Source organism: Triticum aestivum, chromosome 3A (assembly GCF_018294505.1).
Source record: "Triticum aestivum cultivar Chinese Spring chromosome 3A, IWGSC CS RefSeq v2.1, whole genome shotgun sequence".
Lineage (NCBI taxonomy): Eukaryota > Viridiplantae > Streptophyta > Magnoliopsida > Poales > Poaceae > Triticum > Triticum aestivum.
In genome coordinates this window covers 106,051,639-106,123,727 of record NC_057800.1, presented here as the reverse complement: position 1 = coordinate 106,123,727, position 72,089 = coordinate 106,051,639, and the positions used below count along the sequence as shown (strand labels likewise).

Here is a 72,089-nt window from a genome sequence, read left to right as displayed (position 1 = left end):
GTTCTCCCTCGGGGCTGAGGGTATATACCAGTAGCTATGTGTTTGATCTCTCTCTCTCTCTCTCGTGTTCTTGATTTGGCACGATCTTGATGTATCGCGAGCTTTGCTATTATAGTTGGATCTTATGTTTCTTCTCCCCCTCTACTCTTTTGTAATGGATTGAGTTTCCCCTTTGAAGTTATCTTACCGGATTGAGTCTTTAAAGATTTGAGAACACTTGATGTATGTCTTGCCATGCGTATCTGTGGTGACAATGGGATACCACGTGATTCACTTGATGTATGTTTTGGTGATCAACTTGCGGGTTCCGCCCATGAACCTATGCATAGGGGTTGGCACACGTTTTCGTCGTGATTCTCCGGTAGAAACTTTGGGGCACTCTTTGAGGTCCTTTGTGTTGGTTGAATAGATGAATCTGAGATTGTGTGACGCATATCGTATAATCATACCCACGGATACTTGAGGTGACATTGGAGTATCTAGGTGACACTAGGGTTTTGGTTGATTTGTGTCTTAAGGTGTTATTCTAGTACGAACACTAGGGTTGTTTGTGACACTTATAGGAATAGCCCAACAGATTGATTGGAAAGAATAACTTTGAGGTGGTTTCATACCCTACCATAATCTCTTCGTTCGTTCTCCGCTATTAGTGACTTTGGAGTGACTCTTTGTTGCATATTGAGGGATAGTTATGTGATCCAATTATGTTAATATTGTTGAGGGAACTTACACTAGCGAAAGTATGAACCCTAGGCCTTATTTCCTATCATTGCAATACCGTTTATGCTCACTTTTATCACTTGCTACCTTGCTGTTTTTATAATTTCAGATTACAAATACCTTTATCTACTATCCATATACCACTTGTTTCACCATCTCTTCGCCGAACTAGTGCACCTATACAATTTACCATTGTATTGGGTGTGTTGGGGACACAAGAGACTCTTTGTTATTTGGTTGTAGGGTTGCTTGAGAGAGACCATCTTCATCCTACGCCTCCTACGGATTGATAAGCCTTAGGTCATCCACTTGAGGGAAATTTGCTACTGTCCTACAAACCTCTGCACTTGGAGGCCCAACAACGTCTACAAGAAGAAGGTTGTGTAGTAGACATCAAGCTCTTTTCTGGTGCCGTTGCCGGGGAGGTTAGCGCTTGAAGGTATATATTTAGATCTTGCAATCTAATCTTTTAGTTTCTTGTTTTATCACTAGTTTAGTCTATAAAAGAAAACTACAAAAAATATGGAATTTAGGGTGCCTCATATGCTTCATCTTTTTAATGTCTTTTGTGAGAATAAGGATTCCGATAATTGTGCTCAAGTGCTAGAAGAAGAATGCATTAGAATGTTTGGCACTAAATCTTTGAATGATGAGCATGATTGCAATGTTGTTAGTATGAATTCCTTGAATATCCATGATGCTAATAATATGCAAAGCCACAAGCTTGGGGAAGCTATGTTTGATGAAGATGATATTTTTTGTCCCCCAAGTTTTGATGAGAAAATTTATTATGATGAAAGAATGCCTCCTATGTATGATGATCATATTGATGAAAGTGGATTTGGAGAGGTCATGGCTTTATTTTGTGATGAATCCACTATTCCGGAAGAGGTTCCAATTGATTATGAGAACAAAGTTGCTATCTATGATGATTATTATGATGATACTTATGCTATAAAAAGTAGTGATTATATTTATAAAACTTGTCATGATTATGATTACCCCTTCTCTGAACATTACTCTTTTAATGTGGAAACAATTAATAGTATTCGAGTCTCTTATGATGCTCCCACTATTCCGAATGAGAAGAATGTTGCTTATGTGGAGAGTAATAAAATTTCTATGCTTGTAGATCATGAAAAGAATGCTTTAGGTGCTGGTTATATTGTTGAATTCATTCATGATGCTACTAAAAATTATTATGAGGGAGGAATATATGCTTGTAGGAATTGGAATAATATCAAGTTTCCTCTATATGTGCTTAAAGTTTTGAAGTTATGCTTGTTTTACCTCCCTATGCTAGTTGATTATTGTTCCCATAACTTGTTTGCTCACAAAATCCCTATGCATAGGAAGTGGGTTAGACTTAAATGTGCTAGTAATATTCTTCATGATGCTCTCTTTATGTTTCAATTCTTATCCTTTATGTGAGCATCATTGAAATCATCATGCCTAGCTAGGGGCGTTAAACGATAGCGCTTGTTGGGAGGCAACCCAACTTTATTTTAGTTCCTTGATTTTTGCTCCTGTTTAGTAATAAATAATTTATCTATCCTCTGTTATGATTGAGTTTTTTATGTTTCAATTAGTTTTTGTGCCAAGTAGAACCGTTGGGAAGACTTGGGGAAAGTCTTGTTGACCATGCTGTAAAAAACAGAAACTTTAGCGCTCACGAGAACCGCTGCCATTTTTATTTGGAGAGTGATATTTAGTTAATTATTTTTGCAGATGATTAGATAAGTTCCTCAGGACCAGCAATTTATTTGAGAATTTTATGAGTTCCAGAAGTATACATTTGTTCCAGATTACTACAGACTGTTCCGTTTTTGACATATTCTGTTTTCATTGTGTTGTTTGCTTATTTTGATGAATCTATGGCTAGTAAAATAGTTTATAAACCATAGAGAAGTTGGAATACAGTAGGTTTAACACCAATATAAATAAAGAATGAGTTCATTACAGTACCTTGAAGTGGTGATTTATTTTCTTATACTAACGGAGCTTACGAGTTTTCTGTTAAGTTTTGTGTTGTGAAGTTTTCAAGTTTTGGGTAAGGATTCGATGGACTATGGAATAAGGAGTGGAAAGATCCTAAGCTTGGGAATTCACAAGGCACGCCAAGGTAATATTCAAGGACAACCAAGAGCCTAAGCTTGGGGATACCCCGGAAGGCATCCCATCTTTCGTCTTCGTTCATCGGTAACTTTACTTGGAGCTATATTTTTATTCACCACATGATATATGTTTTGCTTGGAGCATCAATTTATTTTGTTAGGATTTTCTTTCTGTTATTTAGAATAATGTTTTGCATCTTTTATTTCAATAAAAGTGGCATTGATAGCCTTTACTATGCCTATGTTACAAGTGTACATGTTGCTGTTTGAAAACAGAAAGTTTACTGCTGTTGCAATAACTCCCTAGAAAATTCAGAATGTGATAAAATGTTGAAACCGTTTGAATATTAAGCTCTGATAAATTTACTACAGTGGTAATTTTATTTTATAATTTTTGGAGCTAGGGAAGTATGGATGTTGCTGCATTCTTTACAGACTATCCTGTTTAGGCAGATTGCTGTTATATTTGCATTGTTTGCATATGTTTGCTTCTTTAGTGATTCTATTTGAGGATAGGACTATTAAATATGCAGAGGCCTTTAGTATGCAATTTTGAATAATAATTTTAGATTTTCTACAGTAGAGTATGATAAGGTTTTTGCAATGGTTTATACTAACTTATCTCACGAGTCCTTGTTGAGTTTTGTGTGGATGAAGCTTTTGAGATTTAGGGAGACCGTGATATGAGAGGAATTAAGGAGACACAAAAGATCAAGGTTGGGGATTCCCAAGGCACCCCAAGATAATATTTCAAGAAGTCTCAAGCGTCTAAGCTTGGGGATGCCCCGGTTGGCATCCCACCTTTCTTCTTCAAAAATTATCGGTTAGTTTCGGTTGATCCTAAGTTTATGCTTCTTCACATGATGTTTGCTATTCTTAGAATGTCATTTTATTTTGCTTTGCTTGACGTTTGAATAGAATACCAAGATCTGAAATTATTAAATGTTAGAGAGTCTTCACATAGTTGCATAATTATTCGACTACTCATTGATCTTCACTTATATCTTTCGGAGTAGTTTGTCATTTGCTCTAGTGCTTCACTTATACCTTTTAGAGCATGGTGGTAGTTTTATTTTGAAGAAATAGATGAACTCTAATGCTTCACTTATATTATTTTGAGAGTCTTAAATATCATGTTAATTTTCTTAAAATCCTAATATGCTAGGTATACAAGATTAATAATAAAATTCTCTTATGACTGTTTTGAATACTAAGAGAAGTTTGATGCTTGATGATTGTTTTGAGATATGGAGGTAATACTATCAAAGTCATGCTAGTTGAGTAGTTGTGAATTTGAGAAATGCTTGTGTTGAAGTTTGCAAGTCCCGTAGCATGCACGTACGGTGAACGTTGTGTAACAAATTTGAAACATGAGGTGTTATTTGATTGTCCTCCTTATGAGTGGCGGTCGGGGACGAGCGATGGTCTTTTCCTACCAATCTATCCCCCTAGGAGAATGCGCGTAGCGCCGAGGTTTTTGATGACATGTAGATTTTTGCAATAAGTATGTGAGTTCTTTATGACTAATTTTGAGTCCATGGATTATACGCACTCTCACCTTCCATCATTGCTAGCCTCTTCGGTACCGTGCATTGCCCTTTCTCACATTGAGAGTTGGCGCAAACTTCTCCGGTGCATCCAAACCCCGTGATATGATACGCTCTGTCACACATAAACCTCCTTATATCTTCCTCAAAACAGCCACCATACCTACCTATTATGGCATTTCAATAGCCATTCCGAGATATATTGCCATGCAAATTTCCATCGTTCTGTTTATTATGACACGCATCATCATTGTCATATTGCTTTGCATGATCATGTAGTTGACATCGTATTTGTGGCAAAGCCACCGTTCATAATTATTTCATACATGTCACTCATGAATCATTGCACATCCTGGTACACCGCCGGAGGCATTAATATAGAGTCATACTTTGTTCTAGTATCGAGTTGTAATCATTGAGTTGTAAATAAATAGAAGTGTGATGATCATCATTATTAGAGCATTGTCCCAAGTGAGGAATAAAAAAAGGCCATAAAACAAGAGAAGGCCCAGAAAAAGAGAAAGGCCATAAAAAAGAGAGAGAAAAGGTCCAAAAAAATGAATGAGAGAAAAAGAGAGAATGGACAATGTTACTATCCTTTTACCACACTTGTGCTTCAAAGTAGCCCCATGATCTTCATAGTAGAGAGTCTCTCATGTTATCACTTTCATATACTAGTGGGAATTTTTCATTATAGAACTTGGCTTGTATATTCCAACAATGGGCCTCCTCAAGTGCCCTAGGTCTTCATGAGCAAGCAAGTTGGATGCACACCCACTTAGTTTCTTTTGTTGAGCTTTCATACATTTATAGCTCTAGTGCATCCGTTGCATGGCAATCCCTACTCCTTGCATTAACATCAATCGATGGGCATCTCCATAGCCCATTGATTAGCCTCGTTGATGTGATACTTTCTCCTTTTTGTCTTCTCCACATAACCCCCTCATTATATTCTATTCCACCCATAGTTCTATGTCCATGGCTCGCGCTCATATATTGTGTGAAAGTTTATAGGTTTAAGATTACTAAAGTATGAAACAATTGCTTGGCTTGTCATTGGGGTTGTGCATGATGAGAGCATTCTTGTCTGATGAAAATGAAACATGACTAAACTATATGATTTTGTAGGGATGAACTTTCTTTGGCCATGTTATTTTGAGAAGACATAACTGCTTAGTTAGTATGCTTGAAGTATTATTATTTTATGTCAATATGAACTTTTGTCTTGAATCTTTCGAATCTGAATATTCACACCACAATTAAGAAGAATTACATTGAAATTATGCCAAGTAGCACTCTGCATCAAAAATTCTGTTTTTATCATTTACCTACTCGAGGACGAGCAGGAATTAAGCTTGGGGATGCTTGATACGTCTCCAACGTATCTATAATTTCTGATTGCTCCATGCTATGTTATCTACTGTTTTGGGTAATATTGGGCTTTATTATCCACTTTATATTATTTTTGGGACTAACCTATTAACCGGAGGCCCAGCCCAGAATTGTTGTTTTTTTTGCCTATTTTAGTGTTTCGAAGAAAAGGAATATCAAACGGAGTCGAAACGGAACGAAATCAACCGGAGAAGTTATTTTTGGAAGGAACTACCGGATGGACTTGGACCCCACGTTAGTAGCCAAGGGCGGTGCTCACGAGGGTTGGGGGCGCGCCCCCCCTAGGGTGCGCCCCCTGCCTTGTGGGGCCCCCGAAGCTCCACCGACGTACTTCCTGCACCCATATATACCTACGTATCCTAAAACTTCCAGAACACACAATACATCGGGAGTTCCGCCGCCAGAAGCCTCCGTAGCCACCGAAAGCCAATCTAGACCCGTTCCGGCACCCTGCCGGAGGGGGCAATCTCTCTTCGGTGGCCATCTTCATCATCCCGGTGCTCTCCATGACGAGAAGGGAGTAGTTCTCCCTCGGGGCTGAGGGTATGTACCAGTAGCTATGTGTTTGATCTCTCTCTCGTGTTCTTGATTTGGCACGATCTTGATGTATCGCGAGCTTTGCTATTATAGTTGAATCTAATGTTTCTTCTCCCCCTCTACTCTCTTGTAATCGATTGAGTTCCCCCTTTGAAGTTATCTTATTGGATTGAGTCTTTAAAGATTTGAGAACACTTGATGTATGTCTTGCCGTGCGTATCAGTGGTGACAATGGGATACCACGTGATTCACTTGATGTATGTTTTGGTGATCAACTTGCGGATTCCGCCCATGAACCTATGCATAGGGGTTGACACACATTTTCGTCGTGATTATCCGGTAGAAACTTTGGGGCACTCTTTGAGGTCCTTTGTGTTGATTGAATAGATGAATCTGAGATTGTGTGACGCATATCGTATAACCATACCCACGGATACTTGAGGTGACATTGGAGTATCTAGGTGACATTAGGGATTTGGTTGATTTGTGTCTCAATGTGTTATTCTAGTACGAACTCTAGGGCTATTTGTGACTGTCAGTGTCAAAACCGGCGGATCTCGGGTAGGGGGTCCCGAACTGTGCGTCTAGGCGGATGGTAACAGGAGGCAGGGGACACGATGTTTTACCCAGGTTCGGGCCCTCTTGATGGAGGTAAAACCCTACATCCTGCTTGATTTATTCTTGATGATATGAGTATTACAAGAGTTGATCTACCACGAGATCGGAGAGGCTAAACCCTAGAAGCTAGCCTATGGTTTGATTGTATGTTGTCCTACGGACTAAAACCCTCCGGTTTATATAGACACCGGAGGGGGCTAGGGTTACACAAGGTCAGTTACAAAGGAGGGGATATACATATCCGTATTGCCTAGCTTGCCTTCCACGCCAAGTAGAGTCCCATCCGGACACGAGACAAAGTCTTCAATCTTGTATCTTTATAGTCTAACAGTCCGACCAAAGGATATGGTCCAGCTGTCCGGATACCCCCTAATCTAGGACTCCCTTAGTAGCCCCTGAACCAGGCTTCAATGACGATGAGTCTGGTGCGCAGTATTGTCTTCGGCATTGCAAGGCGGGTTCCTCCTCCGAATACACCCCGGAAGAATTTGAATACAAGGATAGTTTCCGACCCTGCAAAATAAGTTCCACATACCACCATAGAGAGAATAATATTTCCACGAATCTAATCTGCTGACACATTTCGGCAACATGCCGTTATGTCATGGCCTAGTGATTATTCGAACCGTTTCCTTCAACTAGCCCCGCTCATAACGCGAGGCAGTTTCCTGACACGTCTTGTCAAAGCAGGGATCACGTCCCCCTTATTACGGGATTCTCATCAATACGGGCGTGGGTAACCCAACCGCGCCATCGACTACGGCTCTTGGGGGATAAGCGAGTTTTACCAGGCTGGTGGGGATGCATAGTTTTGTCCGCCCATATAAAGGGACAAGGATTCACCTTTTCATCCACGCCTTCTTCCTCCTTTGCTCATCCATTTTCGCACACTCGAGCTCCAGCGCCCAAGTCCACATTTCCCACCTCAACCTTCTCCAACCATGTCTGGAGCGGGAGGTAGGAGCATGGTCTCCTCCGTCACGGAGGGACACATCAAGAAGCTGAGGAGAGCCGGATACCTGCCCGACAACATCGCGCACCGGCTCCCAGATGAGGGGCAGCTCATCCCCACCCCAGGTCCCATGAGAGGGTAGTGTTCCTTACCCACTTCCTCCGCGGACTGGGATTCCCTCCACCCATTCGTCCGGGGGCTCATGTTCTACTACGGCCTGGGTTCCCATGATCTGGCCCCGAACTTCATCCTCAACATATCGGCATTTATCGTCGTGTGCGAGGCCTTCCTCCGCATCAAGCCCCACTTCGGCTTATGGCTGAAGACCTTCAATGTCAAGCGGAAGGTAGTGAGCGGCCGCCAGGTGGAGTGCGGAGGCGCCATGGTGGGCAAGATGCCCAATGTCACATGGCTCGAGGGCTCCTTTGTGGAGACCATAAAGGGGTGGCAATCGGGGTGGTTCTACATCACCGAGCCGCGTGACCCTGCATGGGCAGCGGCCCCCGAGTTCCGATCTGGCATCCCCATGCGGCTCACCTCCTGGCAAGAGAAGGGCCTGTCCTGGGGTAGTTCGGGAGAGCTGACCGGACTCCAAACATGTATCCAAAACATGGTGACCAAGAAGCTCAAACTCGTCAATGTAGTCTAGGTCATGCTCATCCGCCGGATCCTCCCGTGTCAACAACGGGTTTTCAACTTGTGGGAGTTCGACCCGGCCCAGCACCAAACTCTGAACAGGCTCTGAGACACAACACATGAGGATGCCTGGAAGGTGCTATTCAAGGGCGCCGAGGTTCCCCCTCCCACTACCGAGGATCGCGGATTCTGCGCGAAGCGCCAAGCCAGCGTGGTAAGTTGTTTTATCTTTTACATGATGCTTGTTTTTCATAGTTTGACTCTATGCGGGATCTAAGCTCCCGTACCTTTGACAGGACTGGCAGGAGATGGCCAGATAGATCGACTGTCCGGCTCCTATCCCCGAAGGCCCAGAAGACGCTCTCCTGACGGAGATGCTGACTCCAGCTCCTTACAAGGTGCCGGAGAAGACCAAAAAGGCCAAGGGAACCCGAAAGAGTTCCCAACGCTAGGGTTTATCAGACTTATCGTTCGATAACTCTGCGGCGCACTCCTCCCACGAAGACGAGGAGGAAGATGAAGACGCTCCCCCTCCAGTCGGGGGAGACAAGAAAAGGAAGGCTGCCCCAACTGGGGGGGGGGCGAAGGGTCCAAGAAGGGAAGGACTCTCCTTCCGGACAGTTCTACCATCGCCGCCGAAGGCGAAGACGAGTGGCTGCCCAGGGCCAAGCCCCTGGTGAAATAGTACGTATTCGGATACTAGAGTAACTCATAGAATTCCTTTGTCGCACTGCTTCTCCTAACGCCAAATCGTGATTATGCAGACCGTCCCGAGCCCGTATCGACGTATCCTCGTCGGACGGCTCCCTGGACTCATTGGATATGGATAGCGATCCACTTCCGACCGCCACCTCCCCTTTCTCTACGGACAACGTCGAGGTGTTGTCTCAAGAGGCACCGGGTCGAGGGGAGACAGTCCCAGAGGTGCCTCAAGGCGACCTTCCGGACTCCGGGAGCAGAGGGAACAAGGCCCCCGAGGGCTCCGAGTTCGGCCCTCAGCCGAACACCGCGCCGGAACCTACAGTGGTTCCGGGCTCGGGCAGGCGGCCTCCTTACAAGAGGGGCAAGACGCCTATGCCGGTGACCTCTGTCCATCCAGAGGCACCGGAGAATCTGCTTGGAGCTCTTCGCAACGCTTCCATCGACGAGGAGCACCACACTATTATGAGTGCGGTGGTCCAGAAGGTTCAGTCCGCCAAGAGCGGATTGACTGAAGCCTGTGCCAGCCTTGTAACAGCCTTTGAGGTAAGTTTTTGAAATATAGGAAAAATATTACCGCATAGACAGTAGCCCCTGATGCTCTATTCAGTGTTCAAAAAGAAAAGCCAAATAGAGGATCAAACAATATCGCAGGAGTCTAACATAAGTATGTCTATATGCGTATGGAGGCTTCGCTGTTGGCCTCTACCGCACAGACTGCGGAGGTTGCCGCAGTGAAGCAGGATCGCTAGGGGTCCAAGAAAGAGCTCAGCCTTGCCAAGAGGCGGCTCGAGGAGAACAAGGGTAAGTAATACCCTGTCTATAGATATGTATATATAAAAGAAGACGCGATTGCAAAATGACAGGATCATCATAAATTTGCCAGGGGCCACGACCGAGGTGGTGACCCTGAAGAAACGCTATCCGAGGCCGAGGACAAAGCGGCCAAGGAGCGCACCGAGCGGGAGAGGCATGAGGCACGGGTGGGCGAGGTGCAGCAAGAGCTCCAAGCTCTCGTGTCGAAGCATGAGGCATTGGAACGTGACTCGAAGACACAAGAGTCCGAGCTTGCCGCGGCCCTTGAAAGCGCGAAGAATGCCAAGGCTGAAGCCCAAAGAGCCCTCCAGGAGATTGAGGCGATGAAGAAAATAGCGGCGGGTAAGGCATTCCTTATGCAGAGCAAGCATGTGAAAGTAAATTACTTGTTACTTACCCGAATCCGGAGCTCTCCAAGAGCATTCGCAGATTTGCCCCGCAGCATGTCGGATGCCACAATGTTTTACCAGGCCGAGGAGGAAAGCTCAACGGAGAAGTTGTTATGGGCCCAATATACTGGGACCGAACACCCGGTGCCTATGAGCGACCAGCTAAAGTAGCTGGTCGAGCTACACAAGACGGCGGAACAGGCCATGAAGGGCTTTATATTCCGGCTATGGCCTGGCGACGCCCTTCCGGACAGCTACTTCGGCCTGGTGAGGCGGCTTGTGGATGCCTGCCCATGGCTGGAGGTCGTCAAGCAGTCCGTCTGCATCGAAGGTGCACGCCGGGCTTTCGCCCGTGTGAAGGTGCAATGGGCCAAGCTAGATGCCGTGAAGCTGATCAAGGAAGGGCCGCTGGAGGGCAAGGAGCATCACCACCCTGAGATGTACTATGAGGGTGTCCTGAAGGGTGCTCGTATCGTAGCGGATGAGTGTACGAAAGATATAATATTCGAGTAAACTTGCTCGTGTAATCCTGTAGTTATGAAAAACTTGTTCATATGCGCTATGCAACGCTTGCTTGAATTTAAAATATTACCTTCTGTTTGGCTGTTTATCAAATCTGAGAGATGGCTAGTCATCCGCTTCTGCCCCCATGCCATGAGTGCTGGGGTGTTCGGGATAAACCTGAGCACTATTGTTCCCATTGTTGGTTCCTTCGAGGGAGGTGCTCAGCACAATGAACAAGGCAATCAGACTATAATGCGTTATCACTCTCACTTAGCCATAGAATTCTATAATTTTAAATTTCGGCGAAGCCCCTAGTATTCCGAAGGCCAAATTCGGGGCGCGATACACGCCTTAAGCCGGACAGGGCCGACTCCTCGCTCTATGCGGCATAAGTCTTTAGGGACTCGAAAACCTCTCGAACAGCGACCAGTCTCTCGCCTTATCATGATAGTCAGTTTTAGCTTTCTCTACTGAGGTGCTTAGGCTAGCTGAACCGGGGCACAATCGCAGTAGTTCTCCCAGTGCTACCTTAGCCGATATAGCGGAACGTAAGGTACCAAAACATGGGAGCCGGGCAAACCCAACTATTGACCAAAGACATGATTCGGAGCTGATGCATATAATGCTATAAGTTCGGGGTGCCGCACTTGTGAAAGTGTTCAGACTTCTCACACCATATGGTGGGGTACTTGAGCCCTTGGTGTATTGTCCGTACCAAAGTGTACGTTTGCAAGGTGTTATTAATGAACACACACACACACACACACACACACACACACATATATATATAAGGAATAATGCAATAATAGTCTTAATGCTATGCATTATTTATTAAAAAACATGCGTTAGAGCAGAATGATACATGTAGTGCGATAAGCAAAAAGTAGGACTATGTCCCCTCCAAGGGCAAGCTGAGGAATAATATTAAAGCAAGTATTTCACTCGTTATCGTAATCCACCTGGGTGTTCCATGGTGTGATGTAGCTTTCTGCCTCCTTGGTTGCTGCATCATGTGTTCGGCAATTATGCTGCCGGACAGGGTTTCCAGAGATTAATGTCATGAAAGGGAGAAAAATAACAAAGCGGGAAGCCCCTAGTGCAGTTTAAGCCGCGTCTTGGGGCGTGCCGTAGTCGTGCCCCCTCCCTACCTATGCCCATGGTATTTTTAATGCGTAATTATGTACGCGTGGCACGAGTTTCGCCATTTGGCTTCGGCCGGGGTGGGGGCCTCATTGCTATGCGAGCTCGAAACGTGCCAGGCGGTCCTATTGCCGATTACTCCGGGCGCTCTTGAAGGTGTTTGGGTCCTTAAATGATGAACTAGTGGATTGCCTTGAGAGGCTGCTTTGCGCTTCCGCTGCGAGGGCCGCAGTGTGCTCGTCCGTTCGGAGAGAGCTCTCTGTGTTTCCATTAACTGTAATGACCCCCTGAGGTCCTGGCATCTTGAACTTGAGGTATGCACAATGCGGTATCGCATTGAATCTCACAAATGCGATTCGCCCGAGCAGTGCATGATAACCACTGCGGAACGGGACTATATGAAGATTAACTCTTCGCTTCGGAAGTTATCCGAGGATCCGAAGACCACTTCCAGTGTGACTGAGCCTGTGCAATGGGCCTCTACACCTGGTATGACGCCTTTAAAGGTCGTTTTTGTGGGTTTGATTCTTGAGGGGTCTATACCCATTTTGCGCACCGTGTCCTGGTAAAGCAGGTTCAGGCTGCTGCCGCCATCCATAAGGACTCGAGTGAGGTGAAATCCATCAATAATTGGGTCTAAGACCAGTGCGGCGAATCCTCCATGATGGATACTAGTGGGGATGGTCCCTGCCATCGAAGGTAATCGGACAGGAGGACCATGGGTTGAACTTTGGGGCGACTGGCTCCAACACATATACGTCCCTGAGCGCACGCTTCCGCTCCCTCTTGGGGATGTGGGTTGCGTATATCATGTTCACCATCCACACTTGTGGGGGGGACCTCTTCTTTCCTCCGGTGTTTGGCTGCCGGGGCTCCTCCCCGTCATCGCTATGTGGCCCCTTATCTTTGTTTTCAGCAATTAACTTGCAGGCCTGCTAGAACACCCAACAATCCCTATTGGTGTGGTTGGCTGGCTTGTCGAGGGTGCCGTGTATTTGACACGAGCTATACGGTCCAAACTGGACGGGCCCGGAGTGTTTCTTTTGAATGGCTTTTTCCGCTGACCGGGTTTAGAGCCTTTGAATCCGACATTGACTGTCGTATCCTCGGTATTGTCGCTGTTAATGCGACGCTTATGTTTGTTGCGACGTGACCTGCTACTGCTGTCCTAAGTATCCAAAGTACCATGGTTCTTTGATATGTTGTTACTCCGAGCCAGCCAGCTGTCTTCTCCCGCACAAAAGTGGGTCATGAGTGTCATGAGGGCTGCCATAGATTTCGGCTTTTCCTGACCAAGGTGTCGGGCTAGCCATTCGTCGCGGATGTTGTGCTTGAAAGCTGCTAGAGCCTCTCCATCCGGACAGTCGACGATTTGATTTTTCTTTGTTAGGAACCGTGTCCAGAATTGCCTGGACGATTCTTCTGGCTGCTGAATTATGTGGCTCAAGTCATCAGCATCTAGTGGTCGCACATAAGTGCCCTAAAAGTTGTCGAGGAATGCGGCTTCCAGATCCTCCCAACAGCCAATGGACTCTGCTGGTCCTTTGAGTTTGAGTGGGAGGTATTTAATGGCGTGTAGATCATCACCGCGTGCCATGTGGATATGCAGGAGGAAATCCTCGATCCATACCGCAAGATCTGTTGTGCCATCGTATGATTCTATATTTACGGGTTTGAAACCCTCTGGGATTTCATGATCCATTACTTCGTCTGTGAAGCATAAGGGGTGTGCGGCACCTCTGTACTGGGCTATATCGCGACGCAGCTCCAATGAGTCTTGCCCGCTGTGTTCGGCCCGGCCGGATTTACTTTTACTGTATCCGGCGTGACGTTTATCGTCTCGCATAGTTGCGTGCCCTCATGATCCGTAGATCGATCTTGCATGTTTTGCTTTGTCCTCCAATACGTCTCGCAGGTCTGGCGTATTTCCCCATGCCTTTTTATTTGAGTGGCGTCGGGGTGCAGGCTGAGCTTTTGACTGGAATGCCTCTCTATCGCGGCCACGAGGTGGCCGATCAGCCGCGTCATACGCTTCTTCCTCCAGTCGGGGTAGCAACCTGAATTTTGGGTAACTCTTGTAGGGGCGTTCGAGTTTATATTCCTCGGCCGCGAGGACTTCAGTCCATCTGTCAGCTAGCAGATTTGACCAGCTTGAAGCTGCTGCTGCTTTTTCTTAAGGCTATTTGCCATGGCTATAAGCCGGCCCTTGAAGCACTCTTGTTTGATGGGATCCTCTGGCACGACGAATTCGTCATTGTTGAGGCTTGCCTCGTCTTCGGAGGGGGGCATGTAATTATCATCCTCCGCCTCTCCATCTGCCGCTCTTTCTGGAGGGCTGGCCTCTCCATCCTCCTGTCCTAGATCATGCTGGAGGGGATTGTAGCCATCTTCGGCACTATCCGGAGTGTTATTATCTCCTGTGCCGGTATCACCACTTTTGCTTTGGCGGGACTTAGAGCGGCAGCGCTGACGTCGGCGCTTGGGTTGCTTTTTGGAGGCGTCATCCTCCGCTGTCTCGTCTCCATTGCCTTCTTTGGGTGTGTCCACCATGTATATATCATATGATGAGGTGGCTATCCAGTGCCCTATGGGAAGTGGTTCCTCTTCGTCTCCCGCATCGTCGTCCATACCGTCGATGTCTTCGGAGTCGAAGTCGAGCATGTCGGTTAAGTCGTCGACAGTGGCTACTAAGTGGGTGGTGGGTGGGCAGCGAATTTCTTCGTCATCCGCATCCCAATCCTGCCGGACATAGTTCGGCCAGGATCCTCCTGACAAGGAGAGGGACCTTAATGAGTTCATTATGTTGCCAAAGGGCGAGTGCTTAAAAATATCCGCGGAGGTAAACTCCATGATTGGCGCCCAATCGGATTCGCTAGGACCGGGCGCAAGCGGTTCGGAGTCCGTGGCCGGAGAAGGATCCGGCAGTCTGACAACACGGCTCTCGTGCAGGGTAAGGTCGATGTTTGGCTCGATCGCAGCGGAGGGTAAGGCCTCCGTGGTGGGGTCCATTCACCCGTCCATGGACGGCGCAACTGGCTCCGAATTGAGGGTTGGAGCGGCTGCCGGTGCGATCTCCTGAACACTGTCTGATGGTAGAGCTAAATCGTACTCATCGTGACCGCGTGACGCACAAGGCAGAGGCTCGAATCCGTCGAAGATCAAGTCTCCGCGGATATCGGCCGTGTAGTTTAAGCTTCCAAACCTGACCTGATGGCCAGGGGCGTAGCTTTCAATCTGCTCCAGATGGCCAAGCGAATTGGCCCACAGTGCAAAGCCGCCGAATACAAAAATCTTTCTAGGGAGAAAAGTCTCACCCTGGACTGCATTTCTAATGATGGTCGAAGGAGCCATAAAGCCTGATGGTGATGACACAGAGGAACTCTCAATGAAAGCACCAATGTCGGTGTCAAAACCGGCAGGTCTCGGGTAGGGGGTCCTGAACTGTGCGTCTAGGCGGATGGTAACAGGAGACAGGGGACACAATGTTTTACCCAGGTTCGGGCCCTCTTGATGGAGGTAAAACCCAATGTCCTGCTTGATTTATTCTTAATGATATGAGTATTACAAGAGTTGATCTACCACGAGATTGGAGAGGCTAAACCCTAGAAGCTAGCCTATGGTATGATTGTATGTTGTCCTACGGACTAAAACCCTCCGGTTTATATAGACACTGGAGGGGGCTAGGGTTACACAAGGTCGGTTACAAAGGAGGAGATATACATATCCGTATTGCCTAGATTGCCTTCCACGGCAAGTAGAGTCCCATCCGGACACGAGACGAAGTCTTCAATCTTGTATCTTTATAGTCTAACAGTCTGGCCAAAGGATATGGTCCGGCTATCCGGATACCCCCTAATCCAGGACTCCCTCAGCGACACTTATAGGAATAGCCCAACGGATTGATTGGAAAGAATAACTTTGAGGTGGTTTCGTACCCTACCATAATCTCTTCATTCGTTCTCCGCTATTGGTGACTTTGGAGTGACTCTTTGTTGCATATTGAGGGATAGTTATGTGATCCAATTATGTTAGTATTGTTGAGGGAACTTTCACTAGAGAAAGTATGAACCCTAGGCCTTATTTCCTATCATTGCAATACCATTTATGCTCACTTTTATCACTTGCTACCTTGCTGTTTTTATAATTTCAGATTACAAATACCTTTATCTACTATCCATATACCACTTGTTTCACCATCTCTTCGCCGAACTAGTGCACCTATACAATTTACCATTGTATTGGGTGTGTTGGGGACACAAGAGACTCTTTGTTATTTGGTTGCAGGGTTGCTTGAGAGAGACCATCTTCATCCTATGCCTCCTACGGATTGATAAAACCTTAGGCCATCCACTTGAGGGAAATTTGCTACTGTCATACAAACCTCTACACTTGGAGGCCCAACAACATCTACAAGAAGATGGTTGTGTAGTAGACATCACTCATCATCCTCTTATTAAAAAGCACCAGTTGGAGAGCACTGCTGTCATTTGCATGCATTACTGTTAGTTTACATTGAGTATGACTGTGACTGGATCTCTTTTACCATGAATTACAATTTCCAGTCAGCCCTTGATCTTCAGGGGTGCTCTGCATTTATGGTTTGCGGTCTTAGAAAGGGCTATGGAGATACCATCTTGTTATATAATATTATGATTGTTTTGAGAAAGTGTGTCATCCGAGATTTATTATTATTGCTTGCTAGTTGATTATGCCATTGATATGAGTAAACATGAGACCTAAATGTTATTGTGAATATGGTTAGTTCATAATCTTTGCTGAAGACTTAAATGCTGGCTTTACATATTTATAACAACAAGAGCAAACAGAGTTTGTAAAAGTTTTTCTTTATCACTTTCAGTTTATCAACTGAATTTCTTGAGGACAAGCAAAGGTTTAAGCTTGGGGGAGTTGATACGTCTCCATCGTATCTACTTTTCCAAACACTTTTGCCCTTGTTTTGGACTCTAACTTGCATGATTTGAATGGAACTAACCCGGACTGACGTTGTTTTCAGCAGAATTGCCATGGTGTTATTTTTGTGCATAAATAAAAGTTCTCAAAATGACCTGAAAATCAACGGAGAATATTTTTGGAATATATAAAACATACTGGCGAAAGAATAAAGGCCAGGGCGCCCACACCCTGTCCACGAGGGTGGGGGGCGCGCCTACCCCCCTGGGCGCGTCCCCCTGCCCTCGTGGGCCCCCTTGTGCTCCACCGACCTCAACTCCAACTCTATATATTCACGTTCGGGGAGAAAAAAGTCAGACAGAAGGATTCATCATGTGTCACATCCCTAGTTCTGGTATGACCTAGGCTAGCCTTCTTGTGAGCATCATGTTTAAATTTCATCTAAATTTGAAATGGGGATTTGCGAAACCCTCAGAAATCATTTCTGGAAATGACCCAGATAAAAATTGCTCCAAAAAGGTCCAAGAAAATGTTCATGTTGCCCTCTGAAAATATTGGCAGAGGTAAAATTCAAACAAATATTTTCAGGAGCTCATAAATATTTATTTTGGCCATTTGGAATTAATGCAATACTTATTTGCATTGGATATACATATATGTTATATTTATTTATATATGTCCAATAATTCTGATTTTTATGTGAGGGGCTTTGGAATATTTCAACTAGCCCCTACAATAAATTTCAGAAGAAAAATAAATTGATTTAGTGTTTTACTAAATCAGGAAACAAATTACAGAAATAGAAAACAAAACAAAAAAGGGGAAAACCTTACCTGGCTCTGTGCCGGCCCAGCCAACTGGCCCCTGCCAGTCGTCCCTCTCCTCTCGCCAGGAGGACAGGGGCGTGTGCCCGCGGCGTGCACGCACGCGTTCGGCCACCTCCTGCATGTCTGCCTCACTCCCTCGTCGCCTTGGACGCCTTGGACGACACCACGCGGCGCCCCGCACCTCTCTCTCTCTCTCTCTCTCTCTCTCTCGTGGCCTCCCCTCCTCTCCCTCGCTCTCTCGCACGAATGGCCGAGCGCTACCGTCGCCGCCGTTCACCGTAGCCGCAGCCGCCGCCTCCCCGCCGCCCTCTCTCCGTGTCCAAAAGCTCTGCCTCGTCGCCGTCTACCTCTCCGTCGAGCCACGCACCTCAGGAGGCCCTGGAGCGCCTCCATCGCCGTCGTCTTTATCTCCGGCCACCGTGGATCCCCATCGCCGCACCGTCGACCTCAACGCGTCGCCGAGCTCCCCGTCAAGCCCACCGAGATCGTGGTGAGCTCCTGCTCCGTTCCCCTCTCTCGGCGTTTAGCCGTTCGCGCGCCGTAGCCCCGTCTACCACCACGGCCGTAGCTCTTCATCACCGTCCATGTCGCCGTCATCGCGCTAGCCGCCGCAGCCCGCACCCGAGTACCTCACCGTGCTCTGGTGCCACGAGGGTGCCGCGGAGCCCCTCGGGTGGCCTCCCCGTGCCCTGCAGCCCGCTCATGCTCGAACCAGTGCTCTGGCCACCGCGCCGAGCTCCGCTCCGGCGAGCTCCGGCCGTCCCCGCCTCTCCCACTTGCTCCAGAAGACACGGACGAGCCCTAGCTCTTCGCCCGTGTCCTCCGCCACCCAAATGGTCCCCGGAAGGCGGATCCCAATCCCTCCGCCGCGTTCAGCCTCGCCGGCGGCTAAGCGCCGGTGGGTTGACTGGGTTTGGCCCCCCAGTTGACCAGATTTGACCCGTATGTGGCTAATCACCATTTTACTAACCACCCCTGACACTGACAGTGGGCCCGGCGCCCACTAATCCTATTTAGACCACATAAACCCCCTGTTAACTAACTGAGTCACTGACGTGTGGACCCCACATGTCAGGTTTGACTTGGTCAGCGCCATTGACCTGCTGACGTAAGCATAATGCTTTGCTGACGCAATATATCATTTTCTGGTTTTAAAATAAATCAGGAAATTCCAGAAAATGATATAAACTTCAAAAATTCATAGAAATTCAACCGTAGCTCAGATTGAAATAATTTATATATGAAAAATTATCAAAAAATGCAATCTATCCATCTGTACCATTTTCATGCATGACAAACCTACTTATACCTACTGTATAGGTGAAAACACATGAATGACATTTATAAGAGTTTATTTTGGAGATGCATTTGAACCTTTGGTTCAAATGGACTTCAACCAAATGAATGCTAGTTGCATTAACTCAAACAACATCACATCTTCATGCCATGTTCATACATCATATTGTTGCATATGCTTATGTATTGATTGCCGACGTTGTTCCTTCTCGATAGGTCCTGCTTCGGAGACCGACCCAGAGTACCTGTCAGAGGAGCAGTGCCCCCCTGTTGATCTACCAGGCAAGCAAACCCCCTTGTTCATTCTGATACAATCCTACCCTCTCGCTCCTGCTCTCTTTTATTGCATTAGGACAACAACGATTCAACTGCTACTTTATGTTGCGGTAGTTGAACACGTTTGCGATTTAATTACCTACTATTCCCCATCCTGGTTTATAAGTATGATTTAACTAATAAAATACGAATGCATGTCGCCAAAGATTATATAGTTGGATTCATATTTGAACATAGTTTCAAATTATATAATTTTTTATAACATGCATTAACATTTTGTTGGTTAAATTTGAGGGCAAAGTATGGCATAGAATGTAAAGGGGATTATAGACTAGACGGAGGTGGTAGCACACGGCCGTTCTCTACGCAGCGAAGCAACTGTCGGCCAACTTGTAGGCGACCATTTCCTACGTGTTCAACTACTCTATGCGTGTGGTTGGTTGTAGTTTAGTCGGCCATGGAGCACTCTGCTCTCGTCCCGTTGTGCACGCTATGCTCTCGCATCCCTCCGGGTGCTCTGCCCTCGTCCCTCCACGCGTGCTGCCAGTTTTTGGGGCCGTTGCATGATCACACACGTTTGTGTGCATGCGGTTGCGCTGGGCCATTTACCTTCATCTCTCGTCTCACACGACACAATAAGCACACCCACGAGGACACATACAGAGAGGACATCCAGCGGTTCCAATGGTGCTCCCCGTGGCTCCAATGACGCTCCCAGCGACCGACGACGACAACAGCAGGCAGTTCCCCACGCAACACGTCGTGGACACTCACGTGAGGGGGAAGGCTCTCTCGGTGCTGTACACGAACGATCCGGTCTCAGTGGAGAGCTCCATCCAAACTATGGAGCAGTTCCTTGTCGAGGACAAGTACCAAGTGGTCGGCTTCAACCTCGAGTACACCATGGGTCGTGCCGGCCACGATCAGAAGGTTGCCGTTGCCCGGTTGTGCGTGTGACATGACGTCCTCATCTACCATTACCACCTGGCCATAAGGCCTTCCGAGCGTTTCTTCAGGTTTATCAATAGCTCCGACTACAGTTTCACTACGGTGGACACCACCAACGATCTAAAAGCGCTCAAGGTTTCGGGATTGAAATGCCCGAATCTTGTCAACATCCAGCACCACTACAAGGTCTGGGGGAGCGACAACAACAAACTGAACTCATTGGTTAACCTCGCGAGGGATCGAGCCACATAGCAGTAACGGGAGCATCACAAGAAGTAGATGACTAGACGATCGTTTGTCCTACTTTAGAATGCATGCAAATGTTGATTGAGGTGTTTGCGAATGATCTGTCATCGCAAACGTTTTGCACCTTTTTGACGGTTTTTACACAACCGTTTGTGATTATGGCATCACACACAGTTTCGTCAAAGGGTCTCTAATCGTAGTGTCGCGTTTGGACCACCCTGTAGTAGTGTGATTTGAATATCACTCGGGTGATTATTTCTTCGGACAACTCCATGGTGGTCTAGGAGATTGAAGCAAACCAAGGTGGGAAACATGCAGCTATTATTCAAGAAATTCGAGCTGCTTCTGGAGAGTTTTTGGACTATAAATTTATACATGAGAGAAGGTCTAGAAACTTTGAGGCCAATAGTATAGGCTTTGGCAGGCATGTGTGGTTCTTTCAACCATATGGTATTGTAAACGATTCCGGTGAACTTGCTTGAATAAATAGTTGTTATACACCTAAAAATTTATAGGCGTATCCGCAGGGGGCTGACTCTCCCAGCGATGGATTCATTTTCTCGAGAGTCGTGGGGCATCTTGTAAATGATGCCAGCTTTAGCAGGTTCAACAGTTTTCCCCTCAAAGAGAAAAAAGAAGGCTCAACACTTCATGACCAAAGGAATACAAAGAAGAGGGTTAGAAAATAATCCATGGAAGTAATTTCAGCTGTCAATGACCAAAGGAAAATAAAGAAGGGGGTCAGAAAATAAATCTTGTAAACGATGCTTGTATTAGAAGGTTCAACACTTTCCCCTCAAAGAAAAAAAGGTTCAACACTTCATGACCAAAGGAATACAAAGAAGGGGGTCAGAAAATAATGCATGGAAGTAATTTCAGCCATCAGTGACCAAAGGAATACAAAGAAGGAGGTCAGAAAATAAAAATCACGCCGTTGCCGGGATCGAACCCGGGTCACTCGCGGGAATACTTATCACTATACTACAATGACTTTATCATCCAAGAACAGAATTTATTATATATTACCTGAAAATTAGGTAGCAAATACAGTAGTAGATTGTACTCCAGTTCATATCAATAGACTTTGCTGTGTAGCATGATGATTCCTGCAACCATGCTTCCAACAGCCAACTGTTCTACGCAAGAGCCAAAGTTCACCATTGCAAAACTAAATAAAACCGATAGCTTGGATATGCAGGGGAAAAACCAGCTACTTTTGAGTATTATTTCCTCTGTAATGTTAGACGAGTATTCTTACGATATATATCATCATATAAGAGTCCACACACGTTAGAAATGTTCAAGCCAAAAACATGTTAGGCCCAAAATTATCCATGTACCCAGAAAGTTGCTGGAATGCAAAGATGCAGACAAGTGCGATTATGCATGCAGGCATTCTCTGACGGAACAAACTGAGGTCAGAATTAATTTCCATAACTTTATAAGAGCAGCCAATCCAATACCTATGTACTACATTTCCTGACAACAGTAAAGGTTATGTGTGGGCAGTGCACAATTTGCTGAATCATTTTCCACTTACAGCACCAATGTCCATATTAAACAACGAAAATGCTAAGAGACATCCCTAAGGGCAATGGACGAAAACAAAAAAAACAGCTCTTCCTACAAGTGCCATAGTAGTATGGACTTCCAATCATAAACACTGGATTCTTGTCGCATTCGCCGGCAGCGGCCCAACTGACGCAGTTACCATCTTCATCGGTGCAACCATCATCCTCGGATGCCGGCGAAGGTTTTGATTTAACAATCTTGCTCGCATGCATATGTTTTATGACGAGCCATTTCTCCCTTTCAAGGACACAACAGGCCTCATAGTGGTTGTCCTTGTCGGAGATTCCGTCAGGCCTTGAATTGAACAGCAGAATCACGTTGCCCTTGACAGGTTTCACTGTATAACGCGATTCTGCTATTAATGATCTGGTTAATACAGTGAAACCTGTCAAGGGCAACGCGATTCTGCTGTTCAATTCAAGGCCTGACGGAATCTCCGACAAGGACAACCACTATGAGGCCTGTTGTGTCCTTGAAAGGGAGAAATGGCTCGTCATAAAACATATGCATGCGAGCAAGATTGTTAAATCAAAACCTTCGCTGGCATCCGAGGATGATGGTTGCACCGATGAAGATGGTAACTGCGTCAGTTGGGCCGCTGCCGGCGAATGCGACAAGAATCCAGTGTTTATGATTGGAAGTCCATACTACTATGGCACTTGTAGGAAGAGTCCATCTTATATACAGATCATTATCTCCTTTTCACTTTTCAGTCAAGGAAACTACATATCAATGTTGGTGTGACTAGTCATTCTGATAAGGACTTCTTTTTATGTTAAATTGTGATCCAAATTATACCGTGTTGGAGTAGACGTAGTACAGCCGGTGTGGGCCTTTTGCATTGGTACCGACGCGTACGAGTACAACTCGTTTACTTGTCCTCCAAGGACTCTCATGTATTGCCCTCTTATACTCCATGTAGTCGCACCTCAGACGGCCTGTCGTCTCGTGCTTGTAATACTCCTCCTCATAGTGATTGCGCCTTCGTGCGTCCGTGGTTTTCTCTCGCAAGGGTTTCCACGTAAAAATCCGTGTGCTCTCGTGTCTCTTTTATCTCGTTATTATCTAACAAGTGGTATACAGAGCCAAGTTACAGATACGAGATTTGAGTCCGAGAGAGGTTTAGGGTTATCTGGCGCGCCCAATCCGCCGAGTTCGACAGGATTCGACGGTTCATCGTCCGTGTCCAGATCAAGTTTGGAGACTTGATTGTCCTCTACACCGAGATCGAGACGAATCCCGCTGCACCGAGTTGACGTATTGGTGGGATTTATTCTGGCCGCCGCTGCTCCCGAGTCTCGAGGCAACGGAAGCGAAGCCGCAGCACCACACGTCAAATCCATCGAGGCGTCCTTGCTGCTGGTAGCTACAGCCCCGAGTACTACTTCTAGTACGTGGTGATTTATCAACTGGTTTCTACTAGTACTCCTGTTCCTGTCACGTGAAGGCTACAGGGATACTTTTTTTTCTTCGTCAACTGCTACGTCCACTGGCCGTACTATCAGGTTCTATTTATCCTACGTTTTTGTCTACTCCGCAAATTAATTATGTCAAGAATTTTTTCTACCGGCTTGTACTACTTTGTGCACAGTTTATCAACTCATGGCATCCATGAAGTATGATTTTCCACTGCTGGATCGTGACACAAGGTTTACCCTATGGCAAGTCAAGATGCGGGCGTTGTTGGCACATGCCGACTATGATGTAGCACTGGATAGTTTTGGGAAGAACCGAATTGAGGACTGGACTGCCGAGGAGAAAAGAATTGATTGTAAGGCTTTGTCACAAATTCAACTCCATTTATTTTGCAGGAAGTTTTGAGCGAGAAAACTGCCGCCGCTCTATGGTTAAGGCCGGAAGGGATTTGCATGACTAAAGATCTCACCAGCAAGATGCATCTGAAACAAAAATTATTCCTGCACAGGTTACCCGAGGGAGGTAATGTTTTGAATCATATTTCAGAATTTAAAGAGATCATATCTGATCTAGTTGCAATTGAGGTTAAGTATGAAGAGGAAGATACTGCTCTAATGTTACTTTGTTCACTGCCAAGTTCTTATACCAATTTTCGAGACACCATATTATACAGTCGTGATACTCTCACACTTAATGAAGTTTATGAAGATTTGAACTCTAAGGAGAAGATGAAATTAATGGTGCCTCATGATGGTTCAAGTTCATCCCAAGTAGAGGGATTATCTGTTCATGGCAGGACAAAGGAGAAGAACTCACATAATGGAAACATAGGCAAAAGTAAGAACGGCTACAGGGGCCGGTCGCAATCCAGAGACAAGAAGTATTGCAGGTATTGCAAGAGGGACGGGCATGACATCTTTGAGTGTTTCAAGTTGCAGAACAAGGAAAAGAGAAAAGGTAAGAAACAAGGTGAAAATTCTGCTAACGTTGCTCATGATGATAGTTCCGATGATGCTCTTGTCGTTATTGTTGGATGTGCTGAGACCAATGATGAGTGGGTACTTGATACTGCATGCACTTTTCATATGTGCCTGCATAGAGATTGGTTTAATACTTTTGATTCCACTACTTCTGCTGGTTCCGTTTTGGGTTTTGATAATTCACCATGCAAGATTGAAGGCATAGGTTCTATTCGAATCAAGATGTTTGATGGCATAATCAGAACTTTGACTGATGTTCGGTATATTCCGAAGATGAAGAGAAATCTTATTTCTATGAGTGCCCTTGATGCAAAGGGATAAAAGTATTCAGGTGGAGATAGTGTTTTGGAAGTCACCAAAGGTTCCCTTATTGTGATGAAAGGTGATTTGAGTTCGACCAATGGTCTTTATTACCTTTGAGGTAATACCATTTCAGGTAACACTACTCCAGTTATTTCAAAGAATTCTGATTGTGATGCTGCTAACCTTTGGCATATGCGTCTTGGACATATGAGTGAACTTGGTTTGGCAGAGTTAAATAAGAGAGGTCTTCTTGATGGATATGAACCTGGTAAATTGAAATTTTGTGAGCATTGTATCTTCGGCAAACACAAGAGGGTGAAGTTCAACACTTCAGTTCATACAACTGAAGGTATTCTTGATTATGTGCATTCTGATTTATGGGGACCATCTCGCAGAAAGTCACTAGGTGGTGCTAGTTACATGTTGACTATTATTGATGATTATTCGAGAAAAGTTTGGCCTTATTTCTTGAAGCATAAATATGAAGCATTCTCAGCTTTTAAGGAGTGGAAGATTATGATTGAGAGACAAACTGAAAAGAAGGTAAAAATACTTCGCACTGATAATGGTATGGAATTCCGTTCTAAGCAATTTAAGAATTATTGCATGTCTGAAGGCATTGTCAGACACTATACCGTTCCTTATACTCCTCAACAAAACGGTGTTGCTGAGTGTATGAACAGGATCATTATTTCCAGAGCTCGTTGCATGTTGTCCAATGCAGGTTTGCATAGGCGTTTTTGGGCTGAGGCCGCTTCCACTGCTTGTTATCTCATTAACCGTTCACCATCTATTGCTCTTAATAAGAAAACTCCAATTGAGGTATGGTCTGGTTCACCTGCTGATTATTCACAGTTGAGAGTTTTTGGTTGCACTGCTTATGCTCATGTTGATAATGGAAAGTTGGAGCCTAGGGCTGTTAAGTGCATCTTTCTTGGTTATAAATCTGGTGTTAAAGGTTTCAAATTGTGGAATCCTGAAACCCAAATGATTATTATTAGCAGAAATGTTATCTTTAATGAATCTGCTATGTTACATGATGTTTCATCTACTAATGTTCCTGTTGAGAGTGAACAGCAGCCTCCTATTCAGCAGCCTACTGTTCAGGTGGATCATGTTATTGATTCAGGTGTTTCATCTGGTAATGAAATTGTTGATGCACATGATGAACCCATCGTTAATGATGATCATGTCACTCCCACTACAAATCAGCCTATTGTTCCACCCAGTTGGAATCTCGCACGTGACAGAGTCAGGCGGGGTATTAATAAACCTGACAGGTTAATTGAAGAGTGCAATATTGTTTCTTTTTCTTTATCTGTTGCAGAGGAAATTGAAGGTAATGCTGAGCCTTCTTCATATTCCGAGGCTATTATTTCTGGTGATAGTAATAAGTGGATGACCGCTATGCATGATGAGATGGAATCACTTGAAAAGAATGGCACTTGGGATTTAGTAAAATTGCCTAGAGAGAAGAAACCTATTCGTTGCAAGTGGGTTTTTAAGAGGAAAGAAGGTGTTTCTCCTAATGATGAGACAAGATATAAAGCAAGGTTAGTTGCTAAAGGTTACAGTCAGATTCCAGGTATTGACTATAACGAAGTCTTTTCTCCTGTTGTGAAGCATAGCTCTATTCGCACTTTACTCAGTATTGTTGCCATGCATGATCTTGAGCTTGAACAATTGGATGTTAAAACTGCATTTTTACATGGAGAATTAGAAGAGAATATTTATATGGAACAACCTGAAGGTTTTGTTATTCCTGGAAAAGAAAAGCTTGTCTGTAAGTTAAAGAAATCTCTTTATGGATTGAAGCAATCCCCTAGACAGTGGTACAAGAGATTTGACACCTTTATGATCTCTCAAGGTTTCAAAAGGTCTAACTATGATAGTTGTGTTTATTCGAAAACTGTTAAAGGTTCAACTATTTATTTGCTCCTTTATGTTGATGATATGCTTATTTCTGCAAAGAGTATGTCAGATATTAATAAACTAAAGAAGCAATTGAGTAATGAATTTAAGATGAAGGATTTGGGTGCAACAAAGAAAATACTTGGCATGGAAATATCCAGAGATAGACCGTCTGGAAAAGTATATCTAAGTCAGAGAGGATATATTGATAAAGTTCTTCGTCGTTTTAATATGCATAATGCCAAGCCAGTAAGTACTCCGTTAGCTGCACACTTCAAATTATCATCAGCTTTATGTCCTAAGTCAGATGCAGATATTGAGTACATGTCTAGAGTTCCCTATTCGAGTGTAGTTGGTTCACTTATGTATGCCATGGTTTGTTCTCGTCCGGATTTATCATATGCATTGAGTGTTGTTAGTAGATACATGGTTTGTACACGTGCTTGTAATACTCCTCCTCATTGTGATTGCGCCTTCGTGCGTCCGTGGTTTTCTCCCGCAAGGGTTTCCATGTAAAAATCCGTGTGCTCTCGTGTCTCTTTTATCTCGTTATTATCTAACATTTTAAATGATAAGGACTTCTTCTCACAAGTAAGACTCTGTGATAATGTCATTACCTTGGATCCCGGGAAAACGGTTTCACCACCTTGCTTGATACTCCCTCCTTTCCGGTTTATAAGGCTCAATTAAAAAATCTCACCAACCAAGGTAGATGATGAGTGGTGGAATATTTTTTGTAGTTTGCAAAAGCACCCAATTAATGCTCTTGTTTTCCTCAAAAAATTATGTTTACGAATGCATTAATTGCAATGCATGCATGCATTGGTCAGTTTTCTCTTAATACTTGCATGCAATGATTTAATGTACCTTGAACTCTGAACATGTGATGGGGAAAACCAAATTGAGCCTTATAAAATGGAAAAACTAAAATTTTGAGATAAGCCCTATAAACCGGAAAGGAGGGAGTATCAGAAAGGTGCATAAAAAATGTCACAAGCCTATTGGCACCACTGCTCGATTGAGTTTCTTCCTTGTTAGGGTCACTTTTGTTTGCTCCATACTTCAAAATCTGCATGCTCTCCCCATGCTATGAGACCACTAAGAATGTCAACAGCCATACATCTACACTCTCCATTCCTAAATATTTGTCTTTTTAGAGATTTCAAATGGACTACCACATACGGATGTATATAGACATATTTTAGAGTGTAGATTCACTCATTTTGCTCTGTATGTAGTCACTTGTTGAAATCTCTAGAAAGACAACCATTAAGGAACGGAGGGAGTAGAAAGCAAGGTTAGACAGAATTACAAAAGAGTAATTGCAAGGAACAAGCGATACCTTTTGGAATAAAACTCCATAATGATATCCTATCTTCAATCTTCGAAACAACTATATCCTTCAAAAGGAGTATAAAACATCAATTTTTAGAAGTAGAACAGTCCAGGGCTTAGTAGTAGTAGAACATAATTTGATATACCTCAATTTATATAAGTTTACCATCTACTACTATATATCCAAAAGAATGTGCACTTTCTTCACGGATTGCAATATCAAGAAAAACAAAAACGCTGACCTCATTTAGTTACATATCTGTTTATTCACACAGGTAACACACATCTAAGCATTAACTTGCAGATGAAATGGTAGAAGAATGTTAAATAGAGGGATTCAAGGTCTGTTTAATTTTATTTTTCTCTGTCTACATTTTCTTCATGGTTAGAAAAGAGCCAGTCATAAAAATATCATGAAAGCAGTATGCATGCTCACCTTGCTATCAGCCAGGCGAAATAGGAGGCCTGCAAGAATATTTGTAGCACCATCATTAAAGATGACCCTATCTTACTATGTGCCTGCAAGAATGAAAACATGACCTTCAATAACATGATGCAAGTCGTTTTTTTAATAAATAACCTGAATGCAAGAGGACTGAGCTGTGATACGGATGATGGGATAAATTACCGTAGATACTAAGTGGCCACACTCCATGCGAGAGAGAAAACCTTCATACGAGAAGACCCTAAATTAAGGTAAGAAACTTGGGATTTGTCCACATAAAAAGAAATGAGCATCTGAGTAGATATGCAACTATAAGTACAGAAGATCTTTCATGCACCACACAATTTTTTTATTATAGAAAATGCACAACAAATTCATGGTAACAAATGCTTAACTGCTAGTATAGAGGAAAATCAAATGAGATGTTGTTTAATTATGGTCCACCAATAAGGGTACATATCATAATGAGGTGACGAGACAAACCTGGGATGCCACAAGAGTCACTTTGATTTTGAAGGGTCAAAATCAACATGTGAGCTTGGAGTAAATGAATCATTTCTGGAGCTCAGCAATTTTGGTTGTACAATGTCCAGACCAAACCTGAAAAGGGTAATAATTGGATTGCACATTAATATCTTCCATGAAGGGAATATCATATAATTGTAATTTGCTTTCGGGAATTGGGCGTCGACCATGTTGAAACGTGATATCCTTGTATTTATTTCCGACTGATTCTCCTCTTATCTCTAGCCTTGTATAGATTGATCTCTAGAGATATTGTAGAGTTAGTTGGCTTGTCACGCAAGACACCTCTTGTATATAATGTAACCGACTCCGATGGAATACAATTGAGTTGCATCCTATAGTCTTCTACATGGTATCAGTTTTACCGTGATCCTATCGCTTCCGCAACCCGTCGCCGCCGCGCCTAGCCCTAGCCGCCGCCGCGCCCACTCCTCCTGCCGCCGCCGCCGCGCCTAGCACTCGCCGCCGCCGCAGCCTCTACTCCCGCCGCACCCTCTCCTCCTGCCGCCACCTCTCCCTCCCAAAACCCTAATCGCCGCCACCGCTCCTCTGTACCTCCTGTAGCCGCCGCCGCTCTACCCCTCTCACCCAAAAAAAAACCCCAACCATCTCCATGGCCAAACCCTCTGCCTCCGACGCCGGCTCCTTCTCCGGCACCACGTTCGCCTCCGATCGCCTCAACGAGATCCACATCAAGGACCATGTTCCGGTCATCCTCAACCTCGACTCGCCGTCCTACAATGCATGGCGCACGTACTTTGCGCTATTGTTCCGCTCCTACCGTCTCATCGAGCACGTTGACGGGAGCGTCGACTACACCGACATGAAGGACGACGACGAGTGGCTCGCTGTGGACGCCTGCATCGTCAAGTGGCTCTTCCTCACCATCTCTCCCGGCCTCTTCAACATGGTGAACTCCCGCGATCCGTCGGCGTACACCATGTGGACACGGCTGTGCGATCTCTTCCTCGACAATCAACTCCAACGCCGTGTCTTCCTCCAAGGTGATTTTTTCACCATGCAGCAAAACGATCTTTCGATCGACGAGTACTGCACGCGGATGAAGGTTCTTGCAGACGAACTCCGCGATGTCGGCATGAACATCGACGACTCCGTCCTCCTCACCAACCTCCTTCGCGGCCTCCACCCCGACCTCGGCCAGTCCGCCGCCAACCTCTCCCTCCTCACGCCGACGTACGCCAAGGCGGTCACGTACCTTCGCATGGAGGAAAAGCGCCTTCGTCACGCGGCGCGGCAAGCTCCTCTCGCCGCCCTCCACGCCGGCACCACCAAGGGCATCCCCGCCCTCCCGCAGCCTCCTCGCGCCGCGGCTCCACCACCGCCCGCCGCCCCTGACCAGGGCCGCCAGAAGAGGCGGGGAGGTCGCGACGGCCGCGGCCGCAACGGCGGCACCCAGCCCCGCCAGACGGCCCCGCCCGCTCCTGCTCAGGCCGCGGCGCCCCCGCCCTGGCTCACGGGGTACAACCCCTGGACGGGGGTGGTGCACGCCTACTCGATGCCCCTTCCGCGGGCACCCGCTCCGGGCATACTTGGCCCTCGCCCGGGTCTTCATCAGGCTCTCCTGGCCGCGCCCGGAGGTCCCGGACTCGGCGGTTCTTCGGCGTACACCGGGGCCATGGCTCCCGGTGCTGCTTCATCATCCTCCTACGGCGCTGCACCGACCGGCTACACCTACGACCCGGCGCTCCTAGCCGCCCTCCACGCCGCCCCTTCCCCAAGCAACTACTCTGGCGGCGGGGACTGGTACATGGACACAGGCGCCGCTGCTCATATGGCGTCCAACCCCGGTATCCTCTCTCATGTCTCCCCGTACCCTCTGTCTTCTCGCATCGTCGTCGGTGATGGATCCACTCTTCCCATCACCCACCACGGTGCATCCTCCCTCCCTCTCTCATCATCTTCCCTCCCTCTCCATAACGTACTTGTGTCTCCATCCTTAATCAAAAATTTATGTTCTGTCCGCACTCTTACTCGTGAACATCCTGTTACTGTTGAGTTTGACAAACATGGTTTTTCTGTCAAGGATGCCCACTCCCGGAAGGTTCTGCACCGATGTGACTCCCCCGGCGATCTTTACCCGTGTGGCCAAACGACAAGCAGTGGTCCCGTCGCCCTCCACGCTGATGTGTCTCTCTGGCATGCTCGCCTTGGCCATCCCGGCGCCGACGCTCTTCATAAAATTTTGCAGACTTTTCCCTTTTCATGTAATAAATCGGCAGCACACACTTGTCATGCCTGTCGCGTAGGAAAACACGTTCGTTTGCCGTTTTCAACTTCATCATCCATTGCTACTTTCCCTTTTGATGTTATTCATTGTGATGTGTGGACATCTCCCGTGCCTAGCAACTCGGGTTTATCATATTACCTTGTCATTTTGGATGATTTTTCTCACTTTACTTGGACCTTTCCGTTGCGCCGCAAATCCGACGTCGCTTCCTCTCTTCATGCCTTTTACGCCTATGTTGCCACCCACTTTCACCGCACCATTGCTCACCTCCAAACCGACAACGGAAAGGAATTTGATAACCTCGCCATTCGCACTCTTTTATCCTCTCATGGCACAATTTTTCGTCTCACATGTCCATACACATCTCAGCAAAATGGTCGTGCCGAACGTGTTCTCCGCACTCTTAACGAGAGTGTTCGCGCCTTGCTCTTCCACGCACACATGCCGGCGAGGTTTTGGCCCGATGCCCTCGCCACAGCTACCCTTCTCCTTAACATCCGGCCTTGCAAACCTCGGTGGAACTACACCCCTCATCACCTCTTATTTGGGTCACCTCCGTCATACGATGATCTTCATGTTTTCGGTTGCCTTTGTTATCCCAATATCACCGCCACGACACCGCACAAGCTTGCGCCTCGCTCTATCGCTTGTGTTTTTCTTGGCTACCAACCAAACACCAAAGGTTTCCGTTGCTACGACCCGGAGTCCCATCGTGTGATCGTGTCTCGGCACGTGTATTTTGATGAGGTTGTTTTTCCGTTTCAGCAGGCTGCATCGCGTCCCTCGCCACCTCTGGACGCCTCTCCTCGCAGGCCTCGTGGAGCCCTTGCGCTCCCACCGCCTCGCCGTTCGGGCGCGGCTGCGCCTTCGTCGCGTGCTGCCTCGCCGCCCTCGGCGTTCCCTCTGCCGACTCGGGAGGAGTCGGCCTCCCCGGCCACGCCGGGCCCCCGCCTCTTGGCTCTGGAGGAGCCCGTCCCCCCGGCCTCGTTGGGTCGTCGCCCCCCGACTCTGGTGGAGTCGGGCGCCACCCCAGCCGGACCATCAGGGGCCTCGTCGGCTCAGGCGGAGCCGGGCTCTTCGGGCTCCTCTACGCCCACATCGCCGACCGAGCGTGCGCACTCCGGCTCCCTGTCGGCTCTGGAGGAGCCGACCCTCTCGGCCCCGTCGGCCGGGCCCTTGACACCCGTCACAGCGCCGGCTTCTTCTTCGTCATCTGAGCCGGTCGCTGTGGTGCCTCGGCGTCGCGGTCCACGCCCACCTCCTCCGCCACCTCACCATCATATGGTGACGCGTGCCAAGGCCGGTGTGCACCAGCCGAACCCGCGCTACCACAACCTCAGCGTCACGACCCTCTCTCCGGTTCCGCGATCGGTGCGTTCTGCGTTGAGTGATCCGCATTGGACCGCCGCTATGCGAGCTGAGTACGATGCTCTCGTCGCCAACCGGACCTGGACCCTTGTTCCTCGTCCTCCTGGAGCCAACATCATCTCGGGCAAGTGGGTTTTTCGTCACAAACTCCATCCGGATGGCTCACTGGATCGGTACAAGGCTCGCTGGGTTGTCCGAGGATTTGCACAACGTGCTGGCGTTGACTTCTCTGAGACTTTTTCTCCGGTCGTCAAACCCGCCACGATTCGTGTGGTGCTTCAGCTGGCTGCTTCTCGTCACTGGCCCGTCCATCAGCTCGACATCAACAATGCTTTTCTGTATGGCCATCTTCAGGAGCGAGTCCTCTGTCAGCAGCCGACTGGGTTCGTTGACCCTCAGCGGCCGGATGATGTTTGTCTGTTGTCCCGGTCCTTATATGGCCTCAAACAGGCTCCGCGCGCTTGGTACCAGCGCATCGCCGGATTCCTTGGTCTTCTTGGGTTTCGCAGCACTACATCTGACACGTCCCTGTTCGTGCTGCATCGGGCTGATCATGTGGCTATGCTTCTACTCTATGTTGATGATATTGTCATCACTGCCTCCCGCACGGATCTTCTTCGCGACATCATTGGTCGCCTCGGTTCTGAGTTTCGACTGAAGGATCTCGGCGCATTGCACTTCTTCCTCGGCATTAATGTGCGACGTGATGACACTGGGTTCTTTCTGCATCAGGGACAGTATGCTCTTGATCTTCTGGACCGTGCCGGCATGACTGACTGCAAACCAGCCGCCACACCTGCTGAGGCCAAGCCGAAGCTCTCAGCCTCCGCCGGCCAGCCTGCCACCGACGCTGCTCTTTATCGCAGTATTGTGGGCGCCCTTCAGTACCTCACGCTCACCAGACCAGACATTCAGTTCGCAGTCCAGCAAGTTTGCCTGCATATGCACTCGCCTCGTGATGTCCACTGGTCTTTGGTCAAGCGCATTCTTCGGTATATTCGTGGCACTCCGACCTACGGTCTTCGTCTCCGTGCATCCGCCTCGACTGAGCTCCTCGCTTATACTGACGCGGATTGGGCTGGCTGTCCAGACACTCGTCGCTCCACGTCTGGATATTGTGTCTTCTTCGGTGACTCCTTGGTCTCTTGGTCCTCTAAACGGCAGCCCACTGTTTCCCGTTCGAGTGCTGAGGCTGAGTACCGTGCTGTCGCCAATGTTGTTGCAGAGACTTGTTGGCTTCGTCATCTTCTTGGTGAGCTTCGGATTTCTCTTCCGAAGGCTACTGTGGTCTTCTGTGATAACGTATCGGCCACCTATCTCGCGGCTAATCCGGTGCAGCTCCGTGAGAAGGTTCAGTTGGGTCAGCTCCGTGTACTTCATGTACCGACCACCCAACAGTTCGCCGATATCATGACCAAGGGATTGCCTACCGCTGCATTCCAGGAGTTCCGTTCCAGTCTTTGCATCGCCGACGTCGACGACGACGCCGACGCTTCGACTGCGGGGGGTGTTGAAACGTGATATCCTTGTATTTATTTCCGACTGATTCTCCTCTTATCTCTAGCCTTGTATAGATTGATCTCTAGAGATATTGTAGAGTTAGTTGGCTTGTCACGCAAGACACCTCTTGTATATAATGTAACCGACTCCGATGGAATACAATTGAGTTGCATCCTATAGTCTTCTACAGACCAGTTGGCTAGAAGCATGTGTGCAGGTGCACGCCCAGTCTATTACCCGCGTTCGAGCCGTGTACTCCGCAGGGCACGCCTCATGGTTACTTCTAATTTTAAAAGCTACAAACATTTGGCGCGCCTCCGCAGGGCACGCCTCTCTCACTATAATTGACATAGCTCTTTCTGTAGCTGATGCTAAATTTCCATTCTACTCTCCTAAAAAAAGCATTCTACTTCAGTGGCAATTGACAAGACTAAATTGACAATGTAAACTGTGTGATCAACAAAGTATTTCACTCAAGCTTCCAGCCAACAAGTAACCTGATGTCAGTTCGATAGAGGCACACGTGCGCGGTTGCACAGCCAGCCCAACACAAGCATTCGACGTTCGACCTAATGTCAGTTTCTCAACTGAAAAGGTAGACATTTGGCGCGAAAGAAGCCACAGGTATTTTGCGTGTGTCCGAGAAAAGTTTGTAATACTTTCTCATTATACTTGGACTTGCCCTTTTCTGTACCTGATGTTAAACTGGCATTCCACTATGATGTAAACTGCATGATCATCTTTCACTCAAGCTTCAGGCCAACAACCAACCTAATGTCAGTTGACCATCTCACCCATCAACACAACCAGTCTCTGCTATTGCTGAGGCAAGACTGTGATCAAGACTTCATGGGTTGTTGACCCTGCATTTACTATTGCAGAAACAAAGCTACCCACATCAACTACTGAAAAAATCAAAGCATAACTCAACAAAGATCCAATCCTAGAAACTGAATCAAAGCGGGCAGACACAGTTGATCCCGAAATAGGAAGACATCCTGGCCTTGTGGGGCTTGGTTACCCAAATCCAACCAGAGATCCTCACATGCACATCAGATGGATGAATAGGAAGAGGAGCTTACTTGTGAGAAGAAGCCAGAGCGCAGGGCGGGGCAATCGCTAGACCTGCTGCCACAAGCACCAGCACGGCTCGTGATCCAGATCCCATGCCTCTTCTTCCCCGTCAGCTATCCAGGCCCCTGCAAATGAACAGATCCACATCTCTCTCGTCTTACTCTGGCTTCTACACAGCCTTCCCCGTCAGCTATCGAGGACTTCAATAGCCCACCGAGAACACAGACAGATGGCAACAACAGTGATACAAAAGATGATATAATATGGGGGATAGGTAAACAAACAACGACGCTGGTTTATTCAGACGAATTACAGTACATAGGATTTGCATGCAGTACAACAGATGGAATTACACAACAGACAACACACATAAATACCATCATGGTAAAGTTATTCACTTTCAGACAAGATCAACCCGTCCCCTTTTTGTTTTGTTGCTATGTATCAGCAATGTCAACCATCTACTATATGGGTATGCGACCATGGTGGGTGGACGGCTGATCGATCGGTCTCACTCCTCCTCCTCCCCCGGCAGCAAGTCGCCGTAGATCCCGCTGATCTTCCGTTGGCTCATGAGCATCAGCCTGTTGGGCTTTTTGCCCCCGTTCTCCTCGGTCATCTGGGCAAGACGATCACGCGCGGCCGGGGGAATCACCGGCGGGTACGGGTACACCCTGGCGGTGCCCGGGGCGGCGTAGCGCGGCCCTGGGGATGTCAGCACCTTCTGGTCCCCGATGAGGCGAATCGCATGACCTGACAAGAAAATCGAGGGCATGTTTCGTGAGATCCGGACCCATCGGCCATGCACACGTGCGCGATCTAGGTGGGTAGCTTAGGGAGCGGGCGTACCTGATGGTGCAGCGTGGGGGAAGGCGCACCTGTCCCCGAAATGGCCGGTGCCCGTGTCCCTGAAGTTGAAGCACACCTTGCCGCCGCCGTTGACAACCCTGTCGCCGCCGGCGACGGCGAAGCCGCCGACAGGGGGGACTGGCGGGTAAAGCTTGGCGAGGCCGTGCGCGAAGGTGCAAACGTCCTCGTACATGCAGCGGCCGGTGTCCTCGTACTTGTCGCAGAGCCTTGTCTTGAAGTACAGCTTCTCCGGCGGCGACTCCATCTCCATGCGCGGCCCCTGCCCCTGCCCCTCCCCCTCCGCGTCCACCGGCACGACCGCCTCCACCAACCGCGGCGGCCTCGCCGTCGCCGAGGACAGGACGATGACGTCCTCCCCCGAGCGGCGTGTCGGGGCGCCGTTGTAGGCGTTGGCGGCGGCGTGGCTCTCCCCCTCCATCGCTAGCTACTGGCTGGCGGACTAAACCCTAGGTTAGCGCAGCCGATTAGAAAGATTTGACTAGAGGAATGAGGAGGAGCAGGTGTGGAGAGGGGCTGCGAGATGACATGAATTTATAGCGACGGAGGGGCTCGGTTTCTGGGGGTGCGCCGGCCTCCGCCCTCGTGATCGGGTTGGAAGCAATTAATCGCTTCCAATCTGTCCGAGGCCTGGCGGGGCGCTGGCTGTGCGCTGAGGATTTTCCCAAATTAATTACGAATTCCAGTCAGTTCCTCTTTGCATTTCGCATCCGAGGATCGGGCGCGCAGTGCAGTCCGCTGCTTGGGGTGTCCCGTGGAGCATGCATGCGTGCGTGGTGGCCTGGCCGCTGCTGGCTGTGCGCTGAGGATTTTGTGCGAAATTAATCGGGAATTTCAGTTTCGGTTTGCATTCAGCATCCGAGATCGGGCGCGCGGTGCAGTCGTCCGCTGCTTCGGGGTGTCCCGTGGAGAGTGTGCATGCGTCCGGAAGGTGATGGTGGTGGTGCTCCTGCGTCGACGAGTTGGGCCTAAACGCAGAGCGAGGCTGCTAGTACTATGTGTGAGTGGATTTCGATGGCATTGGGCCCGTGTTCACAAGGCCATGTGGTGTGTCACATTGCTTTGCAAAGCACATCAGAGTGCAAGTTTCGCTAAAAAAAGAAACAAGGAACAAACCAAGCACGGTGTGGAATCTCATTTCTGGCAAATCCAGTGAGTTTTTTTTACCAGAGCTAGTGACACGGTAGGGTGTTTCACCACCACCTTGGGGTAGAAAGGAAAAAGGTTGCAGAGAGTGCTAAAGAAAAAATATACTACCATGGTGTAGTTGTCAAGGTATTGCAGCACACCCCAAACCGTAGAGGTAGAAGATTTGCCTTGGTCCTAGCCATCGATGCTATTTGGTTGGTTGAACAACTTAAAATAGATGATTATCTCTCTTTCAAAATATATAGATGCTACTTGGTTGGTCGAACAACATAAAATAGATGATTATCACTCTTTCGAAATATTTCAGGCGGCTATAGTAAGGATATCAAAGAAGAGTTTCCCATGGTAGCCAGCTTTAGCGGAGATACCGAATCAACCCGGTTCCAATTCGGAGACCAGCTGATGCTAAGACATGCCAAACAAGTATAATGCTAAAAGGACAGTAATAGATAATTCCATGTGACTAAATGAATCATTTCAAAGAAGAGCTCCCAACGATAGCCAACTTTAACAAGAGATACCAAATCGACCTGATTCCGAGTCCGACTCGGAGACCGGTCATGTTGAGACCCCATCGGCCATGCACACATGCGCGATCTAGGTGGGTAGCTTTGGGAGTGGGCATACCTGATGGTGCAGCGTGGGGGAAGGCGCACCTGTCCGCGAAATGGCAGGTGCCCATGTCCCTGAAGTTGTAGCACACCTTGCCGCCGCCGGCGACAGTGAAGCCGCCGACAGGGGGCCCGGCGGGCGAAGCTTGGCGCGGCCGTGCGCGAAGGTGCAACCATCCTCGTACATGCAGCGGTCGGTGGCCTCATACTTATCGCAGAGCCTGGTCTTGAAGTAGAGCTTCTTCGGCGGTGCCTCCATCTCCATGTGCGCCCCTGCCCCTCCCCCTCTGCGTCCACCAGCACCACCGCCTCCACCGACTGCAGCGGCCTTGCCATCGCCGAGGATAGGACTATGACGTCCTCCCCCGAGCGACGTGTCGGGGCGCCGTTGAAGGCGTTGGCGGCGCCGTGGCTCTCCCCCTCCATCGCTAGCTAGCTGCTGGCGCTGGGCTAAACCCTAGGTTAGCGCAACTGAGTAGAAAGATTTGACTGGGGAGTGAGGAGGAGCAGGTGTGGAGAGGGACGCGAGATGGACATGTATTTATAGCGAAGGAGGGGTTGGGTTTCTGGGGGTGCGCCGGCCTCCGGCGCCGGGATCGGGTTGGAAGCAATTAATCGCTTCCAATTTGTCCTTAGCCTGGCCCCATGTTTAAAATTTGGTCGAAATCTCCCGAAATTTTGACAATTTTGAGGGTGATCGAAATTTTTGCCTTTCGTTCAAAAAAATTTGGATGGTTTGAATTTCTATGTAAAAAACAACATGGATCCGTTTTTATTAATGTGGGTTTCATTGGTGTACTGGTAGGACATTTTTCTTCACATTGTTAGGACCAGAGTTCAAATCATGTTGCTAAAACATTTTGTTTATTTTTGCACCAAATATACATTTTTAGCAAAAAATATATGCGGACCAACCATCAGGTTAGACATGCAACTTAGTTAACTTTTTTGCTTTCAGGGCACGGATGGAGACCGCCGGAGGGAGAATGCATCAAGATTAACACTGATGCGGGAGTTGCTATGCTCGAGCATAGAGGAGGTATTGGGGGTGTGACCCGATCATCTTCGGCTTTTATCACAGCTTGGTGCAAACCGTGCCCAGGCATCACAGATCCTCTCGTGGCAGAGGCTACTGCGGTGCGTGAGGGTGTGGTGGTGGCAATGCTCCGTGGTTTTGCGCGGGTCGAAATTGAAACAGACTGTTTGGAAGTGGTCAACCTCTGGAAAACGCGCCGGAATTCGCGCTCTGTTATAGCGCCGATACTCTTAGATATTGAGGAGCTTGTTGCTCAGTTTCTTTATTTTGACATTCATCATGTAAAGAGACATGCCAATGTCCCTGCCCACCTTTGTGCAAAACATGCATGCACAATGGAGGTGACAGAGTGTTGGATGGACTCTCCCCCGGGGTTCCTGGTCACCAGTCTTATGGCTGATGTGGCTGGTGGATCATCGTATGAATAAAAAGCTCCCAATTCCCCGCAAAAAAACTATGTGCTACATACTCTTTTATTTACATGTTTAAATGTAAATTATTTGAATTCAAACAAATTTTCAGTGATTTTTCCGAAACCATTTTCAAAATTTACAAAATTCCCGAAATCTCATCCATTTCGATGGTGAGCGAAATTTGTGCGACTTCGAAATCATAAACGCAGGCCTTGCCGCGTGCTGGCTGTGCGCCGAGGATTTTGCGCAATTCATTGCAAATTTCAGTTTCAGTTCGCATTCGGCATCCGAGGATCGGGCATGTGGTGCAGTCCGCTGCTTCGGGGTGTCCCATGGAGAGCATGTGTGCACCCGGAAGGTGGTGGTGGTGGACCGGTGGTGCTGTGGTGTTTTTCCCGGAGCGCATCGAGGGCGTCGGCGAGTTGGGCCTAAACCTAAACGCAGGGCACGTGAAAGGGCGAGGGCTACTACGGGAGTGTGAGTGAACTGCGATGGCCCTGTGGTCTGTCACATTGCTTTGCAAAGCAGAGCAGAGTGCAAAGTTTTGCTAAAAAATGAAACAAGGAACAAACGAAGCAGGGTGCAGGAATCTCATTTTTGGCAAATCCACTTAGCTTTTTTTTCACCTGAGCTAGTGACATGGTAGGGTGTTTCACCACCACCTGGGGGTAGAAGGAAAAAGGTTGTAGAGAGTCTGCTAAAGGAAAAAAATACACTACCATGGAGTAGCTATTAAGGTATTGTAGCACCCCAGACCGTAGAGTTAGAAGATTTGCCTTGCTCCTAGCCATCGATGCTATTTGGTTCGTTGAACACCTTAAAATAGATGATTATCTTCTTTTCCAAATATTTCAGGCGGCTATAGTAAGGATATCAAAGAAGAGTTCCTCATGGCGAAAATCCAACTCGGTGGCCAGGCTCATTTGCTCCCGCTCAGAAAAAAATCAAAACAAATACAAGAAAAAAGTAAACAAAAATCCAATTTTTTGTGTGATAGATAATTTGATGCGTGAGGTCCGCTTCAAATTTCAACACATTTGGACATCTGAGCAGCTCTTGGCAAAAAAGACAAATCGGGTCAGAAGTGTGTGAACAGTAAACTTTTTTACAGACCCTGAATTTGTCTTTTTTACCGAGAGCTGCTAAGATGTCCAAATGAGTTGAAATTTGGAGCCAACCTCAAACATCAAATTATCTACCACACATTTTTTTTGGATATTTTTGAATTTTTCTAGTATTTGTTTTGATTTTATTTCTGAGCGCGGGTGCAAATGAGCCCGGGAGCAGAAACTCCGCACCCCCCATGGTAGCCAGCTTTAGCAGAGATACCGAATCAATACGGTTCCGATTCGGAGACCAGTTGATGCTAAGACATGCCAAAAAAATAATGCTAAAAGGACAGTAATAGATAATTCCATGTGACTAAATGGAGCATTTCAAAGAAGAGCTTCCAACGATAGCCAAGTTTAACAACAGATACCAAATCTATCTAATTCCTATTCCGACTTGGAGACCAGTCATTTTGGGACATGTCCAATAAATAATGCTAAAATGATAGTAGAAGATAATTCCATGCAACTATAGTAAAGGTTTCAAAGAAGAGCTTCCCACGATAGCCAACATTAACAAGAGATGACAAATCAATCAAACTCCGATTCAGAGAACAAGTGATGCACGTGTCCAACAAGTAATGCTAAAAAGACGGTAAAATATAATCTCATGCGAATATTTGTAGCATTTGAAAGAAGTGCTTCCCATGGTAGCCAACTTTAACAAGAGATGGCAAATCAATCTAATTCCGATTCCGACTCGAAGACCTATGATGTTGAGACATGTCTAATAAGTAAGTAATGCTAAAATGACAGTAGAAGATAATTTCAGGAAACTATATAGTAAATATTTCAAAGAAGAGCTTCCCATGATTGTCTGCTTTAACAAGAGATGCCAAATCAATATGATTCTGATTTTGACTCGGAGACCACTAATGTGGAGACGTGTCCAATAAGTAGCATTGAAATGGTAGTTGAAAATAATTCCAAGAAACTATAGTACATATTTCAAAGAAGAGCTTCCCACGGTAGCCAACTTTAAAAAGAGATGACAAATCAATCTGACTTATATTCAGAGAACAAGTGATGTTGAGACGTGTCCAACAACTAATGCTAAAAGAACGGTAAAACATAATTCCATGTGACTATACGAAGGATTTCAAAGAAGAGATTCCCATGGTAGCAAGCTTTAAGAAGACATATATACCAAATCAATCTAATTCCGTTTCCGACTCAGAACCAGTGATGTTGAGACGTGTCTAATAAGTAAGTAATGCTAAAATGGAAGTAGAAGATTATTCCAGGGAACTATATATAGTAAATATTTCAAAGAAGAGCTTCCCAAAGTAGCCAACTTAAAAAGAGATGCCAAATCAATTTGATCCCGACTTTGACTTAGAGACCAGTGATGTTAAGATGTGTCGAATAAGTAAAGCTAAAATGACAATAGAAGATAACTCCAGAAAACTATATTAAATATTTCAAAGATGGGCTTCCCATGATAGCCAGCTTTAATAAGAGATGCCAAATCAATCCGGCTCCGATTCGAAAAACAAGTGTTGTAGAGACATGTCCAACAAGTAATGCTAAAAGTACGGTAAAAGATAATTCTATGCAACTATATGAAGCATTTCAAAGAAGGGCTTATCATGGTAGCCAACTTTAACAAGACATGTCAAATCAATCTAATTCTTATTCCGACTCATAGACCAATGATGTTGAGACGTGTCTAATAAGTAAGTAGTTCTAAAATGACAGTAGAGGATAATTCCAGGCAATCATAGTAAATATCTAAAAGAGCTTCCCATGGTAGCCAAGTTTAACAAGAGATGGAAAATCAATATGGTTCTGATTCCAACTCGGAGACAAATGATGTTGAGATGTGTCCAACAAGTAATGCCAAAATGATAGTAGAAAATAATTCCAGGTGACAATATATAGTAAATAATGCAAAGAAGAGCTACACAAGGTAGACAGCTTTAACAATGAGATGTCATGTCAATCTTACTCCGATTAGGAGAACAACTAATGTTGAGACGTGTCCAATAAGTAATGCTAAAAAGACAATAAAATATAATTCCATGTGACTATATGAAGCATTTCCAAGAAGAGCTTCCCATGGTAGCTAGCTTTAACATGACACTAGATGACCTATTGCGCCCTTTGCACGAAGACCAAGGGCGCGAAGACCAATTGAAGCCAAGAAGCCGAGCAACCTATGAAAACATGATTTATGAATGATCCACAAAGTAGAAAAAACCCAAATGCAATAAGAAGTTATGTGAACTGCTTGGAGGATGTTTTTCTTGAATTGCGTGGAAATGATTATTTTCATATTGCGTTTGTATTTTCCTTGTATTTACTAATGATAGATAATTGTGATCATTGCCTATGGATCTCCTTGGTGATACGAGCTATTTGGTTGAGCAGGTGAACTAATTCTAAAATTGTACATCGTCATTTGTTACATAAGGGTGTAGTACATTCATTTTTCAAATTTGGCCTTTCTTCATTTCGATGCCATGAGAATAACCATGCTTTCAGATGGGGCTATTGTAGGAGATATGACCTAGAGACAGTAATAACAGTTATTTTGTATCTCCAAGTTTGTAGTGAATGTTTATGTTCCATGCTATAACTGCTATGATTCCCGAGTCTGCAATAACACGAGGCTCAGAGGGAAACTCATATGCATGTGTGGTATAATAAACGGTAAAATGTATTCCTAGTCTTGCCTCTAAACCTGGCTCAAGTATTGCATGATGATCATGTTTTCCTGATCATGGGCATGTCTATGCTGGCAATTTTGAGGGCACAATGTTAGTAGAACACTTGTGTTGGATTGACCCAAATTGATGTTATGCTATGAGATACATTCATCACAAGTTAATGGTTAATAACACAAAGAAGTTAATGTTTGCATAATTCCTTAGACCATGAGATTATCGAGTTCCTTCATGCTTGCTTCGTGAACTTTGGAGTGTGTTAAACGTCATCTGTAAATGGGTGGCTATTTACGGTGGCTTACGGGTTCACAGAGAAGTATGACTAGAAACCAGATAGCTCAAGATTGGGAATTGCTACTCCAGCGATGGAGAGATATTCTTGGGCCCTCTCGATGTCACAGTATCCATCATCGTCTGGCCAGACACAATGTGATTTGATCACAGGGATGCCGGAACACGAAAATGAGAAAAGAGAACAAAACCGATAACGAGGTAACTTGCATAATGGACAAGTCGTTGATCCATGGGGATGCAGATAAATATCACCTCGGGTATTTGTAACATATCGTGAAGCAACGGGAATAGCACACAACAACTGGAGGTTCACTTGAATATTTCTTCGTGTGGGTATAGGGATCAATATGGGTGTCCACGACTCCGGTGTTGATCATTGATCGGAAGGTGTTCTGGTCATGTCTATACTTCACCGAACCTATAGGGTCACACGCTTAAAGGTCGTCTATCTTCTAGCTAAACCCGTGGCAGAGGCCCCGGAAGATGTACAAAATGTCTGGGCCACTAAGGATGATGATCACAACTTAGTTAAGTGCATCATGCTAGCTTGCATGAGTCCAGATCTTCAAAAACGTTTTGAATTCCATAAACCCCTTGGTATGATCCGGGAATTGGATGCTCTATACAAGGAAACCGCAAAGTCTGAATGATTTGATATCATGAAGGCTTTGATGGAATGGAAGATGGTTGAGGGTAGTTTAGTTGGTGAACATGTGGTCAAAATGATTGGCTATGCTGAAAGGCTTAAAGTCTTGGAATTTCCACTTCCACCTGGCCATATGATGGACATGTTGCTTTCTTCACCCCCCATCTTATGACAGTTTTGTCTTGAACTACAACATGACTGGGATGGAGAAGACACCGGAAGAGGTGCTCGCCATGTTGAAAACTACAGAAGGAGGACTGCAGAAAAATTGCAAGCAAGTGTTGCTTGTGAATGAAACCGCCAGTTTCAAAAAGAAGAAAGGCAAGCCAAAGAAGGGCAAGGGCACCGGTAAGACCGGCTCCCAAAGCAACTCTAAGGGCAGAGCCAAGAATGAAACTGAGCGCTTCTACTGCAAGGGCACAGGGCACTGGAAGAGAAACTGCAAGAAGTATCTCGAAGATAAGAAGTCTGGGAAAACCAGAAAAGGTATAATTGTTATACAAGTTAATGTCATTGACGTTTTTCTTGCTAGCGAAAATTCTAAGTCTTGGGTATTTGATACCGGATCGGTTTCTCACATTTGCAACTCGATACAGGGACTTCAGAAGGTGCGCTGGCTGGCAAAGAATGAGGTTGTGATGCGGGTCGGGAATGGCGCTGGAATCGCCGCTCAAGCCGTCGGCAATATGCCTCTACGTCTCCCTTCGGGATTTATTTTGGAACTTAGTAACTGTTATCTTGTTCCGGCATTGTGTAGAAACATTATCTCCGGATCATGTTTAGTGCATGATGGGTATTCATACAAGTCTGAGAACAATGGTTGTTCACTTTATTGTAAGGATATGTTTTATGGATTTGCACCCATTGTTGGGGGCCTTTTCATACTAAATGTTGAATGTGGAAATGATGTCTTTAACGTGAATGCTAAACACCTTAAGAAGGCTGATACCACCACCACTTACTTGTGGCACTGTCGACTTGGCCACATCGAAAAGAAACGCATGCAAAAACTCCAGCCAAATGGAGTTTTTCCGTCCTTTGATTTTGAATCATTTGACACATGTGAAGCTTGTCTGATGGGGAAAATGACCAAGACGCTGTTCATGGGTCATCCTGAACGGGCGGGTGAATTATTGGAAATAATACATAGTGATGTATGTGGTCCAATGAACACGGCCGCACGGAGTGGGTATTTTTACTTCGTGACTTTTACTGATGATTTAAGTCGGTATGGCTATATCTACTTAATGAAGCATATGTCAGAAACCTTTGAAAAGTTCAAAGAATTTCAGAATGAGGTAGAAAATCATCGTGACAAAAAGATTAAGTTTCTGCGGCCTGATCGCGGAGGTGAATATCTTAGTCATGTGTTTGGCCAACATCTGAGTGACCGTGGAATCGTTTCATAGCTTACGCCTCACGGAACTCCACAGAGAAATGGAGTAATGGAACGATGTAATTGAACCTTGTTGGACATGGTAAGGTTGATGATGTCTCTTACGGATCTTCCGATATCTTTTTGGGATCACGCACTAGAAACTGCCGCTCACACATTAAACAGAGCACCGTCTAAATCTGTTGAGACGACACCATACGAGTTATGGCATGGGAAGAAACCCAATTTGTCGCATCTCAAAGTTTGGGGTTGTGAAGCTTATGTAAAACGTTTACAACCAAGCAAACTCGATCCCAGATCAGACAAATGTAACTTTGTAGGTTATCCCAAGGAAACCATTGGGTATTTCTTCTACCAACCCTCCGAGTGCACAGTGTTTGTCGCTAAAAACAGAGTCTTTCGCGAGAAAGAGTTTCTTGCAAAATAATTAAGTGGGAGGACAGTACAACTTAATGAGATTACTGAATCTTCGGCAACTATTGATATGGCTAAGGAACCGGATGAAATTCTGCTAATTGTCCCTACAACCGAGACGGAAGTTGTCGCATGTGATGTGGAAACTTCAGACAATGTTGTAACTGAACCGCGCAGATCAGGAAGGGCTATCCAGCCACCTGAGTGGTTTCATAATGAAATCTTCATTCTTGAAGACGATGAACCAGCACACTACAAGGAAGCGATGGCAAGGCCCAGCTCAAGGGAATGTCACAAGGCCATGAAATCCGAGATGGAATCCATGTATGAAAACCAAGTTTGGAACTTGGAAGAACTTCCAGAAGGCGTAAAACCCATTGGTTGTAAATGGATTTTCAAAAGAAAGACGTACGCAGATGGTAACATTACTATCCACAAAGCTAGACTTGTCGCGAAAGGGTTCACGCAAGTTCCATGAGTGGACTACGACGAGACTTTCTCACCCGTAGCTATGCTTAGGTCTGTTCAGATATTACTAGAAATTGCTTCTTATTTCGACTATGAAATATGGCAGATGGATGTCAAAACGGCTTTCTTAAACGGAAACCTCAAAGAGGATGTATACATGATATAACCAGAAGGTTTTGTCATTCATAAGGTTGCTGGAAAGGTATGCAAACTTCCAAAAGCCATTTATGGACTGGAGCAAGTGTCGAGGAGCTGGAACGTTCGTTTTGATGAAGTGGTCAAAGAGTTTGGCTTCATCAGGAATGACAAAGAATCTTGTGTTTACAAGAAGTTTAGTGGGAGCGCAAAAGCATTTCTAATCTAGTATGTGGATGACATATTGTTGATTGGAAATGACGTGAATTTTCTTAGCAAAATAAAAGACTCATTGAAGAAGAGTTTTTCAATGAAAGACTTAGGCCAAGAGGCATATGTATTGGGCATCAGAATCTATAGAGATAGATCAAAATGCCTGATAGCGCTTAGTCAAAGCACGTACATTGACAAGGTGTTGAAAAGGTTCAACATGGAGAACTCCAAGAAGGGCCTTCTCCCCATGTCACCTGGCACAGTGCTTCGCAAGAATCGGTGTCCTCAGACTCTCGATGAGCGAGTACAAATGAATGATGTTTCATATGCCTCAGCAGTTGGTTCTATTATGTATGCCATGCTATGTACAAGACCGGATGTTTCCTATGCGCTAAGTGTTAGTAGCCGGACCAATGTGATCCAGGATTGGAACACTGGGCCGCAGTCAAGGGTATTCTTAAGTACCTCAGAAGGACCAAGGATTTACTCCTTGTGTACAGAGGTGATGAAGAGCTCGTTGTAAGTGGTTACACTGATGCAGGCTTCATGACTGACCCAGATGACTTCAAATCTCAATCAGGCTATGTTTTCATATTGAACGGTGGCGCAGTAGATTGGAAAAGTTCCAAACAAAAGACTATGGCGGATTCTACGACGGAGGAGGTATATGTTGCTGCTTCAGAAGCCTCCAAGGAGGCGGTACGGAACAAGCAATTTCTTGAAGACCTTGGTGCGGTTTCTAGTGCCCAAGACCCGGTGGAGATCTATTGTGATAATAGTGGCGCCGTGGCCCAGGCAAGGGAGCCAAGTTCGAACCATAAGACAAGACATATTCAATGCAAATATGAACTCATTCGACATCATGTCGAAGAGGGTTTAGTGAAAGTACGCAAAGTTCACACAGATCTAAATGTGTCAGACCCGATGACAAAGCCTCTGCCACGAGCAAAGCATGAGCAGCACCGGATAGCCATTGGTGTAAGGGAAGCCATGTAACTGGATTATGACTCTAGTGTAAGTGGGAGTCTGTCGAAGATATGCCCTAGAGGTAGTAATAACAGTTATTTTGTATCTCCAAGTTTGTAGCGAATGTTTATGTTCCATGCTATAACTGCTATGACTCCCGAGTCTGCAATAACACGAGGCTCGGAGGGAAACTCATATGCACGTGTGGTATAATAAACGGTAAAATGTACTCCTAGTCTTGCCTCTAAGACTGGCTGAAGTATTGCATGATGATCATGTTTTCCTTATCATGGGCATGTCTATGCTGGCAATTTTGAGGGCACGATGTTCGTAGAATATTTGTGTTGGATCGACCCAAATTAATGTTAGGCTATGAGATACATTCGTCACAAGTTAATGGTTAATAACACAGAGAAGTTAATGTTCGCATAATTCCTTAGACCATGAGAGTATCGAGTTCCTTCATGCTTTCTTCGTGAAATTTGGGGTTTGTTAGCGTCATCCATAAATGGGTGGCTATTACGGTGGCTTACGGGTTCACGGAAAAGTATGACTAGAAACCAGATAGCTCAAGATTGGGAATTTCTACTCCGGCGATGGAGAGATATTCTCGGACCGTCTCGATGTCACGGTATCCATCATCGTCTGGCCAGACACAATGTGATTTGATCATAGGGATGCCGGAACACGAAAATGAGAAAAGAGAACAAAACCGGTAACGAGGTAACTTGCATAGTGGACAAGTTGTTGATCCACGGGGATCCAGATAAATATCACCTCGGGTATTTGTAACATATCATGAAGCAACGGGAATAGCACACGCTAACTGGAGGTTCACTTGAATATTTCTTCGTGTGGGTATAGGGATCAATATGGGTGTCCATGGCTCCGATGTTGATCATTGATCGGAAAGTGTTCTGGTCATGTCTAAACTTCACCGAACCTATAGGGTCACACGCTTAAGGGTCATCTATCTGCTGAATACTAGACAGGGAGTCTGAGAGAAATTCACTAATCCGGAATTGTTTTAGAATGAATCCAAAATCATTTTAGTGGGTACTGGAATTATTCTAAGACCCACATAATTTTTTTTGGAATTTATGATCGCTGAAAAATGTCGTCATGAATAGTGAAAACACATTCTTGTTTGCTTTTCGCAGATGAAGATAACTAATCTTGAATTGTTCCGGAACGCATCGAAAATTATTTTAAGTGGGTACTGGAAATGTTCTAGTCCCACATAAATATTTTCGGTTCGAACGGACGCTGAAAAATGTCGCCATGAATAGTGAAAGTGCTTTTTGGGTGGCTTCTTGGAGAAGCCACCTTGAGGGCCTTTTTGGTATTTGCCCCCTTGGCTTCTTGGAGAAGCCACCCTTGGGCTTGGCATATAAAGAGGTGTGGAGGGGGCTGCCTAAAGGATCATCCCTTGCTCTTATACACATGCCATAACTTGTCTGGCTTCTCTCCCTCCCAGCGAAATAGCTTCGTAGAGCCGAAAGGCTGTCTGGGTTCCGGCAGGAACTAGTTTTGGACGGTGAAGCCCTGCCGGATAGCTAACACCGTATGTGTGCAACCCCATAGAGATATTGTAGTTTCGATCTTTTGCCCGAGGGGCTGTTCGAGTGTCCTCCTGAAGGGCTGTCCGAGTTACCGACCGATTTTCGAGGGTCCTCCTGAAGGGCTGTCCGCGACATCGTTCGGGGGACTGTCCGACCGCCTCCCGAAGGGCTGTCCGGAGAGGGAGTACATCCTCGCTGTTGGGAGGTTGTAAATCCTAGCTGCGGGGATCTGCACTGATGATCTCCACCGACTCTTCTTTCGCTTGTCTACGAGTCGGTACGGATGAGATCAAACCTTGTATGTAGTCTCCATAGTGGTCCTGGGTGTGCTCGCTATACCGAAATTTTTGTTTTTTGTTGCGTTCCCCTTCAGCTATTACCAAGCGCAAAAAACACAACACTGAACAGACAGACAACCACAAAGAGGACAGGGTAGGGCAACCCAGCAACAGGGTTGATAGAAATCCTAGCTAATGACCTCAACCATTGGAATCACCCATGCAACATGGAGGCACACATGTGTCTAATAAAACAACACACATGCAAACTCCATTGAATAGGCAGCCTCGACAGCATACAACAACCGTGTGAACTACCCTGGCTTTACCATGGGGGCCCTTTGGTTTCTCCAATAGAGCATCTAACTCCTAGATGTAGTTGGAAAGTCCTACCCGGTAACTTATGTAGGTGTGCTGAGTACACCCAAGTGGGTTTGATAGATAAGTCTCGTTTGGTAGACTAGCTTGCCTTGCAGATGACTTACGTCCGAGTCAGTCGTTCCCAACACACAACCCAACACATTTTCGGACCAACGGGCAAATAAGCTATAGAGCCCGCTACTCGAGGGAGGTGGTCTACAATGCATGGACCAAGGGTGCGCCCGAGGCCACCTCATCTGCTACTCATTTTCTCTTGTCTCGTGTTGCGCCACCAATTGCGTTGGTGGTGTCCGGGTACGCATGGTTGGGTGGATTGTCTATCCTATTCGTTCGTGTCTATTGTATCGAGGTTTGCTCATTTGATTTAATTGTGGACACTTTCCTCCTTTTACCCGTGCATCCACCGACGCGAAGCATGGGAAGATCAGATAGCACTAAGGGTACTCATGAGCGAGGATACCCCCTTATATCGGGTACTCCAACATCTGCCTTGTGCATTGGTTGGAGTGGCCGTCGCAAATACTAACTCGGCTATTGGCTTGTGCCAGGCCGGATTATACTCAGTTGGTGAACGCTCGCTGCTTGGGGTCCAGTTTGGTTTGAGTGGCTTGGTAGAGGCATCTGGTTTGTATGGTCATGGACACGCCCACTCATTACTGCGTATTGATTACTTTTGGTGATCCGGAAATGGAGCAGAAAGGATTCTTGCATTTTCCCTAAAGGTGACCCTAAGTTATCGAATCAACGAGAGGAAGGTGCCCTTTAAGCTAGGGTATAAAACAAGCTTTTGCTACAGAATTGAATTCCGGCTTTCGACCGGATCATAAATCAAGCTGACACTGAAAAAACTTATAATAAAAATAGGCATGGGTATGAGGACGTATGCTTACAACCATATATTCGTGCTAGGACCATCATGATCTTAATTTGTTCTCTGGAAGTCATCCATCAAGATGTGCTTGCTACGTATCGAAGGGGGGATGTGTCCAAATTACATCTTGATCGGCACACGTCTGGCATGAAGAGTTAGTTTACCAACCAAATGCCCTATCTATTGCACGAGGTTACCCCGGTAATTAAGATTGCAATAATCAGACAAAAGCATTGAGCGTTTGATGACTACACCTATTGGATCCCCAAGGATAGGATCTGTATTACCGTACTAAACCTTTTTGTCACCAGTGTTCAGAATAACACTTCACGGTCTCCCTACCCTTAGCCTATCCGTGACCCGCTCTCCCTGATCCTGGGTACCTGCAGGGATGAAGAGCGCAAACGAGACAAGAGACAACTACAGAACAACTTTATTCTACACATATGAGATGTTAATTCGAAGTACTTTCCATTGATCCCTCCAATGAATACACCGGGTTGCAAGGCCCTTGCCTCAACCCATGACCTTACCGAACGACTCACACATGGAGATAAGTTCACACGACAAACCCATCGAAGAACACATCATGGAGATTGATTGATAATATGTTGTACAACAGATGTCGTGTGTGATACATAATTACAACTATGGCTAGATTTCTGAGAACTATGGCGGTGGTGAAGGTTGTGGCTATGGAGATGGGAAATGGTGGCTAGGGCTGATGGAGATGGCTATGGTGAATATGATGATGATTGGCTTGTTCTGCAATGTTCCGTTGCTCATTTAGTGTCGCTCCCTTTATAAAGGTTGTTTAGGTGGATCAGACGCCTCATTTGCCATGCCATACGACCACCACTACTGCAAGATGGTCCAAATGCGATAGATGAACCAAAGACCATTCGATCAAACTGTGTGCGATGAATTAATCGCAAATGGTGTTGTAATAAGACGGTCATCAATAATACGAACCATTTGCGATCTCGGAGACATCAAACACGAGTCAGATTAGAGTTGCGTGTGCGATATGTGGCATACAGTTGATCCATACGAACTGTTTGCGATGACCAGAACAATAGAAATAGTCAGCCAGATCAAGGTGTGTGTGATATACATCATACAATTCACTCAGATGAACTATTTTCGCTTAGGTAACACAACAGATGTGTGTGATAGATGGCATACAGTTTAGTCAGATGAACTGTTTGCGAGGTGTGAAAACAATAGAAACGATTCAACTTAATAAGATGTGTGTGATCCGCAGCAAACAGGTTCCTAATTAGAAATGTGTGGGAAGACTAATAATAACACAGACAATTGCTTCTAATAAGTTGTGTGTGTTGTGGGCAAACACTTGCTAGTATACAATTGTGTGTGATTGATGAAATCATCACCAACGGATTCCCTAGTTCACTCTATGTGCGATGTGATTTGGTCTTTCTATAGAAGAACAACATATATAACCAAAATAAACACCAATTACATAAGTGCCTATACAAAACTTTCGCACACACCTCAATAAGCAATCACATGAATTCTAAACTAGGAGAAACGATCATCTAATCATCTACTTCTTGTGATGCTATCGCCACTGCTCTGTGGCTCGATCCCTCGTCTGGGGTAGGACGAAGGCACTTCCTTATGTCAACAATCGTTCTATACATTTCATAGCTTGTGTAAGCGTCCTTGGCTGTGTATTTGGCGTGTTCTTCATCTAGTCTCTGCTCCCAGGCACTATGTCAGGCGATCTTGTCCTTGCTCTCATCCTTCATCTTCATGTAGAGAGTAGTACACATGCCATGGAGATATCATCCAAAACAATCCTTCATTTTGATGTACCAGTAAAAGCATGCATATATTAGCTAGGATATTAATTTTGTATTAGTTATGCAATATATTACTCCCTCTGTTTCCAAATATAAGCTTTTCTAGAGATTCCAATATGGACTACATATAGAGCAAAATGAGTGAATCTATACTCTAAAATGCGTCTATATACATCTGTATGTAGTCCATATTGAAATATCTAAAAAGACTTATATTTAGAAACGGAGGGAGTAAATCCATGCATATATTAGGTAGGATATTATTTATGCATTAATTATATGATTAGTGCTGATACAGATATTTGGTATAATATTGATAACACACTAAGCATGTTAAGTGCTCACCATTGGAGCAATCTAGGTCGTTGGATTGACCTACTTTGATGGTCGGGATTAGTTGGATCTGCGCGTATGGGCCTTTTTATATTGGTATATATATCGAGGATATTATGCAATATATATATATATATATATATATATATATTCAATGCATGCAAATATTATGTAGGATATTAGTTGTGCATTAACTATGTGATTAATGCTAATATTGATATTTGGTATGATATTAATTACACACTAAACATATTGAGCGCTCACTATTGGAGCAATTTAGATCAATGGATTGATCTTGTTTGATGACCGAGTTAGTTGTATATGCCCTTTTGGATATTTTATATTGGCTTATAGATATAGATAGGGAAAAATAAATAGTTTTGAGAGGTTGCGGGTGTGTTCTAAATGTAGTGGCACAGATTTAAACATTAAACTCAGCCAAAGGTTAAGGCGGTAATATGTACTTATCTATTTCTGGTTCCATTGTTCCAAATGCCAACGTTGTGTTTGTATTTGTATGTTGTATGGGTTGTATGGTATCCACACATGCCACACTAAGGAAATAGAGAGAAACAAAAATAGAAAACATATGCACCATAGTATCTCATATCATTACTGCAGGATGGTCCAAACGCGACACTAAAATTAGAGACCCTTTGAGAAACTGTGTGTTGCATTAATGGCAAACGATGTTGTAAGAAAACCATCAAAAATGATACGAATTGTTTGCGATGGCGAAGACATCAAACACAATTCAGATTAGAGTTGCGTGTGCGATACATGGCATACAGTTCACTTGAATAAACTATTTGTGATTAGGAAACACAATAGAAATTGTCAGCCAGATGAAGGTGTGTGTGATATATGACATACAGTTCACTCGGATGAACTGTTTGTGATTAGACAACATAACCGAAACAGTCAGCCAGATCAAGGTGTGTGCGATATACGACATATAGTTCACTCAGTTGAACTGTTTGCGATGATCCAAGACAACATAAATGGATCAACTTAACAAGATGTGTGTGATACACGACAAACAGGTCCGTAATCAGAAATGTGTGCGGAGACTGATAATAACACATACGATTGCTGCTAATAAGCCATGTGTGTTGTTGGCAAACGCTTGCTGGTATACAATTATCAGTGATTGATGAAATCATCACCGACGGGTTTCCTAGTTTACTCTGTGTGCGATGTGATTTGCTCTGTCTACAGAAGAACAACATATATAACCAAAATAAACATCCAATTACATAGCACACACCTCAATAAACAATTACATGCATTCTAAACTAGGAAATGATCATCTACTTCTTGTGATGCTGCCACCACTTCTCTGTGGCTCGATCCCTCATTTGGGGCAGGAAGAAGGCACTTCCTCATGTCAAAAATCTGCCTGTACATCTCGTAGCTTGTGTGCGCGTCCTTGGTCGCTTACTTGCATTACAAAAAAATACACTTCTGTGATGATACGTGTTTGTCACGGTAGGTCACGTTTTTTTTTCATGCCTGTACATCCATGACGATTTTATGAAAGAATCAAGATAGTCATACATGTGCTGTCGTAGAAGTGTTCCATCACATTACCAAAATTATGATCATGGAAGTGTCCACTTCCATGACGATAAATCGCGCGTCACAGAAGTGCTTTCGTCAAGGGTGACCGACATGTGGCATCCACCGTAACGGAATGCCGTTAAGCTATCGGGTCCGATTTTGGATCTGATAACCCGTTAATAGCCCCGGCCAATGGAGATTTTCCACATGTAAAATCATCATTCGCTGGAGGAAACACGTGTCGGCTCACCGTTCGGACAGATGTCATCCAGTCATTGGACCCAAGGCACCTGTGATACATCGACACGTGGCACGACCCAAGAGAGGCCCATTCCTGTGAAAAGGCCGGCCTGTTTGACTTGGTCAAAAGGTGGTGGGCCGGCCCACGGAAAGCCTGTTAACGGTCTGCTCGCATATAGCCCATTTACAGCCCGCTAACCCAGGGCATGTTACGACCTCTTCGAATTAGGCCTAGTACCGTCATCTGGGCCGTTCAATATGATTCCAACCCTTTTTAACTTCCGGCCCATGTATGGCACATGACGTCTTTTGGCCCATATGAGGCCCTTTGTAACTCTTGGCCCATTAACGGCCCGTGGTGAAACTGGCCCGTAATGAACAGTGTATCACTTCATACCCATTAACGGCCCATTATTCCATTGGGCCATTTCTAGCCGAGGTTATCTTTCGACCTTCTCAGGGCACATTTATTCTTGGGTTCATTTCCAGCATTTGGTTACTTACGGCCCGTTACTTTCATTTTGTGCTTGTGGGCCAAATTCAGCCCGTGGTTACAGTCGGCCCGTTTGTGGCCTGTCAATACGTTGGGTCGTTTTCATGTAAAAAAACCCGTTGGGCTGTTTTCATAGAGTTATCAAATACGGCCTATTAACGGCCCGTTATGGTCCAGGAATAGTATGGCCCATGATTGGCAAAATGATGATACGCCCCGTAGAAGGCCCATGGATCCTACGGCCCGTAGAAGGCCCATGGATCATACGGCCCATAGAAGGCCCATGGATCCTACGGCCCGTAGAAGCCCCATGGATTCTATGGCCCGTATAGAAGGCCAATGGATCCTACAGCCCGTAGAAGGCCCATGGATCATACGGCCCACAGGAGGCCCATGGTTACAACAGTCCGTGTGTTGCCATGATTATTTTGGCCTAGATTCCAAAAATAGGTTATTGTGGCCACTAGAAAAACACAGAAAAAGAACTGCAATGACTACAAGCAAACAACTAAACAAGACAATAAGGAAATAAATAAGCAAGCAATTAACGCTAGCCTATTACCGCTATTACACATATTACATCCACTGGGCATCAAAGTTTGCCACCTGTGCAAATATAGGGAACAAAGCAGCATATTACATACACTGGCCGTCAAAATTGCCAACCAGTGCAAATAAACGCGACAGCAAAACAAGAGCATAACTGAAACAACTTCAGAAGAGCTCAAGAAACGTTATCCTGGGCATCCACCATGCTGGAAATAAGCTCCAACGCTTGCTATTGCACCAGAAAGTATGCATATGAATGCTCCAGGGACTTCCGCAGTCCTTCCGCTTCTTGTCGCAGCATAGCTGACCGATATCTTTCAGCTTGTAGTTGAGACTCAAGAAACCGAACTGATTCAGACAGTGAGTTTGAATAGCTTGTGCAAGCGGTGGTGGCCAGTAACTCGAACACTAAACCAAGACAGGACTTTGGGGTTGTCTCACTGTCTTCGAGATAGTCTTCCTTAGCTGTTTTATCAGCTTTGTTGGAGACCAACAAGGATGTGTCACTATCCTGAACCTTATCTGCATTACTTCCTTTACCATTGCTTAATAAGGCACTCTTCCCCAATATTCTATCAGCATTCTAAAAGAAGAAACAAGCAGACACATAACAGGTTTAGCATGTACTAGTATATGAAACTCATTTCGGTGAACCAGTTCATTAGTAAGGTGGACAAGATTAAACTACCAAGTCTTCTATTAACAAGTACTAGTACATGATAAAAGCATCAAACAACATATATCTATGTCCTATGGTCACTTCATTGTCTTGCCAAATCAAAATAGAGACACGGTTCAAATCATATCAGTTCAAGACAAAGCATTAGTAAAAGAATACAAAGTGTGGGAAACTACACGGCACAACAAGATTTCAGATGGGTACCACGGGTCTACATGTACAACAACACTATTGGCTCTGTTGTGATGCTAGTAATGTGCATGATATGAAAGTCAACTGTATACACAATTGAAATTGAAATCAACAGAGCTATTGATAAGAGCAAACCTGTTAAAGAAACATGTGTGAACATACCTGCTGTGCCATTGGAGTTTCGATTGGATCCTTCAATTTAAAAATAAGTTTGTATGAGTAAATACAGTGACAAGAGCAAAGCAATCATAGTTAAAAAAGGCGCGCCTAAGCGAGCGCTTAAGCGCGCCTAGGCTCTAGGCTTTGGCAAAACGCATTGCGCATAATTACACATAATCTGTGCATAACTGCGCATAAGCATGCGCTTTGGTCAGTAAAGCGCAAGGCGGTGGCAAAATGCACAATTAACGCCTAGTGCTTTTTTGAACTATGATAGCAATGGAATCTTAAATTAGAACAGATGTTCTTCATGTTTAGGCACTTGTTCTACATGAACAGAGTACAGTAAGACGCAAGAATATAGTAGTTAAAAATAGAAAATGAGCTCATAGACCTTACCACATTCTTGGTTCGGGACCAGTACAGAACAAGGCGTTCCCAGTCATCGTCCAGTAAATGTGTCTCAGGAGAACGTAAGGGAATTTGATGAGTTTCTTTGCCGGTGAAGTATGTTTTCTTCAGGTAATTCCGATACTGCCACCAAGCATTCTTGAAGATAGCAGAGGTATTAGCACATGTTACCTCATCCTGAGTTTCCAAATCAGTCCTTCTCTATAGAGAAAAATGGGAAAATTTTCTGTATTATAACCATCATGGAATTAGGATGTATGGGACAAAGCAAAGTAATTGCCATGAATAACATTACTTACACATAACTCCTAGACAAACACCTACAACTGGCATTTTCCTTCATCTTCAGTATAATATTTTCCAAGATGGAAAGATACGCACATATGATTTAACAACATCAAATGCGATAGATGCTAAACTACGACTAGCTGGTTGTGCTTCGTCCATAGGAATAGGCGTACTAACGAGTGGAGTTGGGGTTCGCCGTGGTAATACTAGCCCTTTGGGCACTGGAGCTGCCTTACTAACTGCTCTTGTTTGGGAGCTCTATGGTGGAGATGGTGCTATGTTAACAGGAACTGGGATACTATCTGCTGGGGTTGGGTTTAGATTGGGTGAAGTTGGTTCTCTCTCCATTGCAGTAGGGGTACAATCTGCGAGACTTTGGGTTATGTGTGGTAGGGCTAGTCTTGTGCATGTACAACTGGGGTGCTATCTCCACCAAGAGGTAGCACTGTTTTATTTGAAGACCCTGTTTTTAGTCCACTAGATACTGGCATCACCCGCTCCAATTCAAATGGCTGATAAACAGGAAACATAGTTGAATGTACAGACATTGTATGAGAGACAGATGCAATAGATAGTGTGGAAAAAAGAGGGCATGAAATAGTTGACATGTATATTGTTTAACTAAAACAGATAACATGACATAATTTCATATATATGATGTATATCTAAACTAGATAGCATAGCATAACATAATTCAAAGAAATGATGAATAACTAAACAGGATCGCCTGACATAATTCACCTACATGTTATCTAAGTAATAAGGATCGCATCATTTAATTCACATATGTGATTTATATGCTAAACAGAGGGCATTCGATATGATGTCTGGACTAAGAACATGGTGTTGAATATTGTGTATACAATGTCTAAACTATTCAATGCAAGACACCATATGAATGATATGAGCAGTATAACCATGCCAAGTTAGAGCATACACCTCAGTGGGGGAATAGGACTGCTCATCTGTCTCTGAATCCATCTCTGAGGAGCTATCGGGACCCAACAAGAGATCTTCTTTGACAGCTAGCACTGTCTGCTCTGAAGGCCTTGTTTTCACTCTAGATTTTTCAATCTCCCACCCAAATGGCTGATTCACAGGAAGAGTAGTTTAATGTAGAAACATTGTCGACAAATGGAAATGTAATGAAGAAAATGATGGGCAAGATATCATCCAAATATATGATGCCTGGTTAAATAGGATGGCATTGCACATTTCACATATATTATGGCTGGCTAAAAGACATGAGACTGCATAATTCCCATATATGATATAGAAACTAAACAGGTGGCATTACAAAACATGTCTAAACTAAGTAGATGACATATATGATGTCAAAAGTAGGCACTACAAGGCAACATATGCATGATATGACTAACATCATCATGCCAAGGTAGAGCAAACACCTTGGGGGGTAAATAGGAGTGGTCAGCAGCATCTTAATCCGCCTCAGAACAGATATGTTCCTCTGGATTACAATCTGGGGAGGGGTGCGAAGGATTTGCCATTGAACCCACCATGGACCGATGTCTGCATGACATTGTATTGCCGCGCAAAACTCTTCTCTTTTTATCTACATGTTCAGCATGACTGTGTACAATATCTGACATGCATACAAAAAAAAATATGGTGAGATTATGTGAGGAGAGCATGCAGAAATTAAGAGTGATGGTAACAACTAGTGGATGGATCGAAAAATAATGATAGCAGGCTGATGATTGCTTTAATTTAATAAAAAGACAGATGATGATTGCTTTACTATTTGTTTCCCACCCAAGATGAACAACATAGGCATACCCTAGATGAACCAGATATTAGACAGAGATACTATTCATTGCTTCCTCGATATGTGCCCCACAACTAATTTGGAACTCAAGTTTGAACATTAATTTGGACCTGACTTGGAGTCCAAGAGGTGAACAGGACGTCAAGGCTGAAGCAGCACAAGACAGACATCGTTAGTCTCATGTGGGATTCTAATAGCATCTCCAATAGATGATGTAAAATAGATGTAAAATTTACATCACCAAAAACCACCTAACTACAAAAGATGAGGTAAAAACTATTGACTCTGAATTTAACTGTCGAAACTGAAATTTACTGTGGAATCTGAATGTTACTGTCGAAACTGAACACAATGGTAGCAGAGAGGCACTTGATATAGTTTAGGGAGGGCCTGCAGTTCATCTTCGACCTGCACCCACCCTGAGCCGCCAGCCACCACCGGCCGAACCGCCGGCCCCAGCGCCGCCTCGCCGCCCCGAACAACTCCCCACCGCCGGTCCGCCGCCACCCCGGCCAGCCCTCTAGGCCCCCCGCCCCCACCCTGAACCCTAAGATAGATAGTGGGGTACCTCTCCGGCGAGCCCCCGTCCCCGTTGCGGGTGGTTCTTACTTAACTCCGGCGAGGCCCCCCACCCCCTGAAAATCGACTGACCCAAAAGTCGACTTAGTCGACTGAAGTGTAGCTAAATCAGAGCAGAGCAGTAGCACGAGCGAGGGGGAGAGCAGTAGAGGAAGCGCGAACGAGCGAGAGCCGAAGCAGTAGCAGCGCGAGTGAGCGAGCGAGAGCCGGAGTAGCAGCAGCAGCAGATCCGGCTGGTACGGCCGCCGCTGTCGAAGGGGCCTCGCACTGGGGGAGAGCCGCTGTGGAGATGTCGCCCGCGGCACCGGCTTCAAGGTAGCCTCTCCATGGGGGTGCGGGATGGAGCATCGTGGGCGCCGGGAGGTCGAGTTAAGGAGAAGGTGCGATGCGATGAGTGTACAATCTCTTTGGTGGCGCCGAGTAGGCCTCGGCTTCGTCCGAGGAGTCGGTGAGGATGTTGCACTTCCGGTGGAGCAAGTTAAGGTGGTGCTATGGGGATGGAGCAGCCGCGATAGACGAGGCGATCGTCGGAGCAGCTCCTTGGAGGTGGAGGACGCGGCGGCTAAACCGGCGGGACGACGAGATAGACGATGGATCCTCATCCAGGGAGGTGGACGAGGGACGTCGAGCTGTTGCGGTGGTCGACATCATCGAGAAAGAGGCTCCGGCTGGGCAGCGGTGAGGTGGCGGACGGAGGAGGGTGGGGTTTCGCGGCTGGAGCAGAGAGGTTATGGCGGCCTGGGATTTCGAATGGCAAAAAGGAGGCGATGGGAGGGGGTGAACCATGATTTATGGACGCGCTTGTCCAAAATGTAGGGTGTGTTACAAAAGTACCCCCTACCGATTTGAACTAGCGACCCTTTCGGCTCAGGGTTAGAAGGGGGATTTCGCATGTCGGGATTTGGTAGCTGGAGGGAGTTTTCGCGCACGTTCTAATTTCGGGATAGCAAGGCGTGGGTTGTGAAGGCGCCAGTTTTGGGAGCACGATATCTGAATTTTCGGGATATAACAAGGCGCGGGTTGAATTTTAGGGACAAGACTAACGTGTAATACTGTACTTGTACGTACCAAATCAATTCGCACTTCCCTCAACCAAAAAGAAAACGAAAAAAATAAAACTAACCACACCACACAAAGAGAGAGTCTTGCCCTGTTTTACTATAAAAATGCTATTCAAAGCTACTCCCTCCTTCCATCTATATAGGGCCTAATGCATTTTTCGATGCTAACTTTGACCAAATATTAGAGCAATAATATATGACATGCAACTTACACAAAGCACACCATTAAATTTGCCTGTGAAAGGTTCTTTCAATGATATAATTTTCGCATTGTGCATGTCATGTACTATTAATCTTGTCAATAGTCAAAGGCGGTCTTAAAAATGCATTACACCCTATATAGATGGAAGGAGGGAGTATGAATCCATGTTATGTCCAATTAATTTTTTTCGCTTGCTGTATGATGCATGTAACCTACTCATACCAACATTTTAGTGCATTCCAAATGTCTATACTACCGCTGCATTTCCAACTGAATTTGAATTCGTTTCTCTATTTCAATAAGAATCTACAATCATGATTGTTGCCAACTTCAACCATCATTCATGTATTACTTTAAAAACACACCACATGATTACTATAGAGATAGATATGAACTATGTGTACTACATGAACTCGAATTCTATTTTTTGAATACACTTGATGTTGATTCCAAATAATAGTACATTTGATGTACTAACTATATATTCATAATCTAAGCCATGTTCCATACGTACACCATGTTTATCACACATAGTACAGTGCCCCGCCCCCTACATTATGACAAGTATTTAGACCTGAGCTGCAAAATCCACACATTAGCCCAAATTATGATCAATGTTCTATATATTATACTTAGTACTAGCAAGGTGCCCATGCGTTCCACAAAACATCAACATGATCAAGGGGAGGCCTAATTTGCAAATATGGAGAGGGGTGTGGGTATCTTTTTTCAAAATTGCCATAGTTTCCTTCCTATCCGTCAGATATAAATCGGACGGCCTATATTGCAGGATGGCAGGCACACCATCATCAAGAACTCCGTTTTTTATAAGAGTAGAGATAAAATATATTATATGTAGTATAACATGTTCATAACCACACCATGTGTATCACCGTTATATATATTCACACATGCGTCGGTTTAAAACACTATGACAAATTCTTCAAATATCCAAATTCTCTTTTTATAATGAAGTATGATCTCTGTTCGTCTTTTACACCCACACAATCCTCTTATCTTTGTAGCTAGCGCTAACTTTCTCTCGTGCATGCACACGCCCGCACCCTCTCACCCTCCCTCAACATTCTCTAGATCCATCGTGCAAATTCGTCTTTTCACTTTAGTTTGTTTACCCACGGTGTGTGGAGGCCCATATCCTTCTTTACGGCACACATCGATCAATATGCTTCTCTAGCCAGGTGTGCCTAGCACAAACACAAGCTCCCCCTCTTCTGTTATCACCGTCCATGCCTCACTCCCACCACTGTTTTCATTGATCTCGTACTCGCACACTCCTTCCCCCTCGATATAGTATGACTCACGCACCACCTCCTAGATGCATCCCTCTCTCTCTTACCTTCTCTCCGTGCCTCATTTGCTTCTAACACACACATGCATGTATACTGATCGATCTCCCAACATATACCTAGGTCGACTTTAACTATTCCCCCCATCGATCGACGTACCTCACAAGTTATGTCTCTCCTTTCTTTGACAAAGGACGATTGATCTTCCTATGTACTGACGTCTGGTTACCACAGCCACATCGTCCCCCTCATCATTCGTGCATGCATCCTGAACCGTCTCTCAAACGCACGTGCACAGACAGGCAGCCATCCCTTCTCTTATTGATATTGCAGGCGTGCCCTCCGGTTGTCTAGCAAGCATATCCCAGCATTTGTTAGAAGCAACTCCACTACCACCCCCTCCAACACTCTAGCTCTGTCTCTCTCCCAACCTTATTCCTCTCCTACACATATGCATGGACGCCGATCGATCTCCCTTAATACATGAGGTAGATCGATCTCCCTTAATACATGAGGTAGGCCTCTCTCCTCCTCCACACATATACCAGCCATTGTACCTCTGTAGTTAATTAGGCCTCCCTCCCCCCCACCACACACCGATAGTAGAGCGCTGTAGGTAGGTATCCATTCCACAGAGACAAACTGCACATGTCCCCTCTCACGGTCCAATAGGCCATCCACTATATATCTCTGATGTGGGCACACACAAATTCAATGGCACTCTTTATCGATCGCGCGCGCGCACACACACACACACATCATCCCTCTCTTCGATTCTATGGACACCTCAAGCCGATGATACCTCCACTCTCTTCTCGTGGATCGCCCCCTCTATATATATGATATATCCAGGACTATATTTCACACACATTGCATATGTTACATTTTTTGATTGACCCCCCCCCCCCAAAAAAACTCTCATGAACCCACACACTATATCTCTCTATGTTTGTATCTCTCTCGCACAACCCCACTGTCGTGGGTTTGTCACGGTAGATGTCCTCGTGAAAGGACTTAGTCGTGGAGCCATCGCTAAGGGTTAGCTTAAAGGGGTTAAACCGGACAAGGGACAAGAGAGTTTTTATACTAGTTCGGCCCCTTCGATGAAGGTAAAAGCCTACGTCTAGTTGTGTCTGGTATTGCTGGGGTTTCGATGACCAAGGAGTGAATCCGCTTTGCCTGGCTCTCGAGTTGTTGTCTGTTGTCCCTAAACCACTGTCAGGTCGTCCCTTTATATACACAGGTTGACGCCCGCCAGTTTACAGAGTCCCGAGGCCGGATCATAAACGTGTCCGGCTCGGTCTCTATCCTTCCTATCTTACAATGCAAGTTACATGAGAAAGTCGGTTTACATCTATAGGCCTTAACTTGCCTTTGGGCCTTGGGCCTTTGTAAAGCGCCACCATCCTTACGTCTTCATGGGCTTCTCATCTTCTTGGAGTTAATCCGGCTACTCCTGGCCAGATTACGTCCAGTAGTAATGTCCCGAACACCCACATAGGTGGTTGATGTCTACTACACAACCTTCTTCTTGTAGACGTTGTTGGGCCTCCAGGTGCAGAGGTTTGTAGGACAGTAGCAAATTTCCATCAAGTGGATGACCTAAGGTTTATCAATCCATAGGAGGCATAGGATGAAGATGGTCTCTCTCAAGCAACCCTGCAACCAAATAACAAAGAGTCTCTTGTGTCCCCAACACACCCAATACAATGGTAAATTGTATAGGTGCACTAGTTCGGCGAAGAGATGGTGATACAAGTGGTATATGGATGGTAGATAAAGGTTTTTGTAATCTGAAAATATAAAAACAGCAAGGTAACTAATGATACAGGTGAGCACAAACGGTATTGCAATGTGTGGAAACAAGTCCTAGGGTTCATACTTTCACTAGTGCAAGTTCTCTCAACAATAATAACATAATTGGATCACATAACTATCCCTCAACATGCAACAAAGAGTCACTCCAAAGTCACTAATAGTGGAGAACAAACAAAGAGATTATGGTAGGGTACGAAACCACCTCAAAGTTATTCTTTCCAATCAATCCGTTGGGCTATTCCTATAAGTGTCACAAACAGCCCTAGAGTTTGTACTAGAATAACACCTTAAGACACAAATCAACCAAAACCCTAATGTCACCTAGATACTCCAATGTCACGTCAAGTATTTGTGGGTATGATTATACGATATGCATCACACAATCTCAGATTCATCTATTCAACCAACACAAAGAACTTCAAAGAGTGCCCCAAAGTTTCTACCGGAGAGTCAAGACGAAAACGTGTGCCAACCCCTATGCATAGGTTCATGGGCGGAACCCGCAAGTTGATCACCAAAACATACATCAAGTGGATCAATAGAATACCCCATTGTCACCACGGGTATCCCAAGCAAGACATACATCAAGTGTTCTCAAATCCTTAAAGACTCAATCTGATAAGATAACTTCAAAGGGAAAACTCAATCCATTACAAGAGAGTGGAGGGGGGAGAAACATCATAAGATCCAACTATAGTAGCAAAGCTCGCGATACATCAAGATCATATCACCTCAAGAACACGAGAGCGAGAAGAGATCAAACACATAGCTACTGGTACATACCCAGAGCCCCGAGGGAGAACTACTACCTCCTCATCATGGAGAGCACCGGGGTGATGAAGATGGCCACCAGAGAGGGATTGCCCCCTCCGGCAGGGTGCCGGAACGGGTCTAGATTGGTTTTCGGTGGCTATAGAGGCTTCTGGCGGTGGAACTCCTGATCTATTGTGCTCCTCGAAGTTTTTAGGGTATATGGGTATATATGGGAGGAATAAGTACGTCGGTGGACCTCCGGGATGTCCACGAGGCAGGGGGGCCTGCCTGGGGGTGGGTGTAACGCCTCAGACACACCCGCCGATGGTCGTTACTCCTGGCGGGATCTAGACTGGCCCCACAGATCAATACTAGTCTTTTCTGCGCACTTTGTCCTCACTCGTGCGCACCCGGGAGCAACTTCCCGGTCGGTCACCCATCCTGACACTACTCCAAGCTGAGCACGCTTAACTTTGGAGTTCTGTCCGAATGGGCTCCCGGAAAAGAAGGTATTCCTTATTGATATGAGTAGTCTGCCATCCCTAATAAGCCAGGCCATCACATACACCCCCACTCAGAGGAACCGACGTCCTCGTCGGGCCACAGGAACGTTCCCTCTTGGCACATACGTCTGTGCATCCAGTCCGGTACATGTACCATGTCGTGTGCCATGACGGGTCACAAATGTCATGAACAACATGACCGCGCACCTGTCCGCAAACATCCGTGTAACCGCGAGGGTCGGCTCTGATACCAACTTGTAACGCCCCGGACACACCCGCCGGTGCTCGTTACTCCTGGTGGGATCTAGACTGGCCCCACAGATCAATACTAGTCTTTTTTGCGCACTTTGTCCTCACTCGTGCGCACCCGGGAGCAACTTCCCGGTCGGTCACCCATCCTGACACTACTCCAAGCTGAGCACGCTTAACTTTGGAGTTCTGTCCGAATGGGCTCCCGGAAAAGAAGGAATTCCTTATTGATATGAGTAGTCTATCATCCCTAATAAGCCAGGCCATCACATACACCCCCACTCAGAGGAACCGACGTCCTCATCGGGCCACAAGAACGTTCACTCTTGGCACATACGTCTGTGCATCCAGTCCGGTACATGTACCATGTCGTGTGCCATGACGGGTCACAAATGTCATGAACAACATGACCGCACACCTGTCCGCAAACATCTATGTAACCGCGAGGGTCGGCTCTGATACCAACTTGTAACGCCCCGGACACACCCGCCGGTGCTCGTTACTCCTGGCGGGATCTAGACTGGCCCCATAGATCAATACTAGTCTTTTCTGCGCACTTTGTCCTCACTCGTACGCACCTGGGAGCAACTTCCCGGTCGGTCACCCATCCTGACACTACTCCAAGCTGAGCACGCTTAACTTTGGAGTTCTGTCCAAATGGGCTCCCGGAAAAAAATGAATTCCTTATTGATATAAGTAGTCTATCATCCCTAATAAGCCAGGCCATCACATAAACCTGGCTCTGATACCAACTTGTAATGCCCCAGACACACCCGCCGGTGGTCGTTACTCCTGACGGGATCTAGACTGGCCCCACAGATCAATACTAGTCTTTTTTGCGCACTTTGTCCTCACTCGTGCGCACCCGGGAGCAACTTCCCGGTCGGTCACCCATCCTGACACTACTCCAAGCTGAGAATGCTTAACTTTGGAGTTCTGTCCGAATGAGCTCCCGGAAAATAAGGAATTCCTTATTGATATGGGCAGCCCGGGACTCTCCTGGTCCATATCTGATACTCCATGGGCTTCTTTTGGTCCAAAAATAAGTTCCGTGAAGTTTCAGGCCAATTGGACTCCGTTTGATTTTCCTTTTCTGTGATACTCTAAAATAAAGAAAAAACAAAAACTGGCACTGGGCTCTAGGTTAATAGGTTAGTCCCAAAAATCATATAAAATAGCATATAAATGCATATAAACATCCAAGGTTGATAATATAATAGCATGGAACAATAAAAAATTATAGATACGTTGGAGACGTATCAGCATCCCAAGCTTAATTCCTGCTCGTCCTCGAGTAGGTAAATGATAAAAACAGAATTTTTGATGTGGAATGCTACCTACCATATTTATCCATGTAATCTTCTTTATTGTGGCAAGAATATTCAGATCCATAAGGTTCAAGACAAAAGTTTAATATTGACATAAAAATAATAATACTTCGAGCATACTAACAAAGAAATCATGTCTTCTCAAAATAACGTGGCCAAAGAAAGTTATCCCTACAAAATCATATAGTCTGGCTAAGCTCCATCTTGACCACACAAAATATTTAAATCATGCACAACCCCGATGACAAGCCAAGAAATTGTTTCATACTTTTGATGTTCTCAAACTTTTTCAATCTTCACGCAATACATGAGCGTGAGCCATGGACATAGCACTATAGGTGGAATAGAATGGTGGTTGTGGAGAATACAAAAAGGAGAAGATAGTCTCACATCAACTAGGCGTATCAACAGGCTATGGAGATGCCCATCTATAGATATCAATGTGAGTGAGTAGGGATTGCCATGCAACGGATGCACTAGAGCTATAAGTATATGAAAGCTCAACAAAAGGAACAAAGTGGGTGTGCATCCAACTTGCTTGCTCACGAAGACCTAGGGCATTTTGAGGAAGCCCATCATTGGAATATACAAGCCAAGTTCTATAATGAAATATTCCCACTAGTATATGAAATTGACAGCATAGGAGACTCTCTATCATGAAGATCATGGTGCTACTTTGAAGCACAAGTGTGGTAAAATGATAGTAGCATTGCCCCTTCTCTCTTTTTCTCTCATTTTTTATTTGGGCCTTTTCTCCTTTTTTATGGCCTTATTTTATTTGGGCCTTTCTCTTCTTTTTTTATGGCCTCTTTTTTATTTAGTCCGGAGTCTCATCCCGACTTGTAGGGGAATCATAGTCTCCATCATCCTTTCCTCACTGGGACAATGCTCTAATAATGATGATCATCACACTTTTATTTACTTACAACTCAAAAATTACAACTCGATACTTAGAACAAGATATGACTCTATATGGATGCCTCCGGCGGTGTACCGGGATGTGCAATGATGCATGATTGACATGTATGAAAGAATTATGAACGGTGGCTTTGCCACAAATACGATGTCAACTACATGATCATGCAAAGCAATATGACAATGATGGAGCGTGTCATAATAAACGGAACGGTGGTAAGTTGCATGGAAATATATCTCGGAATGGCTATGGAAATGCCATGATAGGTAGGTATGGTGGCTGTTTTGATGAAGGTATATGGTGGGTTTATGGTACCGGCGAAAGTTGTGCGATACTAGAGAGGCTAGCAATGGTGGAAGGGTGAGAGTGCGTATAATCCATGGACTCAGCATTAGTCATAAAGAACTCACATACTTATTGCAAAAATCTATTAGTTATCGAAGCAAAGTACTACACGCATGCTCCTAGGGGGATAGATTGGTAGGAAAAGACCATCGTTTGTCCCCGACCGCCACTCATAAGGAAGACAATCAATAAATAAATCATGTTCCGACTTCATCACATAACGGTTCACCATATGTGCATGCTACGGGGATCACAAACTTCAACACAAGTATTTCTCAAATTCACAACTACTCAACTAGCATGACTCTAATATCACCATCTTCATATCTCAAAACAATCATCAACTATCAAACTTCTCATAGTATTCAATGCACTTTATATGAAAGTTTTTACTATATCCCGATGCCCATCATATTAGGACTAGTTTCATAGCCAAAGAAAACTACCATGCTGTTCTAAAGACTCTCAAAATATTATAAGTGAAGCACAAGAGTTCATCTAATTCTTTAAAATAAAACCACCACCGTGCTCTAAAAATATATAACTGAAGCACTAGAGAAAACGACAAACTACTCCGAAAGATATAAGTGAAGATCAATGAGCAGACAAATAATTATGCAACTATGTGAATACTCTCCCATTTAATAATTTCAGATATTGATATTTTATTCAAACAGCAAGCAAAACAAAGTAAAATAAAATGACGCTCCAAGCAAAACACATATCATGTGGTAAATAAAAACATAGCTCCAAGTAAAGTTACCGATGAACGAAGACGAAAGAGGGGATGCCTTCCGGGGAATCCCCAAGCTTAGGCTCTTGGTTGTCCTTGAATATTACCTTGGGGTGCCTTGGGAATCCCCAAGCTTAGGCTCTTTCCACTCCTTATTCCATAGTCCATCGAATCTTCACCCAAAACTTGAAAACATCACAACACAAAACTTAACAGAAAACTTGTAAGCTCCGTTAGTATAAGAAAATAAATCACCACTTCAAGGTACTGTAATGAACTCATTCTTTATTTATGTTGGTGTTAAACCTACTGTATTCCAACTTCTCTATGGTTTATAAACTCTTTTACTAGCCATAGATCCATCAAAATAAGCAAACAACACACGAAAAACAGAATCTGTCAAAAACAGAATAGTCTGTAGTATTCTGGTTCAAACGTATACTTCTGGAACTCAAAAAATTCTCAAATAAACTTCTGGACCTGAGGAATTTATCTATTAACATCTTAGAAAATAATTAACTAAATAGCACTCTCCAGTAAAAACTTACAGCAATTCTCGTGAGCGCTAAAGTTTCTGTTTTTTACAGCAAGATCAACAAGACTTTCCCCAAGTCTTCCCAACGGTTCTACTTGGCACAAACACTAATTAAAAAATAAAAACCCAATAATAATATAGGCTGGATAAATTATTTATTGCTAAACAGGAGCAAAAAGCAAGGAACAAAAATAAAATTGGGTTGCCTCCCAACAAGCGCTATCGTTTAACGCCCCTAGCTAGGCATGATGATTTCAATGATGCTCACATAAAGGATAAGAATTGAGACATAAAGAGAGCATCATGAAGAATATGACTAGCACATTTAAGTCTAACCCTCTTCCTATGGATAGGGATTTTGTGAGCAAACAACTTATGGGAACAAGAATCAACTTGCATAGGAAGGTAAAACAAGCATAGCCTCAAGATTTTCAACACATAGAGAGGAAACTTGATATTATTGCAACTCCTATAAGCATATATTCCTCCCTCATAATAATTTTCATTAGCATCATGAATGAATTCAACAATATAACCATCACATAAAGCATTCTTTTCATGATCTACAAGCATAGAAATTTTATTACTCTCCACATAAGCAAAATTCTTCTCACGAATAGTAGTGGGAGCAAAATCAACAAAATAACTATCATATGAGGCATAATCCAATTGAAAACTAAAATCATGATGACAAGTTTCATGGTTATCATTATTCTTTATAGCATACAAGTAATCACAATAATCATCATAGATAGCAACTTTGTTCTCATAATCAATTGGAACCTCTTCCGAAATAGTGGATTCATCGCAAAATAAAGTTATGACCTCTCCAATTCCACTTTCATCAATATAATCATCATAAATAGGAGGCATGCTTTCATCATAATAAATTTGCTCATCAAAGCTTGGGGAACAAAAAATATCATCTTCATCAAACATAGCTTCCCCAAGCTTGTGACTTTGCATATCATTAGCATCTTGGATATTCAAGGAATTCATACTAACAATATTGCAATCATGCTCATCATACAAAGATTTAGTGCCAAACATTTTAATGCATTCTTCTTCTAACACTTTGGCACAATTTGCCTTTCCATCATACTCACGAAAGATATTAAAAAGATAAAGTGTATGACACAAACTCAATTCCATATTTTTTTAGTTTTCTTTTATAAACTAAACTAGTGCTAAAACAACAAACAAAAAGATTCGATTGCAAGATCTAAAGATATACCTTCAAGCGCTAACCTCCCCGGCAACGACGCCAGAAAAGAGCTTGATGTCTACTACACAACCTTCTTATTGTAGATGTTGTTGGGCCTCCAAGTGCAAAGGTTTGTAGGACAGTAGCAAATTTCCCTCAAGTGGATGACCTAAGGTTTATCAATCTGTAGGAGGCGTAGGATGAAGATGGTCTCTCTCAAGCAACCCTGCAACCAAATAACAAAGAGTCTCTTGTGTCCCCAACACACCCAATACAATGGTAAATTGTATAGGTGCACTAGTTCAGCGAAGAAATGGTGATACAAGTGGTATATGGATGGTAGATAAAGATTTTTGTAATCTGAAAATATAAGAACAGCAAGGTAACTAATGATAAAAGTGAGCACAAACGGTATTGCAATGTGTGTAAACAAGGCCTAGGGTTCATACTTTCACTAGTGCAAGTTCTCTCAACCATAATAACATAATTGGATCACATAACTATCCCTCAACATGCAACAAAGAGTCACTCCAAAGTCACTAATAGCAGAGAACAAATGAAGAGATTATGGTAGGGTACGAAACCACCTCAAAGTTATTCTTTCCAATCAATCCGTTGGGCTATTCCTATAAGTGTCACAAACATCCCTAGAGTTCGTACTAGAATAACACCTTAAGACACAAATCAACCAAAACCCTAATGTCACCTAGATACTCCAATGTCACCTCGAGTATCCGTGGGTATGATTATACGATATGCATCACACAATCTCAGATTCATCCATTCAACCAACACAAAGAACGTCAAAGAGTGCCCCAAAGTTTCAACCGGAGAGTCAAGGCGAAAATGTGTGCCAACCCCTATGCATAGGTTCATGGGCGGAACCTGCAAGTTGATCACCAAAACATACATCAAGTGATCAATAGAATACCCCATTGTCACCACGGGTATCCTGCTACCTCTTGAGCACCGCGTTGGATTTCCTTGAAGAGGAAAGGATGATGCAGCAAAGTAGGGTAAGTATTTCCCTTAGTTTTTGAGAACCAAGGTATCAATCCAGTAGGAGGCTACGCGCGAGTCCCTCGTACCTGCACAAAACAAATAACTCCTCGCAACCAACGTGATAAGGTGTTGTCAATCCCTTCACGGTCACTTACAAGAGTGAGATCTGATAGATATGATATTTTTGGTATTTTTGTGATAAAGATGCAAAGTAAAATAAAAGCAAAGTAAAAAGCAAAGGAAATAACTAAGTATTGGAAGATTAATATGATGAAGATAGACCCGGGGGCCATAGGTTTCACTAGTGGCTTCTCTCAA

At 45.1% G+C, this 72,089-nt stretch overlaps 1 protein-coding gene and 1 pseudogene across 1 annotated transcript; both read right to left on the bottom strand.

Annotated features, from left to right (window-relative positions):
- Nucleotides 1-22,124: 22,124 nt before the first annotated feature.
- LOC123056834 (probable prolyl 4-hydroxylase 7) lies at nucleotides 22,125-35,339 on the bottom strand (annotated as a pseudogene).
- A 334-nt stretch (nucleotides 35,340-35,673) lies between these two features.
- Nucleotides 35,674-38,137, bottom strand: LOC123056833 (zinc finger CCCH domain-containing protein 1-like). Its single transcript, XM_044480086.1, has 3 exons — nucleotides 37,889-38,137; nucleotides 36,095-36,539; nucleotides 35,674-35,998 (listed from the first exon to the last, which is right to left on the bottom strand). The coding sequence occupies exons 1-3, from the start codon at nucleotides 38,135-38,137 to the stop codon at nucleotides 35,757-35,759; spliced, it is 936 nt and encodes a 311-aa protein (XP_044336021.1). The 3' UTR covers nucleotides 35,674-35,756.
- Between the last annotated feature and the right edge of the window lie 33,952 nt (nucleotides 38,138-72,089).

Bases quoted from the DNA above. Each gene is read 5' to 3' on its own strand.
- LOC123056833 (XM_044480086.1), bottom strand. From the start codon at position 38,137: ATGGAGATGGAGGCACCGCCGAAGAAGCTCTACTTCAAGACCAGGCTC. The intron at 36,540-37,888 runs GTATGCCCACTC...GCCAGCCAGTAG, and splicing joins CCCCCACGCTGCACCATCAG to CTAGCGATGGAGGGGGAGAG. The intron at 35,999-36,094 runs GTACGCCCGCTC...TTTTCTTGTCAG, and splicing joins CCCCCACGCTGCACCATCAG to GTCATGCGATTCGCCTCATC.